Below are 72,089 nucleotides of genomic sequence, written 5' to 3'. Positions count from 1 at the left end.
TGAGAATCTAATGCTTGATGATGTGAGGTGGAGCTGAGGCAGTGATGCTAGCGCTGGGGAGCAGCTGCAAATACAGATTTCATTAGTAGAGAGGTTTGACCGCACAGTAAATGTAATGCGCTTGAACCATCCCCAAACCATCACTCCGCTGCGGTCTGTAGAAAAATTGTTTTCCATGAAACTGGTCCCTCGTGCCAAAAAGGTTGGGGACTGCTGTCTTACATGGTCCTATCTAGTTTGTTTAGAATTTAAAAAAATTCTGTCAAGTTCATTAAGATAAAGATTTAACTTGGAGCTGTTTGCAAAGTAACTGAGACGAGAAACAATTTGTAATGAACCAGCCATTGCCTTAGTGTTTGGGCACCAGCCAGGACTGCCTTAGCACTGATTGTAAACAAAAATAAGAGCAAATAACGGAATACAGGAATCTCTTTAGCTTGTATATAGGACATATTAACCTTACTGCTTCTCTCATAAATATTTCGATGATCTCTTTCCAGGAATTAGAAATCCCATGGATTACGTCGATACCCTTAATAATGTTTTAAATTCTTCACAGTCAGAAATATTTTCTATCTACATCTTGTCTAAGTCTTAACAATTTGTTGTGTGAAAGCCATTTCCCCTTCTCCTTAGATTTCAAAGGGAAAGGAGTTACTCATCACTTACAAATTATTTATTGAACATGTTCCATCCACCAGATACCATTGTCGACACAGGCAGTTTAGCAGGGAGCAAATAGAGTCCTGCCCTTGTGGTGTTTTCATTCTGCTGAGCGTTGTCTTACGTAGTATAAACCTTCTTCCATGTGAACATGACCAGCCAAGCTCTTCTGTTGCCCAACAGGAACCTTCCATGTTTCTCAAAGGAAGCCACTTATTAAAACTAAGTGGTTATCATCTGGCTTTCATCTCCTTTTTCCACAACTTTTCAATTTCTTTTTTCCCCACTCTCTGCTTTTCCTAATGTTTTACCTCTTGTTTTTCATTCTTCAAATACCCTCAAAAAGAAAAGAAAGTAGAAAGTAAACAAACACAACCCCCCCCCATATAAACACATGGTTGGGGATTGGTGTTCTCCATCTTATCTCTTTAGGAAAAAAAAAGCATTTTGAAAACAGTAGCTAAACCTATTTCCAAGTAGACTTACTTGGGTTCACTTATTCATTCATTTATTTATTCATACAGTATTTTAATTATTTATTTATTTGTAGAAATGTCTACACTGTAGGAAGGTACAAGGAGAAAGTAACCCACACTCGTATTCCCGCCACCCAGAATCAACCACAGTTAACATCTTGGCGTAATTGCTTCCAGTCTCGTGAGCATTTAACGTGGAGTTATAAGAACAACCCTAAGCCTAATAATAAATACTTACCCTGTTCAATAGCACCTAACTCAGTAACAGTACCCATTAGGTACTTAATTATACTCATTTAACTAAGAAGAAGAGTGAATGATTTTCGTGGAATTTTCTCAAAACGTCTCTTGAGATGCAGCTGAATGACTTGCTGTAGCTCTTTGTTGCAAAGTCTTCATGTCCCGACTCCCACTTCAGGGTCCTCACCACATGGCCACAAGGCTTGTCTGTGTACATACGAGCATAACCCGGCAATGGCTCTTCTGTTATCTACAAAATATTTGGGTGTGGGTTTGGCGGTTGGACGCTACTGAACTCAAAGACTCTTGTGAACTCAGACTTAACCGCAAATGATTAAAAACACACACACACTCCTCTCTGTCTCTGTAGCACACACACACATGCACACACCACTGGCTAAAATAATTAAAAAATGTTTAATATAAATCATTTCTGACAGTGATTGCCCCTGGGGGAGGGGTAGCAAGTTACACTGGGAACTGGCCCAATTTCTTCCCAAGTCATGTATCCACTGGCTGGGAGGAATTTCCCAGCAAGCCTCTCCCACCCATTTGATCCTCTGGCAGCCTTATTTCAGGGATTGAGTGTGTCTGAGTTCAGGTCTGATAAGTGACAGACAGAGAATAGTTCAGTGCTTCTCACGCCTCTTGCAGGGAAAGGGATTTTTTTTTTTTTCTGTCTTGGTTGGGGTTATGGTGGGGTGTTAAGATGGGCAGATTAGCTCCAGGTGCATCTTGTTTCATTCCTTAACTTTCCTTCTCCTTTCACCCCCGAACCCAGTAGAGGATCAGACAGGTTTGGTTCGCCCTTCCCCCTGTCCAAGAGGGAGAACCGAGCTCACAGAAGGCAGCGAGAGCCCTGATCTGAAGCTCTTGTTTGACTCCAGGCCAAGTGCTTCAAACAGCAGGTCTTTCATAGCCGGGAAAACCCCAGCTAGACCTGCTGGACGCACCACACAACCACATACGGCTCAGCTCATGTCAACAGAACTGATAACCAAATTGGGCTTCTTGGCTTCCTGTCCCGGGCAGCCTTGCCAGCCCGCTACCCTCCAAGTCCCAATTTACACGCGGCTATGCTATAACCATGAGGCAGGAGCCGAGGGTTTGTTTACCACATAGTTAACAGGCAAATACAACTTAATCACAAGGAAAACAGCTTTTATGAGAATCATCTCGAGGTCCTTCTACAGCCCTATTAAGCCATCCGGAAAGCCAAAACCTAGAGTTCCCTCTGATTTCATCCCTGTTAGAGGAAAGGCCAGCGGGGACAGGTGGAGAGGCCCATGGTCTTGCTTCTTGACTATTTACAGCTGCCAGGCTAACTGAATGTCTCTCCCCACTCTGAAGGGCTCTCCAGGTGCTCACGCTACGCGATCCTTCTGTGATGAGCTGCAGGTGACTTTGGAAAGGACCACAGGTTGGTGAGGAATCTATCTTTTAAGCAGATCCTGCTTTTGCACACAATCTCTGTGTGGAAGTCTCTTGTGTTACTGACTCTCTTTTAAAAAGGGGGAAAACTAAGGCTGGGCAAGGTTGAGTAATTTTAGAAGATTACACAGTTTTAGTGCAGAAATTTGGATTGAACACAGGTCAAATGGACTCCAAAGGCCATTTCTTTCGATTCCGTTTCTTCTTCTATCAGAATGTCTGCATTCTAGCTTCGGGCCTCATAGTGGTTGGTCACTGGATGCTGAGCAAATCCCTTAATAGCTTAGCACCAATTTCTTCATCAATGAAATGGGGTTGTGGGAGAATCAGGTTTGATAGCGTGTACTTGGAAGGTCTCACGCCCAGCCCAGTGGGATCACTTGCACTGAAGAAGGAAGCACTCCTGGGCCAGATAGTGGCCTTTCAGAATCATAGTTTATTAAAGCTTATTGGTTGAAAATGAAGAGAGTGGATATTTTATTTGAAATTCTGATTTTTAAAAATCAGTAAACATTTATACAACACCTGCAGCATGTCTTAAGCCGTAGAATACTCATGAATAGAAATGATGTCTGTCCTTCAGGTTTATAATCTAGCCATGGGAACTCAAACTTAAGTGTTCAAAAGAATCAACTGCACTGGGGAAGGGCTTTGCAGACATCCTTAGTTACTAACCCAGCATCCATCTGCACCTTTTCTCTTTCCTAACAGGGCCTTGATTTTGCCCATCAATTCTCCCTCCTGCATACTGATCCCATCCCTAGCTCCAGGTATGACGGTAATATGCGGGGAAATTTGCTGAGCTTCTGGGAAAAGTTCTTTAGGGAGAATTGGAATTTCAGACCAGGTTAGAAAGATTCATCATTTCTCAAACTGTGATCTATTCTTACTGAAGTTTTACAGAGAGGTTTAAATCATCTTCTCATGTGAAAAATTTTTTTTTGCTCCTTTTCATGTATATGAATATAATCGTATTGATACTGTCATTTATTTAATCTAACTTTTAGCATTACCGAGACATGAGAATACAAGGAAGAAAAAGTTGTGGTCTTGCAATTGGATTTTCTGGTTGTAATGCAGTGGTAGCCCGCATGACCTAAGTGCTGAATGATTTATAATACTGAGGGTCTATGTCATTCAGGGCAAAACAGGTGGAACTAGAGATTATTGCTACAGGAGTTCTGAGAAGAAAGAGGGGCTGGTAAAGTTGGGAAGAAGGAAAAAAGTCTTAACTGGGGTCTTGAAAGGCAATTAGAGTTTGTATATTTAAAGAGGCAAGGCAGGTCTTTTCAAACACGAGGAAGGAAAATAGCTTAAGTAAAATCACAGAGATAGCAACAAGGAAGGCATTTCTGGAGTAAAGTATCCACTCTTCACTTTGGAATATTGGATATGTAGGTCTTGAATGCTGCAGTAAGAACTATGGGTTTTATTTGTTGTCATTGGTGAGCCATCAAAAGTTCCTGGGTGGGAAATTGCATGAAGAAATATTTGTTTTAGAGAAGGTAATCTGAGGGCATTGGGCATTAATAGTCCTCAAAAGTACCATATTGGTGCTATGGCCTATCATTAATTATCATCATGATAATTTCTTTTAGGTTTTGAATGATTTTTTTCCAAGTCATTTGGGCTTTGGGAGCTGTGTTGATACACAGTGTGATAGCTGAGTCTAGTTTTCACTGGCTCTTTTCAGTTTCTTTTTCTTTGCCTCGGCCTCTGTCCATCTCTCTGTAACACCCACCAATACACACACACACAGATGTATGCACCCACCCCCCTTCTCTCCCCCATACCCCAGCAGGCAGACTTGTTTCTGTTACTGTCCATATGCCTCATCCTTGATTCTTCATTTCCCTGGCCAATTCTTTTTCTTTAAATGTCATAAGAAAACCCAGGAATTAATTTGCTTTTTTACTAGTTCATCTATTCTACATTTATTGAGATCCTATTGGGTGCCAAGTACTGAGGTAGCTTTTGGAGACACCAAGTTAAGACATGGTAGCTGTCCTTTAATGTCGATAAAGTGGGAAAGATGAATGTACAGTAGGTACTCGCTTAAGGTCACCCACAGGTTCTTGGAAATTGTGCCTTTAAGTGAAATGAGGTATAGCTGGCCCTTGAATAATGTTGTGGTTTCATTGAAAGTCATTTAGTAACAATGTTGATGAGGAAAAAAAATTGGTTCCGTTGTATGTCATTTTGGTGCAGAGGAATTTGGGTCTTATTGGACTAAAAGTAGAAAAAAAAGTTAGAATTTAAAGGATGATAAACCGCAGCTCATGCAATACAATAGAGAAATAACTAAATTATGGTTTATAATAATCTGGAATAAAGGTGTGCCTTGAAAGCCATTGCTCTAGAACAAGATGAAAAGCATGAAAACTTCAATAGTTAGTGGGGTGCTTCTGGTGGCCCTGAAAAGCTTAAAGAAAGAGAATGTGAAGTTCGAGTCCCTGAATTATTGGCCTAGAACCTCAGCCTGAAGTTCAGGGAGTTTCTGTGATTGTGCTAAAATAACTTCTCGTCTCTTGTAGCTACAGAACTGAGGTTGCTGCAGACCAAGATTTTATCCTGTGTGTTGTGAAATTACTACATCAGTTGAAGTTGCAGCCTTACCAGATCGCTTATTTGGTAATAACGATGTACATTGGGAAATAATGGACTCCGGAGACTTGGAAGGAAAATTCAGGGTATGTTGAATACCTAAACTCAAATGAAGTTTCATTTTCCAGCTGGGGCAGATTAAGTAATACCCCAAAGTTTTGCCTATGTCCTAATTCCTGGAACCTGTGAATATGTTCACTTACATAGCAAAAGGGCCTACGCAGGTGTGGTTAAGGTTAAGGACCTTAGTACGGGGAGACCACTGTTGATTATCTAGGTAGGCCCAATGTTAAAAGCCCAATCTTAAAGGCCCAATCCTTAAAAGCAAAGAATTTCCCCATATATAGTCAGAGGGAGCCCTGACTACAGAAGAAAGATCAAAGAGAGATGCAACACTGCTGGCTTTGCAGGGAGGAAGGGGGCCACAAGCTGAGAAATGAGGGCCGCCTCTACATGCTGGGAAAGGCAAGGAAACGGATTCTCCCCTGGAGCCGCTGCAAGTGAGCACAGACCTGTCGGCACCTTGATTTTAGCTCAATGAGAACCACATTGGACTTCTGTACTACAGAATGTAAAATGATAAACTGGTGCAGCTCTAAGCAACTACATTTTTGGTAATTTGTTACAGTAACAACAGAAAATACAAGAAAGAAGTTTCTTCTTCATTTTCTGGTAAGGCTGTTCTTTCTTAGGTCATATAACTCTCTCACCTAAGGGATTAACTTGCAAGAAGACAATTTTCCTTATACTCTTCTTCATCTGCTACTGATGTTCTTTAGACCTCTAGCCAGAGTTAGATCCCAGCGTGACTCAGGGACAAAGTACAAACTCACACTCAAGAGGAGAATGTTACACACCAAAAAATTAAGATTGTTTCTAAATTATGTCAGCCAAAATCTGTAGAAGGTGTGTGGGTGTGGATTCTAAAGGGGCTAAACTAAGGAAAGAGGAGTATACAGTCGTCCCTTGGTGTCTTGGAGATTAGTTTCAGGATCTACCCCCCCCCCCGCCCCCCCGCCAACCCATAATACCAAAGTCCAAGGATGCTCAAGTTCCTTAAGTAAAAAGGTGTAGCATTTACTTATAACCTATGCACATCCTCCCATATACTTAAAATCATCTCCAGATTACTTATACCTAATACAATGTAAATGCTGCATAACTACTTATGTTGTATTTTTTGTATATTTTTAATTGTTGTGTTATTTTTTCCAAATATTTTTGATCCATGGTTGGTTGAATCCATAGATGTGAACCCCTGGATATGGAAGGCTGACTGTAATTTTAAATCAATCTAAATTTCTTAAGATGGTGAGAGGGTCAAAATTTAATTGGCTAGCTTGAACAGCTGGGTGAATTCTTATTGATTGCTCACTGAGTGACTAAAACTTGGATGCAACAATGTTTTGCTTTGGGTAAAATAGAGATATCATAAATCCCTCGGTATAATATTGTGGAAGGAATCTTAAGACTTAGGAAGAGGCCAGACACAGTGGCTCACACCTATAAATCCTAGCGCTCTGGGAGGCCAAGGATTGCTTGGGCTCAGGACTTTGAGACCAACCTGAGCATGAGTGAGACCCTGTCTCTACCAAAAATAGAATAAAGATGTGGCAGCACACACCTGTAGTCCCGGCTACTCAGGAAGCTGAGGCAGGAGGATTGCTTGAGACCAGGAGTTTGAAGTTGCAGTGAGCTATGATGATGCCACTGCACTGTACCCAGGGTGACAGAGTGAGACTCTGTCTCCAAAAAACAAACAAAAAAACTTCATAAAAACTTAGGAAGATAAGAAGTGTTGGAATGGATTTTTCATATGTGACTTTCTTTTCACAGGAGACTCCAAAAGATGCTTCCTTCACTAAGGCCTTAGTAAGCACATGATTGTATTTGCCCTGAAAAGTGCTTTCCTGAACATTTTTTATAGGCCAGCAATGCTGGTGGGAGGTTCTATATTTAAAATGAGCTCCTGTGTTTCGGTGAGAATGGGAGGATCTCAGGATGGGAGAGGGCAAGTACAGGCACTGAAACCACAGTGGACATGGCCACCAGGATGTTCCCCAGAATGGCCAATGGATCATATATTCCCTGGGCCTGAGATAGATGGGCAGTCCATTAGTATTCTGCTTGATTTGTGTAACAGAAAACTCTACATCTAGTGAGTAGATGAATAGTGATCTGACCTGGCCACCCTGATGGAGATCACTCCGCCTCTCCCAGTCCCAGACCTGGGCCAATTCACAGACCTGGAGTAATGAGGAGGCTGGTGCTCGTGAAGACAGGTATTAAGAAAAACAGACATACATACTGTGAATCTTCCTATTCTCCCTTCTTAAAGGATACTGTGGACATTTACTGGGTAATTGTGAATCAGGGAAAGTGATTATACCAAGGCTGCTTGAAATTACTGGACATGGCTTTGAGCTGACACCAACTTATGTGATTTGTGACCCCATTGAGGTCTACCAGTAAGAGTGAAATCTTATGGATGATGAAAAAAAAAGGAGCTGGACCTGAATATGCCTCAGGTAGGTCTAGTTGGACCCTGAATCACCCCCAGGTTATTTGTCCAGATCATGAATAAATAATTGAAGTAGACATTTTTAACATCAGGCAGAGTTTTCACATTGACTATTTTGATATAAAGAGCCAGGCAAATAGTAAATCAAAAGTAAAATGGTAATAGTAAATAGTAGACCAAAAGGCAAAACCACATCCCGGGGAACCTGAATGATATCTCTATCTCTTCACCTTGCCTATCTGGCTTGTGCAGAATATGGATGGGTTTTGAAGAAAGGCAGAGGGGTGTTGCAAGCTCATGTAGGCATTGACTTCAGTTATAGTTGCAGCTAATGGTGAGTTCTCTGTTCAGATTAATGTGGTCCTTAATAGCTGTTATATAGCTATTGAGCTGACCAATATTTAATTTTTATTCCAATGAGCTGATAATACCAGAAAGGTTTCTTCTGGTTGTCTCAAGCTGTCATCAACTCTGGCTTTGGGGCACAATTTTGTCCTCAGAGATCTTTTTATTTTTATTTATTTATTTATTTATTTATTTATTTATTTATTTATTTATTTAGAGACACAGTCTCACTCTGTTGCCCCAGCTAGGGTGCCATGGCATCCGCCTAGCTCACAGCAACCTCAAACTCCTGGGCTCAAGCCATCCTCCTGCCTCAGCCTCCCGAGTAGCCAGGACTACAGGCATGCACCACTGTGCCCGGCTAATTTTTTCTATATATTTTTAGTTGGCCAATTAATTTGTTTATATTTTTTAGTAGAGATGGGGTCTTGCTCTTGCTCAGGCTGGTCCCAAACTCCTGACCTCAAGTGATCCACCCGCCTCGGCCTCCCAGAGTGCTAGGATTACAGATGTGAGTCAGTGCACCCAGCCTGTCCTCAGAGATCTTAATCATCTTACTGTCCTTCAACATCTACTTGGCCACACACTGATTATACCATGTGACCATTTTGAAGGGTAGAAGGTAGCAAGATATATCCCTGTCGCAGGGTGAGCGAGGGTGCCCACAGCACAGGGATTGCCACTCAGTCATTTCTGGAGTCCCGCAATGGGCAATATGTTAGAATAGCTCCTACACGATGAAGCCCAATTGGAGGTATTTTAAGCCAGAGGCACACCATTTGGTAGGCCTCTTTGGATTTGGAGAAAGCATGCACCACATTTGGATGTGTGGCTTGCAACTGGTTGCCAAGTGAGCGCCAAAGCTAACAACTTTGAATGGAGCCCAGAACCAGGAAGGCTCTCTGGTTAGGCCATGGCACAGTTCAAGCAGGTCTGCCACTTGGCCCTTCTCCCAGCAGACATCTGAGTACCAGATGCTGGAATGGAACCCATGGTAAACTTTGTAAGAGGGTGACTGTGGGGACCCAAGAGAGTTGGGATAAGCTATGCTTTCTTCAGCAAGTCACTTTATCCTTTTGGGAACTAGCCATAGGCCAGCCCTAGGGTCCTGGCAGGGATTGAATGCCAGACCATGGGGCAGCAGGTTACCTTGCGGTCTGAGCTGTCCTTTATAAACTAATCTTACTATCAGATGCCTCTAGAAGCATTCCATCACCAAACGAAGGCTACAGATGCAGGAATGGGTTTGAGCAGGTCCTGAAGACACAAGTAAGTAGCATTTGCAGATGCTTATTCCTGTCATACGGCAACTGCTTCCCCCAAGCCACACCTGTGTTATAGGGAGTTCCCACAAGTGTTATAGGGAGTCTCCTGGGACCAGGTGACTGAGGAGAAAGTAAGTTACATCTAGTTTTTAGATGACTTTGCCTACTATGCTGGCAGCAGGCAGCAGCAGAAGCAGCTGTGGCACTGCAGCCCCATTATAACATAGCTGTTCACAATAGTGGGGCAGGGAGATGCTGAAATCCTCCCTGGGAGCAAGGTGTCGAGCAATGCACCTCATCCAATTTGGTTGGAGGAACGGGTGGCTTAAAGGAAATATCCCTACAGATCAATGGTAAGGGGAAGAGGAAGGACCGGCAGGCAGAGATTATTGATTTGACCAGATGTTTAGAGATTTGGAATGATCAAGGTCAGAAATTTAATGATAAATAGATTTTGGGGTTAGGTAGGGGGATCTAAAATATATTTAACAACAAGCATAATATACAGCAGAGGCGTTGGCTCCCGTGATGAGCCACACAAGGAAATCCTAGAGGGAAGATAGTCAGCCATGAGCAGCCACAGCCTCAGGATGCCTGAAGGCCCTGATGGGCACCAGATGTCACCTGCTAAGGTGTCAGTATCCCACAGCAGCCCCTGCTCCTGGCTTCTGGCCCTGCTTTACCTAGGGAGGTATGCAGCGCTGGGACCAGTCTGAGCAGCCCCAGTGAGCTTGCTGGAGGGTCGCTTCTGAGCAGCGGCAGAAGAAATCGTTGTCAGCAGCAGAAACCAGCCCTGAGCCTCTAAACCAGGGTCCTCAAACTTTTTAAACAGGGGGCCAGTCCACTGTCCCCCAGACCATTGAAGGGCCGTTGGAGAGTGCGGCACACATTCCACACATGCGCACTGTGGGCCCCAGACGAGTGGGCTGATAAGCAGGACAAGCAGCCATGGCAAAAACACCCGGCGCGCCGGAGAAATGTCCTCGGCGGGCAGCATGTGGCTTGAGGGCCGTAGTTTGAGGACCCCAGCTCTAAACCAAGCGGCAGCCAAGTGGGAGTTACACTGGACCCTGCTGTTGGCCAAGGCCTTGCCCACTGCCCTAGAATCTCAAGTAGGCCCAGTGATGTAGCAAGAAATAAAACTCGGCCATCTGTTACTGCGGTGAAAGAAGAAGATTCTTTCAGGGCGATAACGTAGGCCTTCGAATGTTGAATGTGAACTTCCCCCTATGTGGGCTGAACTTTGGGTCTGTGCCTTTAAGAGGGAGAAGTATCCTCTATTAGCGTGTCTGTGCCCATGGGCACGGGGTCTGCTAGTTCAGGAGAAAAACAAAGTGAAAGTAACACCAGCTGACAGCAAGTTGCTTGTTGATGTGAAATCTGGACCATCTCTGCTAATCTGGCTCAACTCGGAGAGATTCTGACATAGGAAGGGCTGTGGTTTGTCCTCACTAGAATAGTCACTTATTTTGGATTTGGATTTGCTTTCATTGCCTGCCACATTTCTGGCACCAGGGTTGGTCTTGCTGAATGCCTCACATGCTGTCACGGTAGCCCACACAACGTTGCTTCTGACCAAGGGAGTCACTTGACAGTGAAAGGAAGACAATGATGACTTGTCTTATTGTGTGCCCCATCCTCCACGCCACAGACCGTATACCACATCTCGTAGCGCTGGGTGATTTCCCGTAGGTATGTTGGGTATGTCCTTAGCCAGCCGGGGCCAGTCAAGACCATAAAGTTAGCTTGAAGTTCAAAGATCGACAAGAATGGTAACTGGGACTCAGTCTAAGAGCACATCCACTTTGGCTTACTAGTGCATTAGCCAACGAGCGATGGACTCAGGCAAGGATGCACAAGATCAAGTATTAGCATGATGGGCCGGCTCACTGAGGAAGGGGGCCACACCAGCACTCAACGGCCAGCCCTGCTACCATGTAAGAATTTCTTGCTGCTTCATAGATACCTCTATTCACATTCTAGTTCTCTACTAGTCTAGCCATGGCATACCCACATCATAATCAAAAGACTGAGCTATTTCTTCTGTAGCTCGAAGGTGGGTCAGGAAACCAAGAGATGGAATTGAGAGTGGTGTTTTCACTCTTATTACCTAAATGATCGACTTGAAAATTTTAGGCATGTTGTCCTTGAAACTGTTGGTTTAGAAGTTTTGTCACACGAGGAAGGAATGCTTCCATAAGGCTGCGCAGGTTGAACACTGTACAACTCCATGGACCACACAGTTTACAGTTGGATATATCAATATTAGATACAGTACTTATGATGAGGTCACTGCACTCCAGCCTGGGCAATGGAGCAAGACCCTGTCTCAAAAAAAAGTGGGTTTATCTGCTGGGTAACTGCTAGAAAATAACAACTGTGAATGAAAATACACATTTTCATTTGAGTCATCTCTCTTTGCAGAAAGGTTGAAAGTATTTGTATATTTAGAGACACCATTGCATTGTGTTAAGTAGAAACACTATTTTTATTTTTTGAAGTTTAAGAATGGGAAAAAAGTATTTTCATTCACAGTTGTCATTTTCTGGCAGTTACTCAGCAGATAAACCCAATTTTCTTTTTTTTTTTTTTTGAGCCAGGGTCTTGCTCTGTTGCCCAGGCTGGAGTGCAGTGACCTCATCATAGCTCACACTCCTGGGCTCAAGCAATCCTCCTCCTGCCTCTCCTCCCCAGTAGCTGGGACTACAGGCACAGGTCACTACATCCAGCTAATTTTCCTATTTTTAGTAGAGACAGGGTCTCGCTCTTGCTCAGGCTGGTCTTCAATTCCTGGCCTCAAGCAGTCCTCCCACCTCAGCTTCCCAAAGTGCTAGGATTACAGGTGTGAGCCACCGCGCCTGGCCCAAACCCATTTTTCGTGTTCTCATGAACCTTGGTGAGAAGCTGAGGCCACTTCCCAGTGCAAGGCTGAGAAAGCCACCTACTTGTTGCTCTGGCCCCCCTGGCAGTCAAGGCTCAGTAATGTGACCTCACATGGCAGCTAAACACTGCCTAAGTCACACTTAGGGGTACTGAATATGGACCAAATGATGCAAATAAGAAAGGCGGCAGAGAATTTATTCTGCAGGTGGCAGCAATGACAGCAACATCCAGCTTGAGACAGTGATTGAAGAACCAGCAGCAGTGCCTTGTGCCCAAGGTCATCTCAGGTGTCAGCTGTGCTGTCTAATGTTTGCTGGAAGAGGCAGCTGTTCCCAGGGACTGGTTTGGCACTGTTTTGACTGATGCTGGCTGCCTGGCCTCCATTTGTTTCTACCTGTCTTCTGAGGCTGGTTCTTCAGCCTTCCCAGAGATGGTGTGTGCGCTCCACATACTTTCAGTAAGTTATTTTGCTTCTTGAATCACCCAGAGTTGATTTATGTTACTTGCAATTAAGAACCTTGACTCGGCCGGGTGTGGTGGCTCACGCCTGTAATCCTAGCACTCTGGGAAGCCAAGGCGGGCGGATTGTTCAAGGGCAGGAGTTCGAAACCAGCCTGTGCAAGAGCGAGACCCCATCTCTACTAAAGAATAGAAAGAAATTAATTGGCCAACTAAAAATATATGCAAAAAGAAAAAAAAAAAAAAAGAAGCATGCCTGTAGTCCCAGCTACTTGGGAGGCTGAGGCAGTAGGATTGCTTGAGTCCTGGAGTTTGAGGTTGCTGTGAGCTAGGCTGACACCATGGCACTCACTCTAGCCCGGGCAACAGAGTGAGACTCTGTCTAAAAACAAAAAAAAAAAACCTTGACTTGTTGTCAGGAGCCTTCCATAGTATTAAGAAGTTTGAGATTTGTCCTGAGGGCAAAGAAAACCCACAGACATTTTTTAACTGAAGATAAATGTAATCAGATGAAAGTTTTAAAATTATCTTTTTGATAGCAGCATAGAGGACAGATTGGAGAGGGTGAGAAAATGGAGGTAGGGGCCAGTTACAAGGATGTTGAAATAGTTCAGTGACAAATGCTGATGGCAAAAAATCACAATGGCCGAAAAGGTAGAAAGAGTAGTAGGACGGATTTTTGGGATCCCAAGATATTTGGGAGATAGACAGTCCAGGAGTTGATGACTAGATTGGCAGAGAACAAGACAGTGAAGAATAAAGATGACTTCAAAGTGTCTAACTTGAGTGAATACATGGATGGTGGTGCCATTAATTGAGTTAGGAGGACAAGAGAAGCCGTGGGTTTTTGAGAGAAGAGAATTTATGCATGTTGAGTTTGCAAAGCTCTTACCCAGGTGGAGATGCCCAGTAAGCAGCTAGAAAAATGGAATTAGGAGACTGAAGAAGCAGATTTGGGAGTCCATGTTGTAGTGTTGGGCGAAGCCCAATAAGTAGAAGCCAAATAAGTAGAGAAGATTCTCAAGGAGAAGGAACAAAATAGGAACTTCTTCATGAATTTGAAGACCCTGAATTGATGTGAATCACTTATTGGGTAGGAGTTTTTATTGAATGCTGTAAGTGTTCTCAGTGCCTTATCATGACCTTTGTGGGCCCACTTGGCTCTGATTTCTATACACCTCCTACCTCTTGCCACATTTCCTTAGCACTGTCTCTTCCAGTGCACACCTCCTTTGAGTACCTGTGGCTCTCCACCTCCCAGTCCACAAGGAGGGCAGCCAGAAAGGTCAGGGAGTTAATGTCCCTGGGAGCAGCCCTCAGGCATGAAGGAGGAGCATTAGAGGATGAACAACCCAGATTCCTCCTTCCTCCTATGGAATAGCTTGGAGGCATATACTACCCTGTTTCCCAGAGTTACCCGCAGGACTGATACTCAGCTGCTGAGCTGCTCCTTTCTGCCCAGCTGGCTTTCTGCACTGCCCTCTCCTCTTCCCATCTCCCGGTGGCACTTCTTGGGATCACCTCCCAAACAAACTACTTGCTCTCAAATCCCTGTCTCTCTCATCTGAGAGAATCTGAACTAAGACTGCCTTCCCGCTCTTCCCAGGCTCTGAGGGGGAACCATTGCAGACGTACACAGTGCTTATAGCATGTCTCATCTGCTGCCATATTTTCCGTCTTATCCTCTGCCATCTTCTCTCAGTGTTACCCCTCTATAATCTCTCCAAACAGACGTGATATTATAAATGAGCCCCCTTGATGCAGCAGACACCAAGGGATAACAGACACCTGGATAAAAAGTCCCTCATCTATTCTAGGAAACAGGTGTCATGATAATCATATTTTGTATTTACTAAAATCTCTCCTTCTGAGGAGTTCAAAGTGTTCCATTATGCATCCCCCGTGGGTAAGAGCAGGACTGGCTTCTAGCACAGCTGTCAATTAGGTGAAGTGTAAATTACGTGAAATTGGGCTTTAGAAACCATCTTGTTTCCCCTTCAAGTGACCTTCTCCCTGTTCTTTTGCACCCTGGCACTGGGGCTCCGCCCTGCTGCCCCATCTCTGTTGCCATCCCCACGGTATTCATTTCCATCGTAACTTGTTCTTAACCATTTTTCAACCAATCTCAGCTTACGAAGTGATTATTAATGTTATTAATATGGCATTATTTTCCCCAGGAATGTTGGCATTTTAATAGGACGCATTTACAAACAGGAAATCAAAAAACAAACAAATAAAAACCCGAAATAGAATAGCAAGATCATAGGTAATAAGTACTTATTATAATAAGAACTTAACTATGGTATTAGGCCTGTTGGTAGTCTATACAATTCCAAATTGACCGATGGGGAACTTTCAAGAGGAAAAACATGGATTTATGGCACTCTAACCATTTCTGTTCCAGAGACAAGTTTAAAAAACAAAAATGGAACCAAAACCTTTTAACACAGAATGCCATGTAAAACGTTCTGTGCATTTGGTTACCCAAAGTGAGGTAAACTTGTGTGTTTTAGATTAAGCTTTACTGAACATTTACTGTGTAGACAGCACTCAGGGAGAAAGTGGGAGGAAATGAAAAAGAATGGAGAGGTTTCCTGTCTTCACAGGGCTTACTTGTGACAGTTTCTCTTTAGATCTGGGCTAGGAGGGATGAGTTTAGCTTTCAGAATGGGCTCTAAAATCAGCCTGCAAGAGAGAGGTGGAGACTTCAGATCTGATTGGAATCCAGAAAGTCTGCCTGAATTAAAGAAAATAGTGCACTTCCCACGAGGAGGGTTTTAAAAAGGCATCTCCTTTTCCTTAAACTCAGAGCTCAGGATGAAAGAGGGTAGCACACGTAGAGGGCAAAAAAGCCTCTTCCTTCTACAACCTCTTTTCAAAAACGATGGTAGTGAGAGGATATAAAATTCTCCCTAAATATGTCTCCCTTAAAAAATACACTCCACCAAAGAAAGATGTTGATTGAAAAATAGCACATATATATTGTTTGGTTCTCCCCTTCCCAAATATGAAACATCAACTTCAGGAAAAAAAAAATATTATGCCAGCAACTTAGCAACACAAACAACCAACTTCAAACCAACAGGGAATTTCCCTGCCTAGGAAGGGGGGGCGTGTGTCTTCCCTGGGTACAGCTAAGACTTCCTGTTAGAGACAACTGTTAAATGCTGCTTCTCGAGACTGTGGAACAAATGCTTTGTTAGTCCAGTGCTCCAGAATGGACTCAGCAGAAGGTTTATTTTCAAAATGTTTGAAGGCTAGAGAAGCAGCCACCCTGCGTTGGGGCTTTCTTCTCCCCTAAGCCTTCCCTGACCAAATTGATTTGAACTCTGTGAAAAATATATATATATATATATATATATATATATAATTTTTCTTCCAGAGACCATAACAACTATTTCCATAAAGAGGGCCAGATGTTTAATTTTTCCAAAAGAAATTTTAACAAAAACAAAATAAAAGTAACTGAGGAAGGATCGTTTTTCCATTGACTTCTTAACCCAAATGGGACTGGTTACGCCAGTCAAAACCACAGATTCACTTCCCCCCAGCACTCATCCCTTCGTCTCTTCTAGTCTCTGCCTTGACACAGGTGCCTTCCCATAATGCCCCTGGCCAGGCGCTCTCTGCCGCCGCATTGAATTCCAAGAAGCTTGTTTTTCCAAGGCCAGCTGTAGGTTGTCACACTTTCTCCCCGGCACTCTGGGCCTAATAATAAGTACAACATGGTTTCATCAGCTTGAGCTACATTTTCCTAAGTCAGTTAGGAAATCCCCACATCCAGGGGCCCGAAAAAAACAAAAGCTGCCTCCGAAAGAACAGGTTTTCAAACAGGCATTGACCCACCCATGTCTCCTGTGAGAGAATTCACTGGGTTAATTAATCAGAGTGGGAAACTAGTCGCTTAAAATAGCATCAACCCAGTCATAAAGTCATGCTCTGGAGTTTTTATTTCTCTCTAAACATGTTATGAAGCCTGAGCTTAGAAGGAGTTTCTCTTCCTGAAGATTTTAAACTTTCTTATGATTTTTATTAAGATTAATTTCTGTGGAAATAGTGAAGGTTTCAGGCCTCTCTCTGAGAGCAGTAGGATACCTGGACGCCTACCTGGGCCTTCCTGCCATCCAGCACCATAAAAATAAGAGATGCCTGTGGGTGTCCCATAGCTTGTTTGGTTAATGCAATGGCTCATAACTAAAATGCCAGTTTAACCACCAGTTTGTTTTGCTGGTGTTTGGTTTATACATAAACATGAGTGGGAAGGGACCAACATTTTTTTTTTTTTAAGTACAAATTTTATTTTTATTACTGCTGCTTTGTTTTTTGTTTCAAAGGGATGGCATGGACTCAGGGTACAACAGCTGTACTCAGCCCAGCTGGAAGGCCCCGGATTTTGAACTTCTATTTCTTAAAAAGGGGTTGTGTGTTGAACATTCGAGTGTTGTTAACCATCTCTATTTTATTTTCCCTACAGCTCCTTGTAGAGCAGAATCCAAGACCACCTCCAGCTCAGACAGAGGAAAGGGCCAAGGTGGAGGAACTGGCAGAGGCAATTTATACCTGGACATCTCATGAGGAGTTGATCGTCTCCCTTTATCCCTTCTAATGTGCCCTTGTTATTCAGGGCCATGCTGAGATTTTCTCTTTGTTCCTCCCATTCTCTTCCTAGCTCAGGGATTACCTGGCCCAACTTCTTACTATGTTGTGTCCATCCGTCATGAGTGAGTAGAACAATCCGGAACTATCACACATACACAGCAAGCACTCAAGAAATAGTGACTGACTTACATACAGGATCACAAAATGATTAGAATAACTCATGGGTCTTTCTAAGAAAAAAACTCAATCCTGGCTACTTCCCAAGGCCAATTTGATCTTTTTTAAAAGGATCAGACACACAAACATAACTTTGAGCAAAATGTCATTCCTAAGGTGGGCCTGGAACAAAGTAGGTCCCTTTCAGATAGGTTTGGGAGGCAACTGAATTCTCTTCTTTGTTTTGTGTTCACTTAAATAATTTTTATGTCAGCTATTTTATCAAAGCAAAATCCTGAGTATTTTTGAGGGACAGTGGTGATTCAGTGACAAAACAGGTTTTATAAGGATATGTTTAAATCCAAATGAAATAATTTAGTAAATCTTAGAAGACTAATTTTTCAAATGATCTTATCATTCTTTCGGGACAGGAGGGAAACTCAGGTTCCTGTGGTCTAAAATGGGTTCTTGCTAAGAGTTCTGGCCTGAGCTGAGGATATTCCTTGACCATAGGTCACTGTATGTGGAGTCAAAGGGGTTAATCCAAGAACAGCATCTTAGGAAGGAGACAAAGCTGAGGCAGACTTTCCTAGCGAGTTGTCCATTTGAAGGGGCTGAGAAGTCAGGGGAAAAAAATCTGTGTACACGCGAATGAGATGAAAACTGGGGAGATTTAGCTAGAGTGAAAGTCTAAAACAGTGAATAAGTAACAAAGTTGAGAAATAGCCTGAATGGTGAGAAGGTAATGGAAGCAACAGTTTATGGGGTGGTGGTGGTTTTGGGTGTGGTCCGGGAGAGAGCCATTAAATGCTCTGACATGGTGCAAATGCCTCTTAAGTTTGTTTCTAGGAAAAACACATTAAAAAATTAATCAAATAAGAATAATGGGAAGATTAAAACAATGAGCAGAATCAAAAGAACAGGAGAAATAAGAAAGAATACGGTTAGAAGGTGGCTCATCCCACTGGAATAAAAACATCTCACGGTATGAAAGTGACCTGGTAGGAGTACAGTCAAACTTCTGGATTAAGTAATTTCATTCTCCTCCCAGTGTGGACAGACTGTAAAGTATAATCCCTGGTTATTTTAGCAGTGTTAGTAGCCTGAAGGTAAGCCATTCAATAATGGCCATGGAGATGAAATACTTTATTTTTTATTTTATTTTAAATTGATTTATTTTCAGTTTATATTTTATTTCCTTTTATTTGATTTTTTTTTTTTGGGTAGACTCATTTATTTACTTATTAGACATGCAAAAGGTACACAATTTGGTGAGTTTGGAGATAAGTATACACCATAAAGTCATTCCCACAATGGCTGTGTCATAAACATATCCATCACCTCCAAAAGTTTCTTCCTGCTCCCTTTATTATTATTTGTATTCCTAACACTTAACATGAGATTTATCCTCTTAGCAAATTGTTAAGTATGCAATACAGAGTTGTTAACTATAGCTGCAATGCTTTATAGTTGATCTCTAGGTCTTACTCATCTTATATAACTGAAACTTTCTACCCTTTGACCAATGCCTCCCTGTTTCCCCCCTACCTCCTGCCTCTGGCAACTGCCATTCCCCTCTTTGCTTCTACAACTTTTTAACTATTTTTGATGTATCATTCAGTTGAGTTTTTTTTTTTTTTTTGAGACAGGGTCTTGCTCTTCTGTCACCTGGGCTAGACTGTGGTGGAGTCATCATAGCTCACAGAAACCTCAAATTCCTGGGCTCTACTCATCCTCCTGCCTCAGCTTCCTGAGCAGCTGGGACTACAGGCATGTACCACCATGCCTGGCTAATATTTCTATTTTTTTTGTAGAAACAGGGTCTTGCTATGTTATTCAGGTTGATCTTGAACTCCTGACCTCAAGCGATCCTCCTGTCTCAGCCTCCCAGCAAGCCATTCAGGAATTGCCATGGAGACAAAAGATGTGAGCCACTGTGCTTGGCCTCATTTGGTTTTTATGGAACTTTTCCTCTAAGTTGCTAAGTAGGAGCTCTACTCAAGATAGTGGACAGATCAAGTGGAGACTAAGTAGCCCTTAATCTACTTTACAATGACAGAAGATGCCTTCAAAGTGGGACCCAGAAATTTATTCCTTCATGATTGAATTTATTAGAAGCTTTTATATTTGCAGCATTTTGTTCCTTTGATATAGACAGCTTATTGGTCACCGAGGTACTCGGATTCTCGTGGCTGTGCAGGGATTTAACCACCACCATGTCTAGTAAAAGGGCAAAGACCAAGACCACAAGAAGCACCCTTGACGTGCAGCATCCAGTGTATTTGCCGTGTTTGACTAGACACAGATTCAGGAGTTCAAAGAGGCTTTCAACATGATTGATCAAGGAAGATTTGCATGATAGACTTGCCTCACTAGGGAAAAATCCAACTGATGAGTATGTGGGTGCCATGATGAATGAGGCTCTAGGCCCCATCAATTTCACCACGTTCCTCACCATGTTTGGTGAGAACTTAAATGGCACAGATCCAGAAGATGTCATCGGAAATGCTTTTGCTTGCTTTGGTGAAGCAGCAACTGGCACCAGTTAGGACGATTGCCTGAGGGAGCTGCGGACAACAGTGGGAGATCTGTTTATAGACGAGGAAGTGGAGGAGCTGTGCAGCGACGCCCCTACTGACAAAAAGGGGAATTTCAATTACGTTGAGTTCACGCACATCCTTCAACATGGAGCAAAGGACAAAGACGACTGGAAAGAACTTCAGATTCCAGCCAAACGTTCCTTGTTGCCGCTTTGGGTATTTCTGAGATTTTTTTTTTAGAGCCTGTTGCATGCCCTTAGCTTTACAGCTTTTGCTTTTCCTGTTGTATTTATTCTCAGCCATTTGGGGCATATGTATTTTTATAGTCAGACTGGAAATGGGACTTTTTAGCATTTTCAGAATAGAAAGTGTGATAATTTAACTTACCAGCTCTTCTCCCCCATAACTGCAGTCTACAATGTATTTTTTTTTCAGAGAAAGTTATTCACTCAATTTTTTCTGAACCATAATTAAATTTTACAATAAAAATTTAAAAAGCTTATTAATTTCAAATTATTTTGTTCACCAGTACCCTTAATATGAATCCAGTTCTGTGCCTTAAGAATGCACATTTAATTTATTTCTATATTATTTCATATTTAAATTGAAATGCAGATCTATTTTCTTCTGATTAGAAAACAAATATGCTTATTTAAAAAACTGCAAATTATATAAAGGTATACAAATAAAAAGTGTTAACTAATCACTAGGTGATAAGAGTTGTTAACAGTCTGGGCCAAGAAATTTTCACGGAGCACCTATGTACCATGCTCTATCGCTGCTTTGCACAACTAGAGCAGAGTTGAGTAGTTGTGACAAAGACTCTTTGGCCCACAAAACCTCAAATATTTACTACCTGGCTATTTAAAAAGAGTTTGAAGCCAGGTGTGATGGCTCCCGCCTGTAATCCTACCACTCTGGGAGGCTGAGATGGGAGGATCACTTGAGCTCAGGAGTTCGAGACCAGCCTGAGCAAGAGTGAGATCCTGTTTCTACTAAAAGTAGAAAAATTAGCTGAGCATGGTGGTGGGCACTTGTAGTCTCAGCTATTTGGGAGGCTGAGGTAGGAGTATTGCATGAGTTCAGGACTTCAAGATTGCGGCGAGCTGTGATGATGCCACTGCACTCTAGCCCAGGGAGACAAGAGCAAGACTCTGTCTTAAAAAAAAAAACAAAAAAACCAAAAAAAAACCCAAAGAAAACAGAAAATGAATTTGACAACCCTTGGACTACACAAAAGTTGTGGAAATGGGAAGAGAATATAGAAATGATATAGAAATGAGAAATATTTAGCATATATAATCAACAGAAGTTGATGACTGATTGGATGTGGCTTGCACTGCTGAGTGGATATGTAGCACTGCCATTTTCTGTGGTTGGTATTGTGGAGTTGGAATGGTGTGTGTGCATTTCTGTGTGTGTGTGCGTGCACATGTTTGTGCGTGTGTGGCAGTTCCATCTTCTAGGAGGGAAGTTAGAATTCACAGTGTACTTTTGCTGAAAAAATAGCTTTGGTGAGTCTTGGCGTGTGACTATTGTTATGTGCCCAAACACATGGAAGTCGTTTTTAATATTTCTTCACAACTTCAGAAAGTCTAAGTGTTTATTTTCCATGTTTATTAAAAAGTGTGCATACAGGGGAGGAGGTTTTGATTCACTGTGTCTATGCTCGGTCTGGATATCTGATCTGTGTGACACATTTCCTATTTCATCCCAGAGGACTTGTTCAGGGAACAGGACATTCACATGAAACTGAGGCTCTGTTCCTCTATCTCCTTCTCTGAAACCAACTGGGAGATGGTTTCCTGAACTGGATCTCACTTTCCAACTTGGTGATTTATGATTCTGCTAGTTGCATCTGTTTATTTTGCTTGCAGCCAATTCATGTTGGTTTTAAAGAAATATAAGTGCAGCAAGAGAGGAAACATTGGGATGGCAGAGGAAGGAAGACTTTGGGATATGGTAAGGGTGAGAAGAATTTAGGAAAACATAAGCTCATCTGGATGGGGGTTGGGGGAAAGGCTGCTCAAAATACAAAGACCAGAAGGATATAGAAGTAAAAGGAGAGGGAAATGGAGGAACAAATTGTGCAAACCTTTGTTGAACGGGGCCTGAATCCAGTCCAAATTGACCCCTGATCTCATCCAAGTACTGTCCGGCCCCCTTGCAGTTTGTAAGATTTGATGGAACCGCAGGCCACAGTGGTGTGGCCAGAGGCCATTGGCCTTGGGGAAGCATCTTGCCAGTGGGGTGATGTGGGAAGACAGAGTGCCAAGCTGGCCAGACGCTGGTCTCTCATGCTATGTGACGAAGGCTAAGTGACAGACGGATATCCACTTAACTGCTGATTCCTTCTCTCTACACCCTGTTATCATCCTCAGGCCGCTTTGTAAAAGGCAAATCTTGCCAGAAAAATGTATTTTTGGTCAGTTGATTTTTTTTTTTTTTGGTTCTTGATGATTAAACAACTTCCCTTTCCCCCCTCCGCTGATGTCAAAGTGAAAGCTTGAGATTGGTGCCATTCCAGAGCTGTCCCTGTGGTTGTTCTCTGGAGATTTCGGATGACATTTGGGAAAACTGCCAAGATGAAGCATTAACTCTGAGGACAGGAGGCAATTTCCACACAGGGGACCCTCTGAAGCCAAAGTGACTCTTGTGGATTGTGTGTGTGTGTGACATTGCAGAGGGACTGGCCTCCAATGGCTTATCTGCACAGTCACTTGTCTCTGCTTGTGCGTGAGCTGCTGTTGCACTTGTTCCAATCAGCTTGGCATCTGTATTTCTGCTTGTGAGAGCTCAGTAAATCCTCAGCCACTGGGGTGAGAGATTGGAGAGTTTCAAGAAGTGCAGGGAGCAATTGGTAGCTAAGAGGCTAAAAATGAGAAATAAATCCCTTCTTACGAACTCTCACTCTTTTGGAAGTAAGATTCTTTCTTTCCTAAAAACCAAACAGAAAGCCGCCCCTGCCCCTTTTTGGCTATTTATTACTTACTTATGAACTTTTAAACATTCAAACTTGGTCTAACCTATGTAAACACAATCAAAATCAGAGAGGACTCTGGAAATCGAGGCCAGGGTGTTCATATGTGGTCTTTAGGTGATTTCAAATAATTGTGAAGTGATTCAATGCTGTTTTGGGAAAAACAGAAATAAAAAATGCCCCAAGAGCCTGAATGGATGGTGGGTTCTCTTGAGAGCTGTAGCCTTGTTTTCAATGTAAACAACCCCCATTTCAGTGAGTGGGGTGAAGGTCCTTCTTCAAGGAAGACAAATGATTGAGATGGTTTTTCTAAGTCATAAAGTTCTTGAGCCACAGGTTGAAGATCCTTCATTTGCCACTGTATTGAGCTCCGTCACCTTGCATCCTTTCTTTCCCCCTTCCCTCTGCCCCACTGTTTCCTTTGCTTTCTTCTTCCCATAAATGTTTATCGAATATCTATTATATATCCAACATGAGTAGGGGCAGAGAATACAGCTATGAATCAGGCAGACATGCCTTTATGGAACTCACTATCGACACTGTTGGGATTTTCTTCATATGTTCTTAATTCTTAAAAATGTCCTATGTATAATAAGGTCTTCTGATTACACTACAAGTCCTTTGAGGACTGGTATTTTTTTCGTACAGGATGCTTCCAAAATAAGTGTTACGAAAACAATAACTGTCATAATAATGCTGATTATTCAAGTTTAAGCTCTATGGAAAGTTCATTATGAGTATGAATTGCTGTCATGTCAAGTAAAAAAAGAAATATTTTTTCTTTAGTGATATATTCTAATATGCCTTCCTTTTAATGGACATAGTTTGAGTAGTTTCCAAAACCCTTCAAGGACTGTCCAAGGAGTTTTGTTCATGTTTATCTTTCAGGGGTTCCAACAGCAAAGGTTGTTGCACCCAGGGGGAGCTTTCCAAGAAAAGTCCTCCATCTTGGAAAGAGGAAAGCATAATTTTTGGGTGACACCCTATTTTAAATCACTAGAGAGGGGAAAAATATTTGTCTCCAAGACTGTAATTTTCCAGATGACGCCATATTGTTGCACGGTTGCCATACCATGAGAAAGAGCATTCTTGTGGTTTCTGTACTGGAAATCCTGTAGGAAAGCTATTTCTGGCATCTCTTCATAATGAAGCCCAGTGAGGATGGGGAACAGACAGGCCAAACAGATACAGTCTGTGGTCACTCAGCATTTTAGTGAAGTCCCTTAGATACAGCATTTTTCATAGGACTTCTCAGTGTATGAGGTATTGAGTGGGATGGATGATGAGGAGTAGAGGGTGGAAATGCTAGTCCAGATCGAATCCCAGAGCAGTGGTCTAGTCAGACATACAGACTTTCATGTGATTATTCTCTCATAAAAATAATTTCGAATCTCTAATTTTATCTATTTTGATAGAAATATCTTTTTTCAAAATTAAATTTTGATAGCTAGGGACCACAACTGAGTATGCATTCGAAATAAAAATCAGAGTGACTGGATGAATACACTGATATTCAGTAGTAGTTTTTCAGATGGAGTTTGGTTCCTGTGAAGATCTGCTTTCTGAATCGGAGTTGAATGCATGTTTAAGGAAGTAATGATCTGGTAAAACAAAAATTATACAGAACTCTTTTTTGAAATGGAAAATTGTAATATAATGGCTTTCAAAACTCCGGTAACATTTTGACCAGGTAACGTTTTTCTCTTTAACTTAGAAATTGGCCTTATTAGGCCACCTTTGAATAGCAAATTCCAGAAATACTTCCAAATTGTATGCAGCTTTCTCTTCTGGGGTGAAGACATGAATAATGAAGGTACAATACTCTCGAAGGGCTGTTTAACGTCTAAGTACAGAAATTATTTTGTGGACAACACTATTTTAGAAGACACGTTCTGGGTGTTTCTGGCATCAGAGTGTAGAATTGATCTAACCCAATAGCAGAATTACAAATGAATTAAGCCTCATTCACAGCAATCTATATGCCTTTTTGCCAAGTGTTCTTTGAATACTACTTCTCTCCTCTCTCTCTCTCTCTGCTTCTTTCTCTCCTCTTTCTCTGGCAATTCAATAGCAAAAAAAAAAGGGAACAACTCAAGTTCAGGCCCCAAACTTGCTCTTCCTCTGCCTCCCTGCTTGGGGTGCTGTGGGTGGGTTGAGGAGTTAATAAGGTTGGCCCAGAGGGGAGGGTGTGGGGAGACCATATGGTTTCTCTGGCAGCTGTTGGGAGCAGTGTTGACAGGCTTGGGAGCCAGCCGAGGCTGTCTCCATGGCCAGCAGGAGGACCACAGTGACTGACACAGAACACTGCATAGCAGGAGTGAAGCAGGAGCCCCGAGAGGCCCCAGGCTCTGGAAGGTCTGGGTTTAATACCTAGTTAAACTCTCCAAGCAAATAACCTTGAAATGAAAAAACTCCCTCTCTTTGTACTAGGGAGAGTGGTCCCCATATTTTAGGCAATTCTTAGCGAATGAGAAAACTGTTATTTCTATTAGTATAATTAATGTTACTAAGAAATTTTAAATGTTAGACTAGGAAGAGATTCCTTGTTGAATTGTAACTTTTACTAGACTGATGGAAGAGAGAAGATGTGTATAGCTAGATCCTGGTCATCATTTGAAAAACCTTTCCTGGACTTTTAAGAGAGACAGAGATGGAAGGTATTTCTGGAAATTTTTATAATGATGGGAGAAAGATGGTAAAATTACAAAGTAAAGGTGTTAAGAAAGTTGGGGAAATGGAGCTTGGGGCTGTACTTTTCAGTTTTCATGAGTTAGTTAAGAAAGCAACAAGTGTTTTTGAGAAATGATTAGTGGTAATGAATAGACAAAAGGAGGGATCTTCTGGTACAGTCCTACCCTGAGGCTTTTAGGTAAGGTACTGGTCTTCTGTGTTATGATTGGATGATAGAGGCATCTGCTAGCACCTGTTTCCTGGAGGAAGAAAGTGGTTCTTAGGATGTCCCAAAGCAGAAGTACATTAGAAGCTGCCCTTCAGTGACACCATGGCCTGGCTCCAACACTTCAGAGAGCCAGGGAGAAGAGGGAGACCTAAGGGGAATTTCAATGGAATATTCTGGTCCCCTCAAGGGCCTTTCAGGTCCACCCAACTGTGGTTCACCAGAGATAACTTGCTCCACCCTATTTTCTTATTTTCATTATGTCACTTTTTCTGCTTCTCTCCTGTTTTTTTTTTTTAATAAACATGGAAGACAGATTCTCACTCACAGAGACCTGAGAGAAAGGCAGCAGGGAAAGAGGCAGAGGTGATTGTGTTTAGCATCCTGATCAGATTTCTTCAAGCCTCCATCTGATTTCCTTTCGGGTTGCCCTGTTTTCTTTAGTATCCCGACAATATAATTATGTGCATAGCTGGTCAGAATGAAATGACAGACTTAGACAAAAACATAATTTCAATTAAAGTCACAGAAAGAAAAATAAGCGACTATCACAATTATAAGTCATCCGTTAGCCAGCTGGGCAAGTATATTGTGCCTTCTCCGCTGGTTGGCCATCCAGACAGTTTTCAAGGATTAACAAGGACAGTTAGTGAGAAGATCTGTGGTCACATAGGAATTTGCTACATATCTTGTGGGCTTTTCTGGAACTAGATTTGTTTTAGTGGAAAATGTGAGGCTGGATTCATGCCATTTGCGGATCTTGATACCTTGATCTCAGTTACATCTACAGGCCTGAATTTAAACCTATGTTGGATTAGATGGTGCTTCTGATGACAGCTTGACCAAAATATTATGAAATAATGGGAGAAAAAGTACAACTTAATGATGGAGAATTGGCCTGTGAATTTCTGGTTTGCCCCTCAAAATGGCAAAACTAAGTATAATAGTTAATGATCTTTTTGGAGGTTGTGGGAACAAAATTATGAATACATTTTTACTCATTGCAATTGTCAGCATTGATGCAAAGATTTAAAAAGTTATAATGTACCCAAAAGAACAAAAGACATTCTATAAAAAAGACATCTGCACTCGAATGTTTATAGCAGCACAATTCACAACTGCAAAGATGTAGAAACAACCCAAGTGCCCATCAATACATGAGTGGATTAATAAAATGTGGTATATGTATACCATGGAGTACTATTCAGCTCTAAGAAACAACGGTGATATAGCACCTCTTGTATTTTCCTGGATAGCTGGAACCCATTCTACTAAGTGAAGTATCCCAAGAATGGAAAAACAAGCACCACATGTACTCACCAGCAAACTGGTATTAACTGATCAACACTTAAGTGGACATACAGGAATAACATTTATCAGGCATTGGGCAGATGGGAGCGGAGAGGAGGGGATGGGTATATATATACATAATGAGTGCGATGCACACCATCTGGGGGATGGACACGCATGAGGCTCTGACCCGAGGAGGGAGAGGGGGGCAAGGGCAATATACGCAACCTTAACATTTGTTACCCCAATATGCTGAAATAATAAAAAAGTTATAATCAGAGAAACGATAAAAACTGTTTGTATCACAGCTAATCTTTGATTCCTAGAAGTATGGATATAGTCTTAGAGCATATGTATGATCTTTTCTTGAAACTACTAAATAATCTTCCAGGAAAGGATCATCTCTTTCTGGGGAGGCCTTGTGCTGTATAATGTGGGTTTTGACAAGGGTAGATCAAGCTTGTTAAGTTTTAATAATTTTTTCACATTTAACAAGTCACGGCAAAAAAAAAAATAGGCAAATTAAGCAGAATTTCCATTATGATGAATTATGAGAGTCAAAAAGCACTCCCTTTTTGTACCCATGCACTGATTTATTTTCTTACTAGGCACCAATGATTTGATCCATTTTATTAATTAAACTTAACCCCCCCTCTCCCATTTAAAAATTCAGCTTCTCCATGTGACCTTTCACAAACCGAAGAACATGCAAGGATTTAATTATAATGAACTGGTGTGTGTGTGGGGAAATCAAGCCGTTTTTCTGCTATGGTCAATTAAGTACCTGTCAAATTCAAGCAACCCTTAATTTTCCGTGAGTGAAAGCAGTTGATGAACTTAAAACTAATCCTACCCTTAAGGCTCTCTTTTTGAAAGCCCTATAATTAGAAATAAAGGTTCATCCAAACTTAAAAGGTTTTTCTCTTTTTTTCTAGGGAGCGTTTTTTACTTTGACGAAAGCTGCAAGATTTTGTACTTGGTGTCGTTGGCCAGAGCAGCACCAGTTTTAACCAGCACCCGAAGAACGGACGTGTGTGGAGTGTAACTGAAGGAGATGGGAGGGGATGCACCTGCTGTTGTTGCCCGTGACTTTGCTGCTCAAAGTGTGGTCCGGGGACCAGCAACATCGGCTTCTCCTGGTGGCTTGATAAGAAAAAAAAGCAGAATTTCAGGTCATCCCTAGACCCCCTGAAATCAACAGTTGCAACTTGTTGAGAACCCCAGATACCTTGAATACCTATTAATGCTTACGGAACACTGTTTTATAAAACGTACTGGTTTGTTGTAGAAAAGGTGAATGTTAAAGGAAGTAATAAGTTGATTCTGTTCATAGGGGAAGAAAAGTTTGCAAATTAAGGAGCAATCAGATTTATTTCTAGGATCATAAAATCCAGGCAATTAGCGTTGCCAAAAATTATTTTTGAAGCTCGCTCCTACCCCCAGAAGATTCCATGAAAAATGGCTTTGCCTTAAATTCTGGAATATCTTTGATTTTTCCCGATATGGATAAGAAGTAAACTCTGTGGTCCACAGTGCCACAGATCTAGCTCTTGGTTATTTTTCTCACAGGAAATGTAATTTTCATGCAAGCGTGTCTGGCTGAAAATAGTTGCTCAGTAAGTACTTTTTGAATGAATCGACAATTATATTCAGGTCACAGAAAGTTTCATAAAGCGAAATGCATGTAAGGGACTCCATCCTTGACTCTTTTCTCATCCTTGAGCTGCCAAAGCATCTGTGATTATCTCCATTATGGTGCCTATTGTTTTGCGATTTCTTTCTTTCTGTCTCTCTTCCACCATAGTATGAGTTATCTGAGGGTGTCTTTGTTTTCCAGAGTCTTGTACAGGGCTGGGAATGCTTGGTTACTCAATGATGTGTGTTTTTTTTCAAATTGTGGTAAAATATACATAACAACATTTATTATCTTAACCATTTTCAAGTGTACAGTTCAGTGGCATTAAGTACATTTATGTTGTTCTGCAACCATTAGTACTATCCACAGAACTCTTTCATCTTGCAAAACTGAAACTCTATACCCATTAAATATTAACTCCCTATTTTCTCTTCCCCCTGCCCCTGGCAACTACTATTCTATTAATACTATCTGTCTCTGTGATTTTGACTACTTTGGGTACTTCATATAAATAGAATCATACAGTATTTGTCTTTTTGTGACTGTTTTGTTTTCTTAACGTAATGTCCTCAAGGTTCATTTATATTGTAGCATGCGTCAGAATTTCCCTCCATTTTAAGGATAAATAGTATTCTATTATACATGTATGTCACATTTTGTTTATCTGTACATCTGTCACTGACATTTGGGTTGCTTCCACTTTTTAACAATTGTGAATAATGCTCTTATAAATGTGGTATGTAAGTATTCATTTGAGTCCCTGCTTTCAATTCTTTCTAGAGTGAAATTGCTAGATACGGCAATTCTATTTTTAATTCTTTGAGGAACTGTCATACTATTTTGCATGGAAACTGTACTATTTTATATTCCCATCAGCAGTGCTCAAGGGTTGCAATTCTCCACATTCTTCCTAACACTTGTTATTTTCTTTGTGTGTGTGTGTGTGTAATCCTAATGGGTATGAGGTGATATCTCATAGTGGTTTTGATTTGCCTTTCCTTAATGGTTAGTGATATTGAACATCTTTTAATGTACTTATTAATTATTTGCATATCTCCTTTGCAGAAATGTCTACTCAGGTCCTTTGCCCATTTTTTTTTTTTTTTTTTTGAGACAGAGTCTCACATTTTTGCCCAGGCTAGAATGAGTGCCATGGCGTCAGCCTAGCTCACAGCAACCTCAAACTCCTGGGCTCAAGCGATCCTACTGCCTCAGCCTAATATATATATATATATATATATATTAGTTGGCCAATTAATTTCTTTCTATTTATAGTAGAGACGGGTCTCATTCTTGCTCAGGCTGGTTTCAAACTCCTGACCTTGAGCAATCCACCCACCTCGGCCTCCCAGAGTGCTAGGATTACAGGCATGAGCCACCGCACCCAGCCTGCCTTTGCCCATTTTTACATCACTTTTAGGAGTCCTTTTTTCTAGATATTAACTCTTTATCAGATATATGATTTGCAAATACTTTCTCCCATTCTATAGGTTGCCTTTTCATTCTCTTGATTGTGTCCTTTGATGCATAGAAGTTTTAAATTTTGATATAGTTCAATTTATTTTTCTTTTGTTTCATTTGGTGTCATACCCAAGAAATTGTTAGAAAACCCAATGTTATGAAGTTTTTCCCCTGTGTTTTTTTCTAAGAGTCTTGTAGTTTAGATTTTACATTTAAATCCTTAATCCATTTTTTTTTCAATCAGAAAAGGTTTTATTTTAAGAAACAATGATATCAGATAAAAATGCAAAAAAATTGTGCAATTATGGCAAAATTTTAAAAAATATTTACACATTTGCCCCCATAGGACTACAGTACTTACTACATACCTGAGGACTGAATATTGAATGCCATTTTAAACTGCTTTACATAGGAAATCTGGTTCCTTGAAGATCACATCCACTTTTTCTCATGACCAAGGAAATTATCTTGATGCTTAAGCATCAACTTTGTAGGATAAAAGAAAAAGATGGAAGATAATAATACAATTTCTACTTTCCTGTAACATAGTTATACCAAGTCCAGTTTTTATATGGTATAAGGTAAAGGTCCAATTTCATTCTTTTGGCTATCCAGTTTCCCCAGCACCATTTGTTGGAAAGACTGCCCTTTCTCACTGAATGGTCTTTGCACCTTTGTTGAAAATCATTTGAGCATGTATACGTGGGTTTCGTTCTGGGCTCTCTATTCTGTCGCATTGGTCTATATGTCTGTGTTTATGTAAATACTATACTGTTTTGATCACTGTAGCTTTGTAGTAAGTTTTGAAATGAGGAAGTGTAAGACTTTCAACTTTGTTCTTCTTTCTTTCTTTTTTTTTTTTTTAAATTTTATTTTGGAGACAGGATCTTGCCCTGTTACCCAGGCTGGAGTGCGATGGCATCATCATAGCTCCCTGCAAGCTCAAACTCCTGGGCTCAATTGATCCTCCTGCCTCAGCCTCCCAAGTAGCTGAGACTACATATGCACACTACCATGTCTGGCTAAATTTTAATTTTTTTTGTAGAGATGGAGTCTTACTATGTTGCCCAGGCTGGTCTTAAACTCCTGGGCTCAAGCAATCCTCCCGCCTCCCCTCCCAAAGTGCTGGGATTATAGGAGTGAGCTACTGCACCCAGTTTTGTTCTTTTTTGTCAAGATTGTTTTGGGTATTTGAGATCCCTTTGAGATTCTATATGAATTTTAGGATGCTCTATGTCTTGAAAAAACTTTGTTGGGATTTTGATAGGTCAACAGTGTTTTTTGTATGCATAAATGAATGAACAAAAGACCTAATTTTAAAAGCTAGCTTATGTCTATAGTTATAGAAAGCATGTTAACTATAAAAATATTTAACACCAATGTCATAAATATGGGAAATTTCTCAATTCAAGAGATTGAATGAAATTTATTATACTTTTTTCACTATAAGTGAAATTTTGTTTGATTTTACTTATCTTCCTATTTCTATTTTTCAAAAGGATTTGACACAAGTGCAATTAAAAGAAAGATAAGAGAATAAAATTCAAGCAATTAAAAAGGTGGTAGAAGAGGGAATAGGAAGTGAGATGAGAGAAAGAGACAGCCACCCTTCTTTGTGCATCAGCTTGGTTTTACGTTTCCCGGCAACTGAGCAAAGAGGGAAACATAAGGCAATTCAGCATCTTGGTACCTAATAAGAGGAAGCCGTCTCTCTTGTCTATCAAAAGAGAAATCTTGTCAGCATCTGCCTTTCAACCCATCCCTACCTGTGCCTGCCCCAGTGGCTACTGAGCTTCTCAACTGTAGATCTGGTCTTTTATCGATACTGGGAACTGGCCCGTATTCATACAGCAATAAGGATTTCAGAATGGGAACAGTTAAACACTCTCAAACCACACTACTACAACTACCACTGTTTAAAAGCTAACTTTTTTTGCAGTGCTTACCGTAGCCCACATACTGGTCGTAACTCCAAACAATATTCCTACCAGATAAGTATGGAATCATGTTCTTCGTGTTTCCAACCAAGGAATGCCAAGCTTTGGTGCTGGACATAGGGCTTGGATCCCAGCTTCCATCCACTCTGTGGTGCCCTCACTCAGTACCAGGGCTGGTATGTCTGCCCAGTAGTGTAACTGGCCTTCTGCCTTGCCCACTCTTTCTGAGTTTATGTTGGCACCCTAGCTGCTCTTCCGAATCCAAATCTATCGTAAGACCAGGGCTTGTCTTGCTTCTGCTTTCCCCCACACTGGGGCTGTGGCCCAGTTCCAGAATCCAGGCATTTGGTGGACCCTCTTCCCTTTGGGTTGGCATCTCCATGGATTCTGCTCCATGGCTGTCATCACTGTGGGATATAATTTATTAGATGTATTTCTATTTTCAGCCTCTGGTGCTGACTGACCATTTGCCTGAACCATGATGGGTACTAGGTCTCTTTACAAAAACTCTGCTGCCAGAGTTTGTCCTCTTAGGTGCTGGTCTTGCCCTGTCTATCTTGTCTTCCCTTGAGAAAGCTGCCACAGTTCATCAATGAGTTATAAAGAAATGACAGATGCATTCTTGACCCTCTCCTATAATAGGCATTGATAAAGACAAAGGATAATGCTAAATTGATTTCTGGTGACATATTTTTTTTCTATTTTAAAGGATTATTGAAAGATTTAAATGAGCTAATGAAGGCAGAAGGCTCAGCAGAGTGGCAGGGCTTCATAAATGCTGCCCATGTTGATCTTCGATGTTGCCATGCAACCCATGGCCATCCAGGAGGTACTAGGGACAGTACCTAACTGTCCCTAGTACCTATCCTAACAGGTGTCTCCCTTGATGTCCCCATCATTCTCATTTACTAAAACCAGAAACCCAGATATCATCCTGGACTTCTCTCTCTAGGAAGATATTTGGCTTTATCACATGGTGACACAATTTGGATTTCCTAGGAAGCAGACTCTGAGACAGTGTAGTGTTGAGATATTTATTTGGTGTGTCCTTAGGATTTAAGATCTGTGGATGGAAAGGGATGGAAGTAGGATTGGGCTGATGGAGAAGCTGAACTGTGATGCAAGCCCAACAGCCACAGCCAGCTCACCTTGGAGAGTTCTAGATTTAAAAAGGCTCATCAAGAATGGTCAGGATTTTATCCTCCTGCCTCAGTCAGTCATGGTAGTGGGCTGCTCCTGAAAGGGTGTGATGTTAGACCAGATTGTGGCCTACAGCTGAGGCAATCCCTGAAAACTGATAGCAGGAGGCTGGCTGTCTGCTGATAGTTCACCCAGCAGCTGGGCAGCAAGACCTTCCTTGAAGGAGGATCTGGGCAGTGTATCTGTGTGTCTACTATGCTCTAGAAGGAACTGGCATCATATTGTAGAGATAAAACAAGCATTGGATTTTCATAGAGATGAGGGTTAGATGAAGTGACCAGAGAAATATCCTTTAATCAATCTCAGATTATAGATTATCTCAGAGGAGCTCTTGACTGGGGCTGTAAAAACAGCAACAAAAAAATTAGAGATTGAACTTGCTGTGGAATGTGAAAATGAAGACATTCTTCATGATAAATACAAAGAAGCTTCCTATGCTTAGATATTGGGCATGTATTAATAGTTAAAGGAGTTACAGTTAGCTGTTATATAAAAATCTGGATTTTTTGGTATGTAAAAGTTTTACTTATTTTTTAATTCATAAGTAAAAATTATTTAAGTTCATGGCATATAACATAATATTTTGATATATGTATTTAGTATGGAATGGCTAAATCAAGCTATTTAACATATGCATTACTTCACACACTTGTCACTTTTTTTGGTGGTGAAAACACTTCAAATCTATTCTTTTAGCAATTTTCGAGTACACAGCATGTTGTTTTTAACTGTAGTAACCATCCCCATGATGTACAATAGATCTCTTGAACTTATTCCTCTTGCCTAACTGAAATCTTGTATTCTCTTTGACCAACATGTCCCCCATCACCCCTCCCCAATCCTCTGGTAACCACCATTTTATTTATTCTCTGTTTCTATGAGTTCCACCTTTTTATACTCCACATATAAGTGATCACGTGCTATTTGTCTTTCTGTGCCTGGCTTAGTTCACTTAACATAATGTCCTCTAGGTTCATCCAATGTTGTTGAAAATGATAGAATTTCTTTTTTTTTTTTTTTTTTTTAAGGCTGACTAGTGAGTGTTTCATTGTGTTCATGTACCTCATTTTTAGTATCCATTTATCCATGGTTGGAAACTTAGGTTAATTCCATATCTTGGCTAGTGTGAATAATACCTCCATGAACATGGTAGTGCATATATCTCTTTGACATACTGGTTTTATATCCTTTGAATATATACCCAGTGGTGGGATTGCTAGATCATATGGTAGCTCTGTTTTTAATTTTTTGAGGTTTCCCATATTTTCCGCACTAACTTACATTCCCATCAATAGTGTACAGGGGTTCTTATTTCTCCATATTCTTGCCAACACTTATTATCTTTTGTCTTTTTCATAATGCCCATTCTAATAGGTGTGAGGTGATATGTTATTGTGGTTTTAATTTGTAATTTCCATATGATTAGTGATAGTTAACATTTTTCATATACCTCTTGGCCATTCGTATGTCCTCTTTTTAGAAATGTCTATTCAGGTCCATGTCAATTTTTCATTGGGTTATTTGTTTTCTTACTATTGAGTCATGTGAGTTCCTTAATTTTTTTGGCTATTAACCCCTTATCAGATGTATGATTTGCAAATATATTTTCGCGTTCCATAGATTTTCCTCTTTACTCTGTTAATTGTTTCTTTTGCTGTGCAGAATCTTTTAGTTTGATGTAATCTCATTTGTCTATTTTTGCTTTTGTTACCTGGGCTTTTGGGGTCATTTCTAAAATATCTTTGCCCAGACCAATGTTGTGGAGATTTTGCCCTGTGTTTTCTTCTAGTTCTTATAGTTTCAGGTCTTACATATAAGTCTTTAATCCATTTTAAGTTGTTTTTCGTATTATAGTATGATAAGAGAGTCTAATTTCATTCTTCTGCAGGTGAATATCTAATTTTCTGGGCACCATTTATTGAAGAGACTGTCCTTTCTCCATTGTGTGTTCTTAGCATCTTTGTTGAAAATCAATTGTGGGGATTTATTTCTGGGCTCGCTTTTCTGTTTCATTGATCTATTTGTGTGTTTTAATGCTTGTAACATGCTCTTTTCATTACTATAGTTTGTAGTAGGTTTTCACATCAGGTAGTACGATGCCTCCAGCTTTTGTTTTTTCTCTCAAGGTTGTTTTGGCTATTTTGTTTTTTTTGTGGTTTCGTATTACTTTTCAGAAGTTTTTCTATTTCTGTGAAAAATGTCACTGAAATTTTGACAGAGATTGCATTGAATCTGTAGATTGCTTTGGGTATTATGGATATTTTAATGATATTAATTCTTTTAATCCATGGACATGGGATTTCTTTCCATTTATTTGTGTCTTCTTCAGTTTCCATAATCAATATTTCATAGTTTTCAGTATATAGATTTTTTCATCTTCTTGGTTAAATTTATTCCTAAGTATTTAACTTTTCTGTATTTATTATGAATGTGATTACTTTCTTGATTTCTTTTTTTGGATCACTTGTTAGTATATAGAAATGCTACTGATTTTTGTATATTGATTTTGCATCCTGTAACTTTACTGAATTTGTTTATTAGTTCTAACAGTTTTTTTGGTAGAGTCTTTCAGATTTTCTATATATAAGATTATATCATCCGTGAACAGGGACAATTTGACTTTTTTTTCCCAATTTGAATGCATTTTATTTCTTTCTCTTGCTTAATTGCTCTGGCTAGAACTTCCAGTACTATGTTGAATAGAAGTGATGAGAATAAGCATCCTTGTCTTGTTCCAGATCTTAGAGGAAAAGTTTTCAACTTTTCACCATTGAGTATGATGTTAATTATGGGCTTGTATATGGCCTTTAATTGTGTTGAGGTATATTTCTTCCATATTTAATCTGTTAAGAGTTTTCATCATGAAATGATGTTGAATTTTTTTTTTTTTTTTACTTTATAAACTTTTAATTTATTTTATTTTTTTTTATTTCGGCATATTATGGGGGTACAGATTTTAAGGTTTCAATAAATGCCCATTTCTCCCCCTCCCCCCACAAGTCTGAGTCTCCAGCATGACCATCCCCCAGATGGTGCACATCTCGCTCATTATGTATGTATATACCCGCCCCCCTCCCCCATCCCACCTGCCCAATACCCTATTACTGTAGTACCTATGTGACCACTTAGGTGCTGTTCAGTTAATACCAATTTGCTGGTGAGTATATGTGGTGCTTGTTTTTCCATTCTTGGGAAACTTCACTTAATAGTATGGGTTCCAGCTCTAACCAGGAAAATATAAGATGTGCTATGTCGCCATTGTTTCTTAGAGCTGAATAGTACTCCATGGTATACATATACCACATTTTATTAATCCATTCTTGGGTTGATGGACACTTGGGCTGTTTCCACAGCCTTGCAATTATGAATTGTGCTGCTATAAAGATTCGAGTGCAGGTGTCTTTTTTGTAGAGTGTCATTGGATCTTTTGGGTAGATGCTCAGCAATGGGATTGCTGGATCAAATGGTAGAATCACTTGTATCGCTTTAAGATATCTCCATATTGCTTTCCACAGAGGTTGAACTAGTTTGCAGTCCCACCAGCAGTGTAGGAGTGTTCCTCTCTCTCCGCAACCACGCCAGCATTTATTGTTTGGAGATTTTTTGATAAAGGCCATTCTCACTGGGGTTAAGTGATATCTCATTGTGGTTTTGATTTGCATTTCCCTGATGATTAGAGATGTTGAGCATTTTTTCATATGTTTGTTGGCCATTCTTCTGTCTTCTTTAGAAAAGTTTCTGTTCAAGTCCTTTGCCCACTTTTTAATGGGGTTATTTGATTTTTTCTTGCTGATTTTCGTGAGTTCTAAGTATATTCTAGTTATCAGTCCCTTATCGGATGCATAGGATGCAAAAATTTTCTCCCATTCTGTAGGTTGTCTGTTTACTTTCATGACTATTTCTTTGGCTGTGCAGAAGCTTTGTAGTTTGATCATGTCCCATTTATTTATTTTTGTTGCTGCTGTGATTGTCTTTGGGGACTTCTTCATAAACTCTTTGCCCAGGCCGATGTCTAGGAGAGTGTTTCCAACTTTTTCCTCTAGAGTTCTAATAGTTTCATATCTTAGGTTTAAGTCTGTTATCCAGCGTGAGTTGGTTTTTGTGAGAGGTGAAAGGTGTTGGTCCTGTTTTAGCCTTCTACAGGTGGCTATCCAGTTTTCCCAGCACCATTTATTGAAAAGGGATTCTTTTCCCCAGCGTATATTTTTGTCTGCTTTGTCAAAGATTAGATGGCTATATGAGGATGGTTTTATATCAGGATTCTCACATTTGTTCCACTGGTCAATATTCCTATTTTTGTGCCAATATCATATTGATTTAATTACTACAGCTTTGTAGTATAGTTTGATATCTGGGAGTAATGCCTCCCATTTTGTTTTTGTTGCCTAGAATTGCTCTTGAATGATGTTGAATTTTGATAAATGTTTTTTCTGCATCTATTGAGATAATTGTATGGTTTTTATTCTTCATTATGTTAATGTGGTGTATAACATTTATGGATTTTCCTATGTTGAACCATCATTGCATCCTAGGAATAAATCCCACTTGATCATAGTGAATGATTCTTTAATGTGCTATTTAATTCAGTTTGCTAGTATTTTGCTGAGGATTTTTGTTCATCAGGGATATTTGCCTATAATTTTTTTTAATTTTACTGGCTTTGGTATCATAGTAACACTGGCCTCATAAAATGAATTTGGAAGTTTTCCCTCCTCTTCAATTTTTTGGAAGAGTTTGGGAAGGATTGATATTAGTTCTTCTTTAAATGTTTGGTAGAATTCAGCAGTGAAGCCTTCAAATCCTGGATTTTTCTTTTATGGGAAATTTTTTATTGCTGACTCAATCTCCTTACTCATTATTGTTCTGTTTAGATTTTCCATTTCTTCATGATTCAGTCTTGGTAGGTTGTATGTGTCTAGGAATTTCTTCATTTCTTCTAGATTTTCTAATTTTTTGATATATAATTCTTCATAGTAGATTCTTATGATCCTTTGTATGTCTGTGGTATTGGTTGCAATGTCTCTTCTGACATTTCTGATTTTATTGATTTGAGTCTTCTTTTTTTTCTTAGTCTAGCTATAACTTTGTCAATTCTGTTTATCTTTTCAAAAGAACCACACTTCGTTTCACTGATCTTTTCTATTGTTTTTCTAGTCTCTATTTCATTTATTTCTACTCTTTTATGATTTCCTTCCTTCTACCAACTTTTAGGCTTAGTCTTCTTCCTCTAGTTCTTTGAGTTGTAATGTTAGGTTGTTTATTTAGGATCTTTCTTCTATTTTGATGTAGGCAATTATTGCTATAAACTTCCCTCTTAGAACTACTTTTGCTGCATCCCACAAGTTTTGGTATGTTGTGTTTCCATTTTTGCATATCTCAAGATATTTAAAATTTTTCATTTTCATTTCTTCTTTGAGTAGGAGTGTGTTGTTTAATTTTCACATATTTGTGAATTTTCTAAAATTCCTCCTATTCTTTATTTCTAGTTTTATACCATCAATGGTCAGAAAAGATGCTTAATATGATTTTAATCTTCTTAATTTTTTTAAGACTTGTTTTGTGACCAAATATATGACTTACCTTGAAGAATGTTCTGTGTGAGCTTGAGAGAATGTGTATTCTCCTGACATTGGATGGAATGTTCTGTGTGTCTGTTAGGTCCATGTGGTCTAAAGTATAGTTCAACTCCAATGTTTCCTTATTGATTTTCTGTTTAGATGTTCTGTCCATTGTTGATAATAGGGTATTGAAGTCCCCTCCCATTATTTTGTTGTAGACTATCTCTCCCTTCAAATCTATTAATATTTTCTTTACTTATTTAGGTTCTCTGATGTTGGTGCATATATATTTACAACTGTTATATCTCCTGGATCAATTGATCTTTTTGCCATTATATAATGTCCTTCTTTTTCTTTTCTTTTTTACAGTTTTTGACTTAAAGTATATTTTATCTCATGTAAGTAAAGCTATACCTGCTCTCCTTTGGTATTTATTTGCATAATTTTTTCCCCATCCTTTTACGTTTAATCTTTGTGTGTCCTTAAATGTGAACTGAGTTTCTTGTAGGCACCATATAGTTAGGATTTTTTTAAAAAATCCACTCCATTTTGACTGGATAATGTAATTCATTTATATTCAAAGTAATTATTGATAGGTAAGATTTATTATTGCCATTTTGTTAATTGTTTTCTGGTTGTTTATAGATTCTTTGTTCCTTTCTTCTCTTGCTGTGTACCTTTGTGATGAAATAATTTTCTCTAGTGGCATGTTTTGATTCCATACTTTTATGTTTTGTGCATCTACTATAGTTTTTTGCTTTGTGGTTATCATGAAGCTTATATAAGACATCATATCATTAAAACAGGCTAGTTTAAGCTGATAACAACTTAACTTTGATTGCATACAAAATCTCTACACTTTTACTTCACCCCTGGCATTTAAAATCTTTGATATCACAATTTAAATATTTTTATATTTTGTATTCCTTAGCAAGTAATTGTATCTATTGTTATTTTTTAATAGTTTTGTCTTTTAACCTTCATAGTAAAGATGTAAGCAATTTATATGCCACCATTACAGTATTACAGCATCCTGAATTAGAATATGTTCTTACTTTTACCAGTGCATTTTATATTTTCAAATATTTTTGTCCTACTGATTAATGTCTTTTCTTTTAGCTTGATGAATTCCCTTTAGCATTTGTAAGATAAGTCTGGTAGTGATAAACTTTCTCAGCATTTGTTTGTTTGGGAAGTTCATTATATCTCCTTCTTTTTTGAAGAATAGTTTTTTCAGATAAAGTATTCTTTGTTGGTAGTTTTTTCCTTCAGCACTTTGAATATATCATTCTGCTCTCTTCTGGATTATAAGATTTCTGCTGAGAAACCTGTGGCTAACCTAATTAGCACTCTTGTAAGTAATATGCTTTGTTTTCTTGCCACTTTCAGTATTCTTTTTTGTATTTGATTTTTGACAGTTTAATTAAAATATGTCTTGGTATAATCTTGTCTGTATTGGATTTAATTAGAGACTTTCGCTTTGCTGTACCTGGATATACTCCTTTGCATTTTTCATTGCATTCATTGTATTTTTTAGCTTCAGAATTTTTTTTTAAGTTTTTATATTTCTGTTAAATTTCTAATTTTGGCCATTTATTGTTTTCCTGATTTTGTTGAATTGTTTCTCTGCATTTTTTGAAGCTTGCTGAGCTTCCTTAAAATAATTATTTTCAATTCTTCATCAGATTTTTCATGTATCTCTATTTCTTTGGGATCAGATAGTGAGAAATTATTGTATTCTTTTGGTGATGTTATATCTCCTTAGTTTTTCATGTTTCTTGTTGCTTTATGTTGATGCCCGTGCATTTGGTGGAGCAGTCACTTCCTGTAGACTTCATGAGCCAGTTTCACTGTGGAAAGACCTTCCCTTATGGAGTTGGGGATTACAAGGGCACTTTCTTGGCAGGGGATGCAGCAGTTGTGGCATCAGTAAGGGTTCATCTGTGTTGTTTCTGTGCAGTTCTGTCAGCTGAGGTTGATGTTGACAAAGACTGGAGTGCTCCTCAGTAGCCAATGCTGTCAATAGTGAAAGTGTGATTGTTGGCTTTTTTGTTGGTGATGGCTGTTAAGATTCTCCCAATCTTTTTCTCCCACTGGAGAAGTTGTGACTGAGGGGATCACTCTTGGCACTAGTTCTGCCTTGCATGCTCATTTGAGGTCGTGGTGGCTCCAGTGTCTGATGAGTGGCACTCATGTCTGATGGGCAGCCACAGACCTGAGGCCTGAAATCATGGGCACGTGTGGAGGCACTGGTATCCAGAGTAGTAATGGTACTTGTGTCCAGGGGGCAGACACCCCCACTGCCATGTTAGTAACAGTACGTGAGGTACAGATGCTTGTGAAGCAGCCAGGGAAATGAGATGGGGAGCACAGTTATGTGTAGAGTTAGAGTGGCTCTGGGTTTGGGCCTGGCTCCCTATGGTGGCTGAGCTGGTGCCTGGAGAATGAGCATGCTCAGAGAGACCTTGACTCTGGGGCCTGAAGTGTGAACTAGTTTGCTATGGCAATGGCCCGAGGGTCTGAGATGTGGGCAGGTGTAGTGAAGCCACATAGCTTAAGTCTGGAATGCAGGCACTCAAGGGGTGACTGAGGTTTGGGGATCAGGGCATACATGAGTTTGTGAGAGGTGGTGACTCTTTTCCTGAAGTGGTTCAACAGCAGCTGCTTCTTGAGGGAAGAGGGATGTGTAGCCAACATCTATTGTTTCTGACTTTTTATTTATTTGAGACAAGGTCTTGGTCTGTTGCCCTGGCTTGAGTGCAGTGACATCATCATAGCTCATTGCAACCCCAAACTCCTGGGCTTGAGTGATCCTCCTGTGTCAGCCTCCTACAGGGGACTACAGGTGTACACTACCACATCCTGCTATTTTTTTTTTTTTCTTCTCTATTTTTTGTAGAGAAGGGATCTCACTTTTGCTCAGGCTTGTCTCGATCTCCTGGCCTCAAGCAATCCTCCCGCCTCAGCCTCCCAAGTGCTACAATTACAGATATGAACCACCATGCCTGGCCTGATTTTGGACTTTTTAATTATTGCATTCTGATGGGGTAAGGTGCTATCTCACTGTACTTTTAATTTGCATTTCTCTGATAATTGGTGATGGTAAGCATTTTTTTAATGTTTGTTGGCTATTTGTATCTCTTCCTTTGAAAAATGTCTGTTCATATCTTTTTAATGGATTTATTTGTTTTTTTCTTGCTGATTTGAGTTCCTCATAGATTCTGTATATTAGTCCTTTGCCAGATGTGTAGTTTGTGAATATTTTCTCCTATTCTATAGCTTATCTATTTATTTTGTTGATTATTTCTTTTGCTGTACAGAAACTTTTTAGTTCAATTAAGTCACATTTATTTATTTTTGTTTTTGTTGTATTTGCTTTGGGGTCTTAGTTATAAATTCTTTGCTCAGGCCAATGTGCACAAGAATTTCTCCTAAGATTTTATCTATCATTTTTATGGTGTCAGGCCTTACATTTAAGTCTTTAATCTATCCTAAATTAATATTTGTGTGTGGTGAGAGATAGAGATCCAGTTTAGTTCTACCACATGTGGCTCCTTTAATTTTCCTGGCACCATTTGTTGAATAGGGTATCCTTTATCCAGTGTATGCTTTGTTGAATATTAGTTGGTTGTAGGTGTATAGTTTTATTACTGGGTTCTCTATTTGATTCTATTGATCCATGTGTCTGCTTTTATACCAGTACAATGCTGGTTTGGTTACCATAGCCTTGTAGTATAATTTGAAGTCAGGTAACGTGATGCCTCCAGATTTGTTCTTTTGCCTAGGATTACTTTAAATACATGAGCTCATTTTTGATTCCATATGAAACTTAGAATTGTTTTTCCTAATTCTGTGAAAAAATGGCTTTGGTATATTGATGGGAATTGTGTTGAGGCTTCAAATCACTTTGAGAATTATGGACATTTTAATGATGTAGATTTTGGCAACCCATGAGCATGGTATGTTTTTCCATTTGTTTGTGTCATCAATGGTTTCTTTCATTGGTGTTTTGTAGTTCTCCTTGTAGAGACCTTTTACCTCATTGGTTATGTTCCTAGGTACTTTTTTTTTCCTTCGCAGCTATTGTAAATGGTATTGAGTTCTTGATTTGATCCTCAGCTTGACTGTTATTGGTATATAGAAATGCTACTGATTTGTGTACATTAATTGTGTACCCTGAGACTTTACTGAATTTATTGATCAATTCTAGGAGTCTTTTGGAGGAATGTTTAGGGTTTTCTAGATATAAGACAATGTCACTGGCAAACAGGGATAGTTTGACCTCCTCTTTTATGATTTGAATGTTCCGTATTTCTTTCTCTTGCCTGATTTCTCTGGTTAGTACTTCCAATACTATGTCGAGTGGAAGTGGCAAAAGTGGGCATCCTTGTGTTTCAGTTCTTAGTGAGAATGTTTTCAATTTTATCCTGTTCGGTATGATGTTGGCTGTGGATTTATCATATATGCCCCTTCTATGCCTAGTTTTTTAAAGGATTTTTAAAAATCATGAAGCAGTGCTGGATTTTATTGAATGTTTTTCTGTATCTGTTAAGAGGATCATATGGTTTTTGTTTTAAATTCTGTTTATGTGGTGTATCCATTTATTGATGTGCAATGTTGAATCAGTCTTGCATCCCTGGGATGAAACCCAGTTGATTGTGGTAAATTATTTTTTGATGTGCTGTTGGATGCGGTTTGCTAGTATTTCGTTGAGGATTTCTGCATCTGTGTTCATGAGGGATATTTGTCTGTAGTTTTCTTTTTATATTGGGTTTGTAGAATGAGTTAGTGAGGATCTCGCCTTCTCAATGTTATGGAACAGTTTTAGTAGGTTGGGTGCCAGTTCTTATTTGGTAGAATTTGGCTGTGAATCTGTCTGGTCTTGGACTTCTTTTTTGGTTGGCAGATTTTTTTGATGATTCAACCCCACTACTTGATATTGGTCTAGTCAGGATTTCTATTTTGTCCTGCTTCAAGCTTGGGAGTTGGTGTGTTTCCAAGAAATCATCCATTTCCTTAGATTTTCTAATTTGTGTGTATAGAGGTGTTCATATAGTATTAGATAATTTATTTTGTATTTTTGTGATATAAGGTGTAATGTCTCCTTTTTCATTTGTGATTGAGCTTATTATTCAAATTCTCTCTCTTCTTGGTTAATCTACCTAGTGGTTTGTTGATTTTGTTTATCTTTTCAAAGAATCAACTTTTTGTTTTATTGATCTTTTGTAATTTTTTTCTTTTTAATTTCTTTTAGTTTGGCTCTGATCTTTGCTATGTCTTGTCTTCTGCTAGGTTTGGGTATGAATTGTTCTTATTTTTCTAATTCCCTGAACTGTGACATGAGGTTGTTAATTTGTGATCTTTCTATTTTTTTGATATAGTCACTTTTATTCCTTCTCAGCACTGCTTATGCTCTGTCCTCGAGATTTTGGTAGCTTGTGTCACCATTGTTATTCAATTAAAATTTTTTAAAAAATACTAAGGGGGTACAAGTGTTTTTGTTATGTGGGTGAATTGTAAAATGCTGAAGTCACGGATTTTAGTGTGTACATCACCAGAGTAGTGTACATCATACCTGATAGCTATACTTTTATCTCTCACTCTCATCCAACCCTCCTCCCTTCTTAGTTTCAAATGTTCTTTGCACCACTATATGACCACGTATACACATTGTTTGTCTTTCACTTACTAGTGAAAACATGTGGTGTTTGGTTTTCCATTCATGAGATACTTTACTTAAGATGATGGTCTCTAGTTCCATCCAAGTTGCTGCAAAAGACATGATTTATTTCCTTTTTATGGCTGAGAAATATCCATTTTGTGTGTCTACGTGTGTGTGATAATTTTTATTCATTCATCAACTAATGGGTACTTAGATTGATTCCATATCTTTGCGATTGTAACTCATGCTGCAATAAACATTGAGGTGCAGGTGTCTTTTTGATATAATGACTTATTTTCCTTGGGTAGATACCCACTAATATCAAATCATGGTCTGGATCAAATCATAGGTCTACTTTTAGTTCTTTGAAGAATCTCCATATGGTTTTCCATAGAGGTTACTAATTTACAGTCCTACTAACAGTAAGCATTCCTTTTTCATCACATTCATGCAACATTTTTTGTTTTTTAGATTTTCTATCAATGTCCATTCTGATAGGGGTAAGGTGGTACCTCATTGTGTTTTTAATTTGCAGTTCATGATGATTAGTTATGTTGAGCATTCTTTCATATGTTTGTTTGCCATTTGTCTATCTTCTTATGAAAAACACTCTATGTCTCTTTCCCACTTTTTAATGGGTTATTTATTTTATTTTATTTTTGCTTATTTGTTTGAATTGTTTGTAGATTCTGGATATTAGTCCTTTGTCAGATGTGTAGTTTGTCAATATTTTCTCCCATTCTGCAGATTTTCTATTTACTCTGCTGATTATTTCCCTTGCTGTGCAGAAACTTTTATTTAAGTTTCATTTATATATGTATTTTTATTGTTGCTGTATTTGCCATTTGGCTCTTAGTCATAAATTTTTTGCCTAGTCCAAAGTCTTAAGGAGTTTTTTCTACATTTTCTTCTAGAATTTTTTATGGTTTGAAGTATTATATTTAAGTCTTCAATCCATCTTGAGGTATTTTTTTTATATAGTGAGAGATAGGGATCCTGTTTCACTCTTCTGCATTGGCTATCCAATTTTCCCAGCACTATTTATTGACTACAGCATCCTTTTCATAGTATATGTTTTTGCTACTTTGTCAAAAATTCGTTGGTCTTAGCTATATAGCTGTATTTCTGGGTTCTCTATTCTGTTCTATTGCTCTATGTCTCTATATTTATAACAATACCATGCTATTTTGGTCAATATAGACTTGTGGTATAATTTGAAATCAGGTAATGTGATGCCTCCAGTTTTTTTCTTTTTGCTTAAAATTGCTTTGGCTATTCAAACTGTTTTTTGGTTCCATATGAAATTTAGAATGAATTTTTCTAGGTCAGTGACAAATGATGTTGGTATTTTGATGGGAATTACATTGAATCTCTAAATCATTTGGGGAGTATAGACAATTTAACAATATTGATCCTTCTAAGCCATGAGCATGGGATGTTTTCCATTTCATTTGTGTCATATATGATTTCTTTCATCAGGGTTTTGTAGTTCTCCTTGTAGAGATCTTTCATCTCCTTGGTTGAGGATATTTCTAGGTATTTAATTTTCTTTGCAGCTATTGTAAATTGTATTGAGTTCTTGATTTGAACTTCAGCTTCACTGTTGTTAATATGTAGAAATGCCACTGATTTGTGTACACTGATTTTGTAACCTCAGACTTTGCTGAATTTTTTTCTCTTCCCTCAGCTCAAAAAAGGTAGTTTTGCAGTTGACCTTTTTTCCTCTGCTGGGAATTCTGCTGCTCAGTGTAGAGAGGGAGAGGAACACTGCCTTCCAGCTCATGTGGGTAGGTGCCCACTGTGGTATTTGCAGAAATTTAGGTTGATTTGTTCTCAGACCCCTGGGAGAGTGTTCAGTTGACAGCAGTGGTGGACTAGGTTAGGTTATACCCCGTTCCCATGCCCCTGGATGGCATGCTTGAGTCCTGAGGGGACCAGATGAAGACCAAACTGACAAACTTGCTCTCAAGCCTCCCTGGGTTCCAGCACTGGCTGTGATATTGATGGGTGGGGTGCTTTCTTGCTCCAGAAGAATGCTCAGATAGGAGAAGGTGGAGGTACTGTGGACATGGGAAAGGAAGGCCCTTCTTAATAAGATTAGCAGAAGTAGGTGGTTGTGGGACACAAAAGCTGCCCACACCTCCCTCTCTTAGTGATGACAGCTATCTCTGTCCTTAGGGGACACAAAAGCACCCAGAATCCCAGCTCTCACCCTGACCCAGCTGCAGCAGAGGTGGTGGAAGCAGCTCAACCTGTGTGCAGAGCTACCATACTGGCTGTGGGCTGTCTGAAATGCTCCAGTGGAGGAGCTGGGGTTATGTCCAGGACTTGCCTCCAGGGAGGGTATACTTTAGCAGAAGAGATAGGTAGCTTGCAACTTGGGGAGAGGACTTCTAGCCCCACCCCCCTCAGAGGAGGCAGTAGCTTTTGTCTTTGGGGTACATAAAAGGGCTCACTGCTCCTTTTTAGAGGGAAGCATGTGAGCTCCAAACTCCACAAAAGCCTTGGTGTGATAAGTGCTTTGTCAGAGATGGGGCAGCTGCTCTCAGGTTCCCTGGCTGAATCATTCCATGTGGAACACTTGCTAGACCTCAGTGGAAACTGCCTTTCAGCCATAGCTGCCTTGGTGGCAGTGGGTGTGGTATGGGAGGAGGAGGAGAAGGCCCTAAATGGTGGAGTCCATCTCCACTGGGAGGGGTGCAGACAACTTTAGATCACAAGCTAGGGGTGCTCTGGTGCAGGAGAATGTGCATTCTGCTTCCTCTGTCCTAAAGAGCATTTATGGCACTTCCCAGTTCCATTAGGGTAGCCCACCCCATGGGTCAGAACTCTGGGAACACTGCTACTCTCCTGTGTCTACTTGTTCCTTTGTGATTGTCACTGTCCAAGTGGGTGCTTGGAGATGTTTGTGTGGGATCCAATAACAGGGAGACTGAGGGGCTGTGACTTCCCTGGCTGGAGGGAAGTACCTAGCATGTGTGTAGGCAGCATGGTACCTGCTGTCTCATCTCAGGTCCATGGTGAAGGGAAGTGACCCTATGTCAGCCTGCAGCCTGGTGCTCTGATCCCAAGAAGCTTTCAGTTTGTTGATGGCAGGAATGCCTGGATTCATTAGGGCAGAAGGGCTCACCAACAGATCAGGAGCTGGCAGACAACAACAGATGTGAGGAGTGGAAAAGTAAACACTCCCAACTATCCTTTCTGCTGGGCTCCAAATCCCTTGTGGATTGGTCTCTGCCAAAGTTTTGTTCCCTCTTGTTCTGCTCTGCCACTTCCTCCTTGGTATCTCCAGTACAGGTAGACTTGGGCACCTTTCCCTCAGTACTTCTCCTATGCTTTCTGAAACTTCTTCCTCTATTTGGGATGATCTGATGACCAATGTCTCTAGTCAATCATCTTGCCCCCTCACCCTCTAGTTTTATAGTTTCTGAAGTTCTCCCTGTTATTGATTTCTAGTTTTATGCCATTTGTGGTCAGAAACAATACTTGATATAATTTTGGTTTTTTGAAACTTGTTAAGACTTGTTTTGTGGCCTACCATATGGTCTATACTGGAAAATGTTCCATGTGAACTAGAGAAGAATGTATATTCTGCTGCTATTGGGTGGAAAATTCCTTGTATAACTATCAGATACATTCTGTCTAAAGTACAATTCAATTCTAGTATTTCCTTATAAATTTTCTGTCTTGTTGACATGTCCATCATTGGAAGTGGTGTATTGAGGTCCCCTGTTGTTATTTTATTGCTATCTATTTCTCCCTTTTTGTCCATTAATATTTGCATTCTATATTAAGGTGTTGCAATGCTGAATGCATACATATGTACTATTGTTTTTCTTCTTGAGGAATTATGGCCTTTCTCTTAAGTAGTGACCTTTTTTTACTCTCGTGACAGTTTTTGACTTGATGTCTATTTTATCTGATATAATTATATAGCAACCTCTGCTCTCCTTTGGTTACCATTTGCATGTAATATATTCATCCATCTCTTTACTTTTAGCTTATGTGTGTCTCTTATAGGCAACATATAGTTGAATCTCATTTTTTAAAATACATTTGGCCACTTTATGTCTTTTTATTGGAGAATTTAATCCATTTACATTAAAAGTTATTATTGATTGGCAAGAATTTACTACTGCCATTTTGTTAATTGTTTTCTGGTTATTTTGCAGATCCTTCATTCCTTTTTTCCTCTCTTGTTGTTTACTTTGTGATTTGGTGATTTTCTTTAGTGGCAATTTTTGGTTCCTTTCTCTTTATTGTTTGTGTATCTGTTATAGTTTTTGCTTTATGCTTATCATGAGTTTTACATAAAACATTGTAGTTATAATAAACTATTTTATACTGACAATGACTTAACTTCAGTTGCATAAAAAACTCTAGATTTTAACCTTCTCCCTCCACAAATTATATTTTTGATGTCACAACTTATATCTTTTTGTTTTATGTATCTCTTAACCACTTATTGTAGTTATCATTGTTTTTGACAGTTTTGACTTTTAACCTTAATACTAGAGATATATGTGATTTACAGAGTATATACCAATATAGAAATGTTCTGAGTTTGACCATATATTTACCTTTACCAACGAATTATATTCTTTCATATGTTTTCATGTTAGTAATTAGTGTTTTCTCATTTCTACTCGAAGAATTCTCTTAGGCATTTCTTGTAGGGCAGGTCTAGTGGTGATGAATTTCTTCAACTTTTGCTTATTTGGGAAAGACTTTATTTTTTCTTCATTTCTGAAGGACAGCTTTTCTGGATATACTATTCTTGCTGAAAGTTTTTTCTTTCAGCATTTTGAATATATCAACCCATTCTCTCCTGGCTGGCAGAGTTTCTGGTGAAATATCTGCTGATAATCTAATGGACACTCTTTTATATGTGCTTGGTGCTTTTCCTTGCTCCATTTAAAATTCTTAATTTGTTTTTGACGTTTTTTTTTCTTTTTTAAACAAAGTCTCACTTTGTTGCCCAGGCTAGAGTGAGTGCTGTGGCATCAGCCTAGCTCACAGCAACCTCAATCTCCTGGGCTCAAGTGATCCTCCTGCCTCAGCCTCCCAAGTAGCTGGGACTACAGGCATGCGCCACCATGCCCAGCTAATTTTTTCTATATATATTAGTTGGCCAATTAATTTCTTTCTATTTATAGTAGAGACAAGGTCTCGCTCTTGCTCAGGCTGGTTTCGGACTCCTGACCTCGAGCAATCCGCCTGCCTCGGCCTCCCAGAGTGCTAGGATTACAGGCATGAGCCACCGTGCCTGGCCTGTCTTTGACTTTTGATAATTTAATTATAATGTGCCTCTGGGGGACTTCTTTGGGCTAAATGTGTTTGGGGATCTTTAAGCTTCCTGTATCTGGATATCCATATCTCTTCGAAGAGTTGGGAGGTTCTTGGCAATTATTTCATTAAATAAGCTTTCTCTCCCTATTTTTGTGTCTTCTCCCTCTAGATGTCCCATCATGAAAATATTTGTTTGCTTAATGGTGTACCATAAATCCTGTAGACTATTTTTACTCTTTCATTTCTATTTCTTTTTTTTTTTTTTTCCTCTCTGACTGGGTAATTTCAAAAGACCTATCTTCAAGTTCAAAGATTCTTTTTTTGTGCTGGATCTAATCTGCTGTTGAAGCTCTCCATAACAAGAAAAATTTTTTAAGTTTTCCTTATTTATTGTTTAGGTAGTTTACTTTTTTCTGTCTCTCCTCTGACCATTTTGAAACTCCTTGTCACTGAAAAGAAAAAAATGGCATTCTGATTAGTTATTTTTGTTATTTTATTTAAAAAGTTTATTTGGGGAGATATTATAAAAGGGAACACTTCAGAATATGTGTGGATTCCCATTTTTCATGCCATTTCATTGTCCCTTTATTATGAGAGCTGAATTGTTGGTTGAATTCTTGTCCATTTTGAAGTTATTTTTAAAATAAACCTCAGGACTTCAGATATTGTATTCCAAAGTTGTGATTTTGGTATCTAAAGACATTTAATTCACCATAGAATTATCACATTGCAATTGTTTAGCTGCAGCTGCTATAGTACAAGGTAAATACTAATTAATGATTATAACCAAATGATAGAATATTTAGTATTTGTTTCAAAGTTATGCCTTATTTCTAGAGGAAGAACTTTTAAAAAGTAATTCTTGGTGCTATATTGAGATATACTTGTGAATTGTTTGGTTTTTCTCTTTTTAGAAAAAAGAGTGCTTTTATGGAATGCTCATAGACTGATATGAAGATAAATAATAGTAAAGAGGGATATGTAAGAATACCATGAAACCTGGAACATATTCAGCACAATCTCTGCTAGTGTTTGCATCACTGATTAAATGATGCATATGAAAAGTAAAGAAAGGTAATGAAAACACAGAGAGCCATCCTTGTGCTGGACACTCTGCCAGGCATCTGAGATGATCATATTTAGCTTTTACAACAACCCTGTAAGGGATTTATTGTCCCCACTTTTTAGATACAGTTCCATGTCTGATAGCATACAACTAATAAATAGTAGGACCTAGATCTATTTCCAAAATACACAAGATTTTCTTTTCACTTGGAGTGGCCCTCCAAGATGGTAAGGCTATAGAATTGAAAAACATTTTAAAAAATCAATTGAACAAATAAGACTATATACATCATGGTTATTACTAGGATTTTAAAAATATATACACATTATATACTATATATCATATACAATGTGTATGTTATATTTTGTATACATTATATACACATATGTGTGTGTGTAAGGTGTGTGTATATATGTACACAAACATATATAAAAATTTGTTTTTGAGGAGAAAGATGCTTCAAAGAGCTCCCTAAAAAATAAAGTGCTTTCATTTCCACAGCCAGTGAATACCACTTAAAATTTTGCAAATGCATAATTCCCCTTAAGGACATAGAAGAGACCTTGAAAGAACTGGGATTTCCCTTTCAACTGTCATAAATTCCTTTCTTTGGACAGTGACATGATGTTCTTTCTATATGACCTCTACTTCCATAAATATGCTCATTTGACTTTTCATGAAAACTGAATATATCTTTTTTTTTCTTAAGCTAGTGAAAATGTTGTTTCTCCTGTTTTGCCCTCAAGCTTCCTAGTTTTGGAATGATTTCATCTAGTGGGTGTTAACACATTTTGTACATGCTGAATATGCCTTTCCTTTATAAAAGTTCCTCACCCTTTGATCAACAAGATGTTGGTGTTTTGTCTATAGTCAGGCGTAAAAAATATTGACTTTTATGTTGTAAGTAAAAATCCTGGTGTGATGTTTTAGCACTTTTCATCAATGCTGAATAATTTAAACTAACCTGTTTAATGGAATTTATAGTTTTTTTAAAAGAAAAAAGAAAACAAAATATTAATATCATATTTTTTCTGGGTTAGTTATGAAAAAGAAGGAAGTGACATGGAAAATTTTTAGAACACCCTAAGGAGTTGAATAATGAACATTTAATTAACAATTAAGTCAGCATTAAATGACAGTCCGTGGTGTTCTGTGCTATTAGTGATATTGTAAACTTTATAAATTTTAGCTACATTCTTTAAGTGAAGGTATTTGTGCATGCAATGCTTTTTAGCAGACCTGTTGGTATTAACTTCCTCTAGGCAAGTTTGGAAATTGAGAAACCCAAAAGCTGGTTTAAAAGCCAGCGACAAAGCCAGAATTACAATTTTCCAGCCCTACATTTGAATCTTTGCCATGAAAACATTCAAATATTTTCAGGTGTTACAGAATCATAGAATTTCAAACTGGAATGAGTTTCAGAACTCATCTAATTCAATTTCTTCATCTTGTAGGAAATAGAACTGAGGCTTAAAGAAAAGTTGAGTTGGTTTTCCTAAGGCAGAACAGAATTAAGGCTGAAACATGTTTCTTCAGACTGGTGCTCTGTCCCCTGGTCCACTGTCCCTGAGATGTTCTGAATTAGTAGCAAAACGCTATGGTGATGGGGTCAGATAAAATGAACGATAGAGGTTAAAGTCTGTACCCATTAGTGGGAAATGTTTATTTCCCTGCCCCCAGAGTTACAGTACCCTATTTGCAGTGGGGAAAAAAGTTCTTTTTAAAAGAGTAAGTCCTGAAATCTAAATACAGTATGAACTTTAGTTAATAATAATGTGTCAACATGGGGTTGATTAGTGGTGACAAATGTACACTAATGCAAGAGCTTGACAACAGGGAAACTGGGCCCAGGAGACAAGGGAACCCTCTGTGCCATCTGAGCAACTTTTCTGCAAATCTAAAACTCTTATGAAATTAAACATTTATTTACAGAAAGTAAGTCTTGATGCTTTGTTGAAATATTAGTGTCAAATCTTTATTTTTCTTTAAGGAGTTTTCTGAGGAAGCACTTGAGATGAATGTGAAAATGACCAGTAAAGACAGAGGCTAAGAGGGCAAATATTGAGAGGACTCATTTTTCTTCTCCTCTCAGAGAGTGATCAGTCACAAGGGGTCCAGGTGACAGAGTGAAACATATTAGAGCAGGGAAACCCTAACAACCCAAATCAAATAGGCATTTTACTATTAAGTAGCATAATATTGATTTTCTTTTGTTGTTGTTGTTGTCATCATTAAAGCATAGGGGTCAGGGAAACCCAAAGGTATGATTTCTTCTGTCACAGTCCTTTGCTTGCAGAGTTTACGTGGATGTAGAGTATGGTGTCTGATTTTTGGATGATAATACCTAACTTTTTTTTTTTTTTTTTTTTTTTTTTGAGACAGAGTCTCGGTTTGTTGTCCAGGCTAGAGTGAGTGCCGTGGCGTCAGCCTAGCTCACAGCAACCTCAAACTCCTGGGCTCGAGCGATCCTTCTGCCTCAGCCTCCCGAGTAGCTGGGACTACAGGCATGCGCCACCATGCCCGGCTAATTTTTTATATATATATCAGTTGGCCAATTAATTTCTTTCTATTTATAGTAGAGACGGGGTCTCGCTCTTGCTCAGGCTGGTTTTGAACTCCTGACCTTGAGCGATCCGCCCGCCTCGGCCTCCCAAGAGCTAGGATTACAGGCGTGAGCCACCGCGCCCGGCCTATAATACCTAACTTTTTTCATTCCCCATTTTGATTTTTCTCACCCTAAAGCTTAGGAAGAGTCTTTTCAATAGTCTAAGATTTTGGGTGATGTGAGGAAGTGGTTAAAATGACAGGGACAGATCCCCCTCTCTGAATTGCAGTGGTTTATGCTACAAATAATACCAGGAAGGACGGTCTGTTTTGTAAGATCGTTTGTAGCCCTCTTGACGTTCATCCCCGCCTCTCCCCGTTCTCAAAGTCGTATTCTATGTAACAACTTTAAAAACACATTTTAAAATCATGGACGCATGATTTAAATACACATGTAGAATTCAAAATAAATCTCAAAGTAAGCCTAGGTTTCTTAGTGCAGGGCTTAGTTTGTTTTTAACTGGTCGGAGGGAGCCCCTCGCTGTGCCAAGTAACATGACAGCTAGCCCACTTGTTTATCGTCTTGAATGATCTTTCTACTCCAGCACCCCGCTGCTCCAAGCTATAGCGTTACACGGGCGTTGTTTTTTCATGTGAAATCCTGTCAGCATGGACTCCGGAGTCAGCGGCACCAACCTCCCCCCTTCGTGTGCTCACAAAGGAAAATATGAGCCGAGGGAGTGGGCTTGGATTTTCAGTCGCTTGCTCAGAAGTTGTCACCATGATGACTCTTCGTCCACACATGTTATGGCTTGAGAGGCTGAAAACACAACCAGGCTTGGTCAACAGTGTCAGGCGTGTGTGTGTGTGTGTGTGTGTGTGTGTATGTGTGTATTGTGGAATAGGGGAAGAATTCACCCTCTGGCTCTCTGTACAGCCCTGTCCCAAAATACCTTGCCTCCTGATTATGGTACCCTTGTGGATGGGCCTTATTTTCAGATGACAGTTTAAACTTAACTTTGAACTATAGGATGGCTTGACCTCCTATAATTGATTTTATTCATCATACATATTCTGGGAAAGGCAGGATGTGCATAAAGGAACCAGAATCTGATTTATAATTTATCCAACCATTTAAAAAAATATCTCTTGAGCATCCATCACATGCTAGACACTGTCTTAGGCACACAGTAATGGCTGAGCTTGGTTGTTTGTCGTTATAGCCTCAAAAATGCTGTATGTCTGCTAATGTCTTCTACTTGCCTCTCCACCCTTCTTCCTCCTGGCCTGAGCCCCAGGAGGCTGGTGTATAGTCTACAGGGAAGGGCTGCTTTATCCTCTGGCTTTCTGTTGAGTTGGCCAAAGAAATGGACCATCAGGAGACTGGAGGGAGGGAGGAGAGTGAGGTTGGGGTGTTTATTCTCTGGCCTCTTCTTTGGGGGGAATTGCAGCTCCTGTTAGCCTTTTCCATGCAGTCTTCCCTGTGCGGGTTCCTTCAGGCTGCCCTGAGGTCTGCACTACCCTCCACACTTCCCCTCCACCGTGCCCTACTGCTTTGGGGAAATGTCCCTTTCTTAGAGTCTTCTCAAATTGCCCCTCTGTGTCCTGCCAGAAGCTCGACTGATGCAGCAATGGTGACTAATACTGAGCACATACCATGGACCAACAAGTACAACTCTCACATACATTATTGGACGTGATTGTTTCCCAAACTCAAATAAGGTAAATGCTATATGACAAATGCCCTTAACTATGACAAATAAAGAAATCGAACTTTGGAAGGATTTGGTGATTTCCCAAGGCAGCATCAGGTCCTGTGACTTCCAATTCTGGGTTGTTAATTGCCCTTGCTCTCTTTTCTGTCCCTTTCTGTGGGTTACGGTTGTCCGTTGCTGTCATTAGCACACAGCCAGGGCAGATCTTCAATCATACTTTGTTATAGCTCACACATGAGCACCAGGAACTCTGTTACATTCTATTCAGTCTTGAGATGTAGAAGTAAGAACATGCAATTATGTTTGCTAATTCTCATACTTCTGGATTTTAAGCCCAGGGATATAATTACAGAAGAAACCCTAGATCATTATGATAAATTTAATTACATGGCAAATCAGTAGCTACAAGGGCTTTTCCCCACCCCCGCCCCCATCCAAAGTCAGCAAAGCTAGAAGAAGAAATGGCCTAATTGTAACCCCAGATATAAACCCAGATATTAAAATGGTACACATTGACTTGCATTTCATGGGGCTCAGATGACTTTGGTAATAAGCATGGAGATGGTCCTTGTGTCTGTCATGCTCATGGGCACAGTAGCCAGGAGAAATCTGCTACCCATAGACTAGGATGTCATCCCTTTCCCTAGGAGAGAATTCTCCAGGGTGTCAGTTTTCATGTTTTGATTTTTTCCAACATTATTCTCTGCCTCATTTCTAGACAGATGTTGTAAATGCTCACAGGATAGGAAATAAAATTAAACTCCTTGTAGAAGTACAAACACAGTAGGAGGCAAAGTTAGGGTCACTTGTCACATGCTGGTAAAACTTTGGTTCTTATTAAAACACTTAGAGTTAAAAAATCATTCAATCTTTAATATAGACCTGAACTCACACAAGCACATGTACCACTAATTTTTCCCCTTGTGAACATGCATTCGAATTTTTTCCCCTTTCCTTCTTTTCTGTCCTTTCTCTTCCTCCACCCTTGTGGTGTTTTAGTTTTGAGCTGAAGCCTCCTGGGAAATCATCACATTTCAGGAGTTTGGGGTGAGCTCAGAGATTCTGGTTTTCAATGATCTTTTAAATGTTTCTCTTCATATTTAATTAGTTTCACCGAATCATCTTTGGAGTCTCTACTGCAGTAATAGGTGGGAATGGCAAGCCAAGGATGAAAAAGTCAGAACCCTGATGCTAAAAATGGATTTCACCTGTAGGACAATGGGGGCTGTTGGTTAAAAATGAGTGCTCTCTGGTCAGCTGGGGTATCTATGGACCCTGATATTTTGTTGACTTAGCTGCTGATGTCTGCTATGAGACTGATGCTAATGAAACTTTCAGACAGTAAGTTTGGTGGGAGAGAGAGAATTTGGTAAGGTAGGTCATTCACGGAATAGGTGGCAAAAGGTCTGCCTTACAGAGTTTGTTTAAATCTTTCCTTAAAAGATAGTGGCAGGCATCAAAGCAGCTTTCTCTCTCTGCTTGAGATCCCTTTTACAGGATCTTATCTTCTTCCTATACCATTTCCTCACTGCTGTCCATTATGTTTCTATCTATTTCTGACCGATAACACAACTTCCCTGCTCATATCTTAATTTAGCATGAATAAGTATAAAATACCATATGGACTGCCTACCCTTGACTTCTTTTTACTCTCCTTTTTTTCTTCTTTTCACTGTTTGCTGCTTTGAAGTGCTACAGCCTCCAGATTTACACACCCAAGTCACAGTAGGAGGTAATTTCTAAATAAGCTCAACATTAGACCTTTGACTTTCCAATAAGTTATTTTCCATGTTGCTGTTTTCCCTCTGCTGGTCCTGTCTGTGTACAGTGTAGGTTTGATTTCTAAGGTTCATATTGGAAGTTACTCCTTTGGGTTTTTTCCTTGGTGTTTTCAAAGGCAGGAAAGAATTTCTCACCTCTGGGGTTCTACTCTGCTGCAGGTAAAGAATTTAGCAGCTATGGGGGTGATAATTAGAGCCAGCAATAATTTGACTGACCTACCCTAGGTCCTAAATTGTAAGCAAGATCTCTCTTTTATGTCTTAAGATGGTTATTTAACTTTCTACCTATGTGGTTTAAGAAATCTACAGTGCCTCAAAGTCACTGATAAGGTGATTTATTCCAGGGCATCCAAGTGAATATTGCCATACACATTTGTGTGGGTGAGCTGCAAATTGTCTGGCATAAGTTGTTTTGAAAGAATTTAAAAATATTTTCTCTCTAAAATATTGAGATGATGGGCAATCCAGAAGTTGGTGATCTGTTCTGGCCTGAGTGTTATAGGAGGAGTTGGGGACCCTTGGGTTCAGAGAGGTGAAGCAGGTGCATTGATTAAGAGGACCCCAAGGAGGACATGGAAATGGGATCCCCCAGGCCAAGCCAGAGGCCTCAGATTCATCCTTAATTTCTTTCTTTCTTTTTTTTTTTTTTTTTTTGAGACAGAGTCTTGCTTTGTTGTCCAGGCTAGAGTAAGTGCCGTGGCGTCAGCCTAGCTCACAGCAACTTCAAACTCCTCGGCTCGAGCGATCCTTCTGCCTCAGCCTCCCGAGTAGCTGGGACTACAGGCATGAGCCACCATGCCCGGCTAATTTTTTTTATATATATATCAGTTGGCCAATTAATTTCTTTCTATTTATAGTAGAGACGGGGTCTCGCTCTTGCTCAGGCTGGTTTTGAACTCCTGACCTTGAGCAATCCGCCCGCCTCGGCCTCCCAAGAGCTAGGATTACAGGCGTGAGCCACCGCGCCCGGCCCTTAATTTCTTTCTTTCTCTTACTCTCAGATTCAATGTCACCTCTGAAATGTCTCTGCAATCTGGCCTTCTTTGCCATCCCTACAGCCACTACCTTAATAAAGTCATCATCATCTCTCACTTGGGTTCATTATTGTACTGACATCCTAACTGATTAACTGTCTTAGTCCTTTTGGGCTGCTAATACAAAATACCATATGCTGAGTGGCTTATAAACAACAGAAATTTATTTTTCACACTTCTGGAGGCTGGGACACTAAGATTAAGATGCCAGCAGATTCAATATCTGGTGGGGGCCCACTTCCTGGTTGAAAGATGGCTGTGTTTCCATCTTTTTGCTGGGTCCTCACATTTCAGAAGGGACAAGGGAGCTCTCTGTGGTCTATTTTACAAGGGCACGAATCCCACTCATGAAGGCTCCACCCTCATAACCTAGTCACCTCTCAAAGGCCACACCTTTTCATATCATCACCTTGGGGGCCAGGATTTCAACATATGAATTTTTATGGGACACGAAATTTAGTCTATAGCATCAATCTACCTTTTTCCTTCCAAAGACATACAGATATTTCTAAAACACTAATCTGGCCATGTAGCCAATCCTGCCTGAAGGTGTACACCTGTTTATGTGCACACACACATCTTAGAGTTCTTCTACTGCTTCTCTTACTCTAATAAAGCCCAGAACCTACCTGACAGTATTTCTCCACCTGTTTTTTCACCCCAACACACCTGAGAGAAATGGTTTGTTCATAGGTGCAGATGGTTTAGTGGGGAGAGGGAGTGAAGAAGGGGTGGTAGAACTCCTGTGGTGTGTTTGTGAAAATCCATAATGAGATTTTGACATGCCTCCTAGTACTGTTGGAGGTGGGAACATCACACCCCCTTTGAGAACAGCTCCTTCAAAACACCAGAAGGAGAGACCACAATGTGGCTCACCAAGTCAGCTTCACCAGTTCCTTCTGGGCCTCCCTGGCTAAGATGGCCACCAAGGTTGTTCCCACCCAAAGCTCTGAATCACACCCCACAAAATCTCCTTCTCTTTCAAAAATACCTTCCTAAATACTAAGGAGCAAAGAGAAAACTCCTTTACTCTTTAGCTCTTCCACCATTACTAGGTCTTTCATGAACTGGCCCCTGCTTATCTCTCAGGCTTCACATTCACATTCTCTTCTCCATCTATGTGGAACTTAGAGAGTGCCTCAAGCACCAGGCTCTCTTCTCTCCTCATGCTCCTGGATTTCACACATAGCTTTTCTGGTACCTGGAATACTTTTCCTTTTTCTGGTTAATTCTCATTCATCCTCCCAGTCTTGGATGGAATATTTCTCCAATGAACTTGTACTTCCCCATTCCTCAGCACTAACCACACTTGTAATAGCCCAGCCACTTGCCTCCTCTGCCCACTACATTCCTGGGATCACATCTGTCTTTCTTATTGATGACTCTCAGGTATTTTGCCTGCCTTCTGGTACTTACCAGGTACTCAATACTTGTTTATTATATGCATAAATAAACAAGATGATGGAAGAAGCGTGTAATTATCCAAAGGACACATTTCTGATCCTCTCCTGGCTTCTTTTCTCACAAGATCCTGAGGCTCTGACTCAGTCTACATCTTGTTTTAGTTTACCACATTCTAGTAGTCCCAAAGAGCTGGTTTGATTTTGAAGGCAGTTTGCATTTACTTCCTAGTTCTTCTTTTACTTATATGTTGGAGGCACAGTTTTACTTCTCTAATTTTCAGGAATGAATTTCCTAGATATTTTGTTGCTAATTACTAATCATCATACATTACTAATCATCAGGGAAATGCAAATGAAAACCACTATGAGATACCATCTTACTTCTAATAGAATGGCCATTACTAAAAAGTCACCAAACATGATATAGCACCTCTTGTATATTCCTAGATAGAGCTGGAACACATTCTACTAAGTGAAGTATCTCAAGAATGGAAAAATAAGCACCACTTGTACTCACCAGCAAATTGGTATTAATGGATCAACACCTAAGTGTACATATAGGAGTAACATTTATCGGGTGTTGGGAAGGGTGGGGGGGGGAGGGGGGATGGGTATATACAACCCAACGAGTAAGATGTGCAACATTTGGAAGATGGACACACTTGAAGCTTTTACTTGAGGGGGGAGGAGGGCATGGGCAATATATGTAACCTTAACACTTGTACCCCCATACTATGCTAAAATAAAAAAAATAAATAAAAAGTCACCAAATAATACATGAAAAGGACCATGTCTGTTTCTACTCATTGTTATATTACCCTAGCAATTATCATGATGCTTCACACCCATCATGATAAGTGTTCAATATTTGTTCAATACTTGATAAATATTTGCTCAATGAATAAATGAATAAATGAAAGCATTAATCAATTGTCAACCATACTATATACAAGATTTCTTTATTAGATAGGAATGATAGTGGATGATTTATCATTTGTTTTTTACATTAGGGAAAATTTATATTTAAATTATTGCCTATCATTGCTTCATGCCAAATAGGGCTTTTTGTGCTAAGAGAGAATGCCATTTATTTAGACCTTCAATGTTCAATCATACTATTTAGCCTAGTTATTCAATTGTAGAAGACAAAGATGGGATTTGGCTTAGATATCCTAAGAAAAAAATCCTCAAGTTATATTCAGTAAAATAATTTAAAATTATAGCTTATAAAAATAGATAATTAATCCCTTGGAAAAATGGGCTTCAGTGACTTGGAAAGGTCTAATAGCAAGATGTATGTGTCATGGTATAAATTTAACTGCTATGAAGCAAAAAAGAAAGTACATTATAGCAAATACCCAATGACCAACAACAAAAGTTTCTTTTTCACTGATGGAAACTTTACACTTATTAAGGACCTATCTGGGAACCAATAACCCCACTTTTAAAATTAAAGACACAAGGGGATATTTTTAGAATAATGTGTCTTGATAAGACATTTCTGAGAACTGAAGATGCGCATCTTAATAACTCCATTAGTTGGAGAAGTGTCTATTTCACTCCTTGCAAGATCTAGAAAATATCTAGTATAGTAGCATATACATATGTGTGTGTATATATATAGATGCTTAAATATTATTTAATTATGGCAGAGATATATACACTAGGAAAAAAATCAAACTCTCTCATTGAAGGACAGTATGAATGAAAGCTACGGCAGCCATATTTTCTTGAGATGTTCCCAACTACGCTGTCTTTACAGGGTTAGTTCGATCTCAAAGTATTCAGTATTTAAAGGTATAGGTACTGAGTTTCGCATAAAGTGGTTTACTGCCTTGAATTGTTTCTCATATTTTCCCCCGTCCATCCCACCTTCTTCCAGAAACTTGTATGGTGCCGAGACCCTGTCTGTCTTGATTGATTACAGTTTGTAGCTTTTTACAACAGCATAGAGTTTTGGTGACTTTCAATTTTAGCTCCCAAATATTTATGTGAAAATGAAAATTGGTCTTTCTTTCTTTTAAAGAAACAGATGTTTTTCATCATAGGTATTATAATCTTAAAGATAATTATAGCTTTAATTCTCAATTTTTTAAAAACCATGGTATAGTATTTTCACATCCCCCTTATGTTTTTTTTAGTATTTTTTTTCAGCATATTATGGGGGTGCAAATATTAAGGTTATGTATATTGCCCATGCCCCCTCCCCCCTCGAGTCAGTGCTTCAAGCATGACCATTCCCCAAACGTTGCACATCTCACTCATTATGTTTGTATATACCCATCTCCTCCTCCCCCCTCCCACCTGCTGGACACCCAATAAATGTTATTCCTGTATGTCCACCTAGGTGTTGATCCGTTAATACCAATTTGCTGGTGAGTACATGTGGTGCTTGTTTTTCCATTCTTGAGATACTGCACTTAGTAGAATGTGTTCCAGCTCTATCCAGGAATATACAAGAGGTGTTTTTTGTTTGTTTGTTTGTTTTTTCTTTAAGAGACAGAGTCTCACTCTGTTGCTTGGGCTAGAGTGCAGTGGCATCATCCTAGATGACTGCAGCTTCAAACTCCTAGGTTCAAGCAGTCCTCTGGTCTCAGCCTCTTGAGCAGCTGGGACTACAGGCTCATGCCACCACACCAGCTAATTTATTTTTTATTTTTCTGTAGAGATGGGGTCTCACTATATTGCCTATGCTGGTCTCAAAGTCCTGTCCTCAAGCAATCCCTCCACTTCAGCCTCCCAATGCACTAGGATGACAGGTGTGACCCATCGTGCCTGATCATCCTACTTTTATTATTAATATAGTCATAATGTTCCCACCCACTCAGACTTTGTCGGAGCTACTGATGAGGTTCAGGACATGCTACCCCCAAAATACGTGTCCTTGGCAATTTGAGAAAACAGCAGAAGCGGGAAGGTCACACTACCTTTCTCCCACCCTTCTCTCCTGAAGCAGGTCATAAGATCCTCATCTGAGATGTGCCCTACATATACCTGGAGGAAAGGAACGTCCCTGTCTCTGATGACACAGTATCACTGAGAGGAATACGAACAAACAGGCTGTGCCAAGTTCCCCCCAGTTTATTACCATTAGATTATACTTTTTATCCAATTGTACTTTTTCATGACTATCCACTTCTCCATCAAACCTAGCATAAAAAATACACAGGCTTACCAATTTCTCTGGGTCATCATTTCCTTATGAAGGCTCTTGTGTTGTGTAAAATGTAGTAAATACATTTCTATGCTTTTCTCTTATTAACCTGTCTTTTGTTATAGGGTCCTCAGCCATGAACCTGAAAAGGGGTAGAGGAAAGATATTTCTTTTTTTTTTTTTTTTTTTTTTTTTTAGGCTGGTCAAGTGGAGCAGTGGGAGTGGAGAAGGAACAAAGGAATCTGTAACTGGTTGTGATCAATTAGTTGTAAACACCACTGCACTCGGACCAACCTGGGAAAGATATTTCTAATCCTCTATAGTACTTTCCTACAATACCCATATAAAGTCTTCTGTGGGTAGATCAGCACCTTTTTTTAAGGTGGCTAAGGTGGGAGGTTGAGGAACAGGGTCTCCCTCCCACCCCCATGACCATAGGTGGCTCCCAGTCCCTGGCCAGGTGAACACTCACCCCTGCTTGTGGCTTTGCCTCCTGTGACTTCTCTCTTGGTGCTTTGTCTCCAGCCCTTCCTTGTCACTTTTCTTTCTTTTTTAAAATTTCAGCATATTAGGTGGTATAAACGTTAAGGTTGAGTACATTGCCCATGCCTCCTGCCCCCTCCAGTCAGAGCTTCAAGTGTGTCCATCCCCCAGATGGTGGGCATTGCACTCATTATGTATGTATATACCCATCCCCTCCTTCCCCTCCCACCTCCCCGACACCCAATAAATGTTTTTTTTTTTTCTTTTTAACATTTTGGTTACATTTTATGTCTTTGCCTCTCCCTAGCGAGGGGTAGAGGTATACCCTTCCCCTCCACAATGCTCACCACATCCCTCAGATGTGGGACTAACCCCCCCTACCCCCGAATCCCTGGTGAACACCACCACCCTTTGAGCACCATAGTGTTAATCAGTCAGTACCAATTTGATGGCGAGTACATGTGGAGCCCATTGTTCTGATCTTGTGTCACCTCACTTTGGCAAAGCTCCTGGAAATGGGGGAACACAGAAGGGGATCATGGCGGTGGGTTCGTGGGTTGGCTTTTCCTTAGACCACTCTGTCTCCACCTCAGTCAGGCACCTTCCTTCACCAAGACCATGCCCTCAATGCCCTCATCTGTCCTGAGGTTCTTGGGTCTTTCATCCACTGTCCCAGGGCTACCATCTGGAAATTCCGAGTTCCTGTTACTGTAGGATAGGGGGATACTTAATTCTGGCCCATTTCCTCAGTTATAAGCCAAACTTTTATACCTAAAAAGGCTTGATGACAAGTTCCTCTAGAGAGAAACATATAGAATTGATAGATTTGGGAAAATGCTTGGCAGCGTTCCTCTAACTTGGGTCAAATCTAATTCTTCTGCAGCGCTACCCATATCTAATGCTCACCCTGTCTTTCCTGTTCCTGCCAAGACCACCAGGGTGGAATCTTGGCTTATTTCTTTCTTTTCCATTAAAATGACACGGATGATATTATTATCATAGTAGTACCGGCGACCTGAATAAATACAACATCTCGTGAAACGTTGATTTCAAATATTAAAATTACAAATAGAATTTTCTTGCACCATCATTTCTTTTCAATCCTAAATCTGAAAATCTCTGTGTAAAGGGACAAGTATTCTTGATACTTGTCAGCAAGGCTTTTGACCTCTATTTGGTATTACTCATCTGTTTTTTTAATCTATAAGCAGAAAAATTTGAAATATGTGAAACTATAAACCATGGTTATGGAAATAGAAATGACAGGCATTATCTTATAGGACCCTCACAATGGAGGAGAGAGTGAATGCAAAAACACATTCTTTAGCCTTAGGGGGGACATCTAGGGCAGACACATCAGAAAGAAGTAGTGTATTGGATGGGCCATGTCTTTGGAGTGAGAAAGACTTGGGTTTCAGTATCAATTCTGTTTCGAGTTCACTGGGCAAGTAACCTTGGACAACCTCATCTGTACCTCAGTTTCTTTGTTTATACAGTGGGCATTTACCTCCATCTGAGAGTTCTAGTGAAGATGAAGCGTACTGGCAATGTTCCTGGTACACAACAAGTGCTCCATGAATACCCGTGTCCTGTTCTCCCTCCTTCTCTTGCTCTTTCTCAGGTGAGATGCTGCAGCAGCACAAAAATACAAACTTCTGTAACTTAGAAGTTCTTATCATTAATTAATTAAATTGATTTATTAAATTATTATAATTAAGATAATTTTTCATAGAAAGTAGCATGCACACATATATGCTTATATTTTAAGGCAAACATTGAGAGGATAAACTAATTTAAAGTTTTTTATGTATAAAGAATAGGGGAGAATATAATGGAAGGAAAAGGGATATAAACTAGGCTTCTCTGAATAGGATTGTTTTATGTGACTTTGGGACTGTGAAAATAGTTTACATGGTTATAAAACAAAATTACGTTTAAAAAAGCAATCCCTAGACAGTAAAAACTAAATGAAACAAAATCAACCTTATCATGTATTCAGTTGTTAGCAGAAAAGAACTGTATCAAGTGACTTTAAAACCAGTAATTAGACAGTATATCCCTAGTGGGACACACTCTAGGCAGAGGAGAGGATGAAAATATTTTTATAAACTGTTTCCAAAAGTCATATTTCTGGTTACTACTGTTCACCTGAGACTGTTTCATGTGTATTGTAGAACAAAGAAAATGGATAATTTTATGACATTCTAATCAAATCCTAGGGTTCTTAGCTTGAAAAATATAAGAGATTAAATGAAAATGCTCTAGTCCTGAATTTGAATTGCAAGTATCAGTTGAATACATGAGGAATTTTATCTTAAAAGAAACTTTCTAGTTCTGCCTATTTAAAAAGGCCTAGAAACAGTAGCTAACCCAGTACCAATGAATAGACTTAGTGTCCAAATTGTGGTCTCCAAATACTATTTCCCACTAAAAAGAACCTTGGACCCCTGTGGAAATGTCTGATGACAAGTATGGGGCAGGCAATGTACAAAATGAGCCTAAAACATACTGTCAGAAAGAAAAGAAGGTCTTTGACCCTAGTTCTTAGCACAGAACTCCTAAAACCCTTTGAATTTCTAGAGTGATAGGAGTTCCTTTTGCTATTCATTAAGGGCTCCTTTCACCTATACCTGAGTTTATGCTAACGAGGTGGCTTTTGTTGGGCCCACAGATAGTATTAGGATGGGGACCATTGCCAGAGGAACCAAGTACATGATTACAGTGTTAGAACTTGCAGCCTTCCCTCCTCAGTCTCCAGGGAGGCAAGAGGGACTGGACGTTGAGTTCATTCACCAGTGGCCAAGGATTTAATAGGTCATGCCTATATAATGAAACTTTGATAGAAGTCCTGAAGCAAGAAGTCTAAGTGAGCTTCCGGGCTGGTGAACTCATGGGTGTGCTGGGGAGGAGGTGGCATGCCAGGGAGGGCATGGAATGTCTCTGCCACTTCCCACCTTGCCCTGTGTATCTCTTTATCTGGATATTCATTTGTATCCTTTATAACAGATTCTATGAAGTTCTATATTGAACTTTTCCAAGTCCTGTAAGTCATTCTAGCCAATTATTGAACCTGGGGAGGGGGGTTCATGAGAGTCCCTGAATTTATAGTTGGTCAAGCAGAAGTATGGGTGGCCTGGGGACCCCATTCGTGGTTGACATCTGAAGTGGGGACAGTCTTGTGGGACTGTCCCTTAAACTGTGGGGTCTGTATTATCTCTAGTCAGTCAGTGTCAGAACTGAATAGAATTGTAGGACACCCAGTTGGCATCTGAGAATGGGAGAATTGTTTGGAAAACCAAACAGAAACGATCTAAGATTAGAGTCATATCAAATGGAACCAGGGGCTACATTGGGACTCCTGTTGGATATAGATGTGCCAATTTAGATATTAATAAGAATAGTGACAGCAAGTAAGAAAAACTCCGTAATTCATAATCACAGTAGAAAAAAATTGGTCACTATAGGAAGATGCTAGGGAATCACCTCATTATTTTGAGAACTGTTAAAAAAAATCAAGCATTTATCCTGATTTTCCTGTGTGAATTATACTACTAGGTAACCAAACATAAGCATTGTAACTAATCAATGAAGGAGAAACGATAGAGTATCCCTATGAATGAATAAGTGGATCTTCCATTCTACATTGGACATTCCATTCTACATCAAAGGTGATTAACACCACAAAAAGATACCTAAAAATTAAGTACTTCTTAATAGAGGAACTCAACAACACTTATAAAGTTCTTGCCCCCCAAATATGAATCTGATCAGGCCTCTAGATCCAGCTATCAATTTACAGGGAGTGCAGTAACAGAGACATGTGTGAAGTTACACCGTCTGGATGCAATCAGCAAAATTCAACCTGTGGGAAACACTAGAGGATCAATGACTCTATTTCTTCAACTTGTCAACTGCAAGGAGAAATAAAAGGAGGGGGTAGAGAGGAGGGAACCTACCCACTATAAGAGGTACCAACAAGTTGCAATGTGGACCTCATTTGGATGCTAATTCAAAGAATCTGTTAAAATCAAGATAAATAGACAAGTAATGTATGACATTATGAGACACATAGAAATTTGAATGCTATTGCAGGTATCTCTGGAAAGTAGACTGAGACAAAGATTAGCATGCAGGACATTTCCTGGGGAGTTCTCCCGGAATCAGCACCTGTGAGGGAAGGGAAGGCAGCAGGATTGGGTAGAGAGAGAGAGAAGTTGGGCTGAGATGCAGTTGCCATAAGTCCTCTGCCCACTGACCCCACAGGAAGTACTGAAGCCTGGATAGCTCCTCAGAGAGGTCCCGAGTTGGAGTACAGGCTCTTAATCCTGCATTGGGCAGTCCTTGGATGTGGGCTGCTCCAGGGAAAAGTGCGTGACCTTGAGGGAAAAGGCCAACAAGCTGAGGGCTGTCATCTGGTAGCATACCCAGTGACTAGGGGCATAAGCCCTTCAACCCTGGAGGGAGAGCTGGTTGGTGCAGAACAGTCTCCACCACTGATGCTGGCTGGACATTTGATGAAATAAAAAAATTACTTTTCATTTTCCTTTAGGTGTAATGATTTTATTATGGCTACTTTTAAAAAACAAGTCCTTACCCTTTAGCAATATTTACTGAAATTTACTGAAATATTTACTAATGAAATGGTATCATGGATGGGATTTACTTTAAAATAATATAAGAAGGGATGTGGGAGTACAAATAAAACATAAATTGATAATGGTTGAAGTTGGGTGATGGATACATGAGCTCCATTATATTATTTTATTTTTGTATATTTCAACGTTTTTCATAATAAAACATGTAGAAAAAGATGATACAATCAAAAAATAATTTATAAAACAAATCTGTCAGTGTGGCACCACAGTTGAAATTTCTATGAGTAGGGGTTAATGCTTGCATTAACAGAATTCTTTATATATAAAATGTTATTAAGTAGAGAGAGATTTATATTATGTTCTAATCTCACAGAGAATACAGTAAGAAAAAACAAATTAGAGAGGGAGGAATTTAGGTTTGAATGAAGGACAGATGCCCCAGGAAGTAAAGGGTTATTAAATATCAGATTATACTACTGAGAAAGAGTATTGTGGGCACCTGAAGGATGCAGCAGACTGACATCCTTCTTGGCCACCTCACCTGACATCTGACCCCGAAGGCACCCAGGGCAATCGTAGCCCTCGGACTGGGTTTCATGTTCCTGCATATAGCTGTTGGGGTTTCTTTCTTTCTGTTCAACATATGGTAATCTCTCTCCCCTTTGAAGGGAAAGACAGCTTTTATGTGTGCCGTGAACAAAAGATAATTTTTGTTTTTGGTAACAAAATATTAGTACATCCAGTTTCAGAACCCATGATAAGTGAAGCCAAATTAAAAATAACAGAGCTTTCCCCGATGCGGAGAGTAGAATTGTGGGTATTGGAGGCTGGGAAGGGTAGGGTAGGTAAGAGGAGAGGAAAGTCACAGCTAGACAGCATGAATAAGTTCCAGTGTCCTGTAGCACCGTATGGTGAATATGGGTCACAACAATTTAGTGCATATTTTCAAAAAGCTAGAAGAGCTTTTATTTTGAATGTTCCCAACACAAAGAAATAATAAATGTTCCAGGTGTCGAATATGCTAATTACCTGATGTGATCATTACACATTGTATACATGTATGTAAATATCACTATGCACCCAGAAACATTTACAATTATTACATGTCAAAATTAAAAGGAAAAAACCCAGAACATTAATGTCCAAATGTTATTTTATTTTATTTTTATTTCAGAGTTTTACAGGGGTATAGACATTTTGGTTACACAATTTGTTTTTGTACAGTCAAATTTCTAAGTGTGCCCTTCAGCCAGTTAGTGTGCATTGTACCCATTAGGTGTGAATTTACCCATCCCCTTCCCCCCTTACACCTACTTGATTTCCCTTGAGTTTGACTTCCATATGTGCACATAAGTGTTGATTGATTAGTTCCAACTTAGCATTGAGTATATGTGGTGTTTGTTTTTCCATTCTTGCGATATCTCATGAAGAAGAATGGCCTCCAGTTCTATCCAGGTTGTTATAAAAGATATCAGATCACTATTTTTTTAATGGCTGATCAGTGCTCAATGATATACATATACCACGTTTTATTAATCCATTCATGTCTTGATGGGCATTTGGATTGATTCCACATCTTTGTGATTGTGAATTGTACTGCTGTAAACATTTGAGTGCAAGTTTCTTTTTTACAAAATGTCATTTTTTCCCTTGAGTAAATATCTAGTAGTGGGATTGCTGGATCAAATGGTAGGTCTACTTTTAGTTCTTTGAGATATCTCCATACTACTTTCCATAGACGTTGTACTAGTTTGCAGTCCCACCAACAGTGTGTAAGTGTTCCTTTCTTTCTACATCCTCGCTAGCATCTATTGTGTTGGGACTTTTTGATAAAAGCCCTTCTCACTGGAGTTAAGTGATATCTCATAGAGGTTTTGATTTGCATTTCTTTGATGATTAGAGACATTGAGCATTTTTTCATGTGTTTGTTGGCCATTAGTCAGTCTTCTTTTGAAGTTTCTGTTCATGTTTTTTGCCCACCTTATTAAGGGGATTGTTTGATTTTTTTTCTTGCTGATTTGCTTGAATTCTTTGTAGATTCTGATTATCAGCCCTTTATCAGATATATAGCACACAAATATTTTCTCCCATTCTGTAGGTTGTCTATTTGCTCTATTTTTTGTGTCCTTGGCTGTGTAGAAGCTTTTAAATTTGATCAGGTCCCATGTATTTATTTTTGTTGTTGTTGTGATTGCTTTTGGGGTCTTCTTCATAAATTCTTTGCCTAGGCTGATATCTATAAGAGTTTTCCCAACATTTTCTTCTAGAATTCTTGTAGTTTCATGCCTTAGGTTTAAGTGTGTTATCTGTTGTGAATTGATTTTCAGTGAGAGGTGGTAGGTGCAGATCCTGTTTTGGCCTACTACATGTAGCTATCCAGTTTGCCCAGCACGATTTATTGAATAGGGATTCTTAATCCTAGTGTATGTTTTTGTCTGCTTTGTCAAAGATAAGATGGCAATATGAAGATGGATTCATATCTGTGTTCTCTGGTTGTGATCCATAGAGCTATGTCTCTGTTTTTGTGCCAGTTTTTGTGTTGTTTTGGTTACCATAGCCTTGGAGTATAGCTTGAAGTCTGGTAAAGTGATGCCTCCCAATTTATTCTTATTACATAAGATTGCATTATCTATTTGGAGTCTTTTCTGGTTCCACAGGAAGCATAGAACTATTGTTTTGAGGTCTGTGAAAAATAACATTGGCATTCTAATGGGGATTACATTGAATATGTAAATCACTTTGGATAGTATAGAAATTTTAACAATGTTGATTCTGCCGATCTATGAGCGTGGTATGGTTTTCTATCTGTTTATATCCTCTGTAGTTTCTTTCCTCGGTGTTTCATAGTTCTCCCTATAAAGGTCTCTCACCTCTTTAGTTAAATATATTCCTAAGTATTTTATTTTCTTTGTTGTTATTGTGAACGGTATTGCATTCTTGATTTGATTCTCAGCTTGACGTTATTGGTGTATATGTAAGATACTGATTTGTGTGCATTGATTTTGTAGCCTGAGGCTTTGTTGAATTCACTTATCAATTCCAGCAGTCTCTTGGTTGAATCTTTGGGGTTTTCTAGACATAAGATCATATTGTCAGCAAAGATCAATAGTTTGACCTCTTCTTTCCCCATTTGGATACACTTGATTTCTTTCTCTTGTCTGATTGCTCTGGCAAGGGCTTCCAGCACTATGTTGCACAGAAGTGGTGATAGTGGGCAACTTTGTCTGGTTCCAGTTCTAAGTGGAAATGCTTTTGATTTTTCCCTGTTCAGTATGATGTTGGCTGTGAGTTTGTCATATGTGGCTTTAATTATTTTGAGGTATATCCTATCTATACTTATTTTGTTAAGAGGTCTTATCATCAAAGGGTGCTGAATTTTGTCAAATGCTTTTTCTGCGTCTACTGAGAGGATCATGTGGTCTTTGTTTTTGTGTCTATCTGTATGTGAATTACATTTATGGATTTGCATATGTTGAACCATCCTTGCATCTCTGGGATGAAGCCCACTTGGTCAGGGTGAATTATTTTTTTGATGTGCAGTTGAATTTGGTTTGCAAAGATTTAATTGAGAATTTTTGCATCTAAATTCATAAGATACATTGTTCTGTAGTTTTCTTTTTTTGTTGTGTCTTTTCCTGGCTCTGGTATCAAGGTGATATTGGCTTCATACAATGAGTTTGGGAGGATTCCTTCCTTCTCAATGCTATGGAATAATTTCTGGAGTATAGGTAGATTAATGTCCAAGTCTTATTTTTAAAAATGAAAATTCTTATATATAGCATATTTCCTGACTGTGCTGTTTCTAATTTCTGTCTTAATACTTGCACTAAAGTATTTATCATCTTTAGGAAGAGAAGTGGATCATACTAGCTACAGACAATGTTACCTTGAGCCCTATTCCATTATTATGTTGCAGCAGGAATCGTGTGTGTGTGTGTGTGTGTGTGTGTGTGTGTGTCTGTGTGTGATGTTGAAAAGCATTTATATAAAAAGCTTAAATTAAGTTTCCAATTGACATAAACAATTTCAATGGCAATTTCACAGTAAGGTGAATTTGTGTATACCATGTGCATCATTAATAATTGGAAAATATACCACATTTCCCAGGCTTCATGTCATTCCATGTGGGGGACTTGTCTTCACATTAAAAGGATAAAAGAACATTTGTTCCCTGGCAGCTTTGGCCTCCCTGGGGTTCAATTTTGCCCTCTGTGTTTGGACCA

At 39.5% G+C, this 72,089-nt stretch overlaps 1 pseudogene; it reads left to right on the top strand.

Moving 5' to 3' along the window:
• The first annotated feature begins 16,308 nt into the window (after positions 1-16,308).
• Positions 16,309-20,660, top strand: LOC142873293 (myosin regulatory light polypeptide 9 pseudogene; annotated as a pseudogene).
• The last annotated feature ends 51,429 nt before the right edge of the window (positions 20,661-72,089 follow it).

The sequence above is a fragment of the Microcebus murinus genome, chromosome 10 (genome assembly GCF_040939455.1).
Source record: "Microcebus murinus isolate Inina chromosome 10, M.murinus_Inina_mat1.0, whole genome shotgun sequence".
Lineage (NCBI taxonomy): Eukaryota > Metazoa > Chordata > Mammalia > Primates > Cheirogaleidae > Microcebus > Microcebus murinus.
The sequence above is the reverse complement of the archived record's forward strand: the minus strand, read 5'-3'. Positions and strand labels throughout refer to the sequence as shown.